This window comes from Trachemys scripta, chromosome 22, assembly GCF_013100865.1.
Source record: "Trachemys scripta elegans isolate TJP31775 chromosome 22, CAS_Tse_1.0, whole genome shotgun sequence".
Taxonomy (NCBI): Eukaryota; Metazoa; Chordata; order Testudines; family Emydidae; genus Trachemys; species Trachemys scripta.
Window position 1 is genome coordinate 11,323,796 of NC_048319.1, and position 69,073 is coordinate 11,392,868.

A 69,073-nucleotide genomic window follows, 5' to 3' on the forward strand; every position below is an offset into this window, starting at 1 on the left:
TCAGGCTCTTTGTGGCTGGGTGGAGGTATCAGATCCTAGGTCACGCCATATCTGGCGAGTGTGTAGGGAGGGGAAGGAATCAAATCCCAGCCCCCGTCCCAATATCTGCCTGGGAATGCAGGTATCAGATCCCTGCCTTCCTCCATCTCTGATGAGGGTGTGGGAGGGGGGAGGATATCAGATCCCAGTCCTCCACCTACAGCAGGGGAAGGGAGCTGGAAAGGTATCTGTTCCCAGTCCCACCCAGAAGGAGGGTATCAGATCTCAGCCCCCTTCCCTATAGCTGGGAGTAGCAGATCCCCCATGGCTTGTGGGATCTCACATCCCTTTCCCCTATGGTGGGGAGGGTCTCATATCTCCCTCCCCCCCCATGGGAGGGGTTGCATACCCCCCCATGGCAGGGGTCACATATCCCCCTACCCTATGGCTGGGGGATCTCACATCCCTCTCCCCTACGGCAGTGGGGGGGAGCAGATTCCCCACCCTCATGGCTGTGAGGGTCTCAGGTCTCCCTCCCCTATGGCTGGGGGGGGTCTCATATCTCCCTCCCCCCCATGGCAGGGGTCGCATATCCCCCCCATGGCAGGGGTTGCCTATCCCCCCCCCATGGCAGGGGTCGCAGATCCCCCTCTCCCCCATTGCTTGGGGGGGGTCTCATATCCCCCTCCCCCATGGTGGGGGTCACATATCCCCCTCCCCCATTGCTGGTACACCATCAGCTCTCTCTCCCCCATGGCTGGGGGGTGTATCAGCACTCTCTCCCCCATTGCTGGGGGGGGTCTCATATCCCCCTCCCCCATGGCAGGAGTCACAGATCCCCCTCCCCCATGGCTGGGGGGTGTATCAGCTCTCTCTCCCCCATGCTGGGGGGTGTATCAGCTCTCTCCCTCCCCCCTGGCTGGGGGGTCTCATATTCCCCTCCCCCATGACAGGAGTCACAGATCCCCCTCCCCCATGGCTGGGGGGTGTATCAGCTCTCTCTCCCCCATGCTGGGGGGTGTATCAGCTCTCTCCCTCCCCCCTGGCTGGGGGGTCTCATATCCCCCTCCACCATGGCAGGGGGGTGTATTAGCTCGCTCTCTCCCCCATGGCTGGGGGGTCTCATATCCCCCTCCCCCATGGCGGGGGTCACAGATCCCCCTCCCCCATGGCTGGGGGTGTATCAGCTCTCTCTCCCCCATGGCAGGGGGGGGTCTCATATCCCTAACCCCCATGGCTGGGGGTGTATATCCCCTTCCACCATGGCGGGGGGTGGGTGGGTGTATCAGCTCTCTCTCTCCCCCATGGCTGGGGGTCTCATATCCCCTACCTCATGGCAGGGGTCACAGATCCCCCCTCTCCCTTGTGGCTGGGGGGTGTATCAGCTCTCTCTCCCCATGGCTGGGGTGTGTGTGTCAGATTCCCCTCCACCATGGCGGGGGGTGGGTGTATCAGCTCGCTCTCTCCCCGATGGCTGGGGGGGGTCTCATACCCCCCCCCATGGCAGGGGTCACAGATCCCCCTCCCCCATGGCTGGGGGGATGTATCAGCTCTCTCTTCCCCATGGCTGGGGGGGTCTCATATCCCCCTCCCCCATGGTGGGGGTCACAGATTCCCCTACCCCATGACTGGGGGGTGTATCAGCTCTCTCTCCCCCATGGCGGGTGGGTGTCTCATATCCCCCTCCACCATGGTGGGGGAGGGTGTATCAGCTCTCTCTCTCCCCCATGGCTGGTGGGTCTCATATCCCGCTCCCCCCGTGGCAGGGGTAACAGATCCCCCTCTCCCCTGTGGCTGGGGGGTGTATCAGCCCTCTCTCCCCCATGGCAAGGGGGAGGTCTCATATCCCCTTCCACCATGGTGGGGGGGGGGCGGTGTATCAGCTCTTTCTCTCCCCCATGGCTGGGGGGGTCTCATATCCCCCCTCCCATGGCAGGGGTCACAGATCCCCCCTCTCCCTTGTGGCTGGGGAGTGTATCAGCTCTCTCTCCCCATGGCTGGGGGGTGTGTGTCACAGATCCCCCTCCACCATGGCGGGGGGGGGTATATCAGCTCGCTCTCTCCCCGATGGCTGGGGGGGGTCTCATACCCCCCCCATGGCAGGGGTCACAGATCCCCCTCCCCCATGGCTGGGGGGTGTATCAGCTCTCTCTCTCCCATGGCTGGGGGGGGGCTCATATCCCCCTCCCCCATGGCAGGGGTCACATATCCCCCTCCCCCATGGCTGGGGGGTGTATCAGCTCTCTCTCCCCCATGGTGGGGGGGTCTCATATCCCCCCCCCATGGCAGGGGTCACAGATCCCCCCTTTCCCTTGTGGCTGGGGGTGTATCAGCTCTCTCTCCCCCATGGCGGGGGTGTGTGTGTCTCATATCCCCCTCCCCCATGGCTGGGGGTGTATCAGCTCTCTCCTCCATGGCTTGGGGGGGGTCTCATATCCCCCTCCCCTATGGCGGGGGGGGGTGTATCTAGGGCAACCAGATGTCCCGATTTTATAGGGACAGTCCCGATATTTGGGTTTTTTTCTTATATAGGCTCCTATTACCTCACCCCCTGTCCCGATTTTGCACATTTGCTGTCTGGTCACCCTAGGTGTATCAGCTCTCTCTCCCCCATTCGAGGGGGGGTCTCATATCTCCCTCCCCCATGGCGGGGGGGTCTCATATCCCCCTCCCCCATGGCTGGGGGGTGTATCAACTCTCTCTCCCCCATTCGAGGGGGGGTCTCATATCTCCCTCCCCCATGGCGGGGGGGTCTCATATCCCCCTCCCCCATGGCGGGGGAGGGAGCCGGGGCGGTTCGGGGCTGCTTTCTGCCAATCGCCATGTTTCCCGGCCGCCCCCAGCCCGCCTTCCCCGGCGTGGGCCTGAGCTGGCCGGCAGCCGCCCCTGCGTGACCGCCTGTGCCGGGGTCAGGCCCCCTCCCCGCCCGCACGTGTCTGGACGGAGCAGCCGCCCCTGGGCCGGGCCGCTCCCGCGCGGCGTCTGGGTCCGGCTGCCGGCGGCGGGTGAGTGAGCGCGGCCGGGCCCGGGGGGATCGGGGGGCCGGGGACGCGCCTGGGGCCGGGGAGGGCACCCGGGGGCCGGTCGCGGGGCCTGGGGCAATGCGGGGCGGCGCCTGAAGCCCCTAGGCCCGGGGGGTCCCAGGGCGACGTGGGGCAGGAGGCGCCTGAAGCCCCTAGGCCCGGGGGTCATGGAGCCGAGGCGAGGGGTCGCGGGGCTGGGGGCGCCCCAGAGCGGCGGTGGGGCCGGGGGGCCCGAATACCCTAGGCCCGCGGCGGTCATGGAGCCCCTGAAGCCCCTAGGCCGGGGGCAATGGGGGGCAGGTGCCTGAAGCCCCTAGTCCCGGGAAGGCCCCAAGGCGGGGGCTGGAATTAGGGCCGGATGACCGCCCCCCACACACACTAAGCTGGGGGGTGCGTGCGTGGCCCTTCCCCAGCCCTGAGCCGGAGCGTGGCTACAAAACCCGTGCAGGCCGCAAAGCCTCGGGCTCTATTTGCAACAAGGCCGCCCTCGGGTGCGGGGCGAGCGGAGCGATTTCGTCCCGCCCACCGGCGGGCGGGCGATGACTGCCATGGGGCGGGGGGCGGCTGTGGGTTGAGGCTAGCGGCGCGATTGGTGGAGGGAGCTGTCAGTTAGGGGGCAGGGAGGTTGCCAGGTGCATTGTTTTGCAGACGGCCCGGGGTGAGGCTGTGGCCGAGGGGGGGCTGGGCAGGGACCTGAAGGGCAGAGTAATGACCCCCCACTGGTGCCCCCAGCCTGGATTGACCACACGCTCTCCCAGAGCCAGGACTAGGACCCTAGAGTCCTGGTACCCAGCCCCCTGCCTTAACCACTAGCTTCCACTCCCCCTCCACTAGTAATAAAAGGCCTGGCTCCCCCTCCCTGCTGCTTTAATTACAAGGCCATGCTTTACTCCCCCATCCATGACTAGAACTCTCTAGTGCTGACTCCCCGTTGCTTTGTCTTTACCACTGGGCCACACGTCTCTCCCCAAAAGTTTGAGGGGCAATAAACAAAGTGGGTATTCACCCATGAAAGCTTATGCTCCAATACATCTGTTAGTCTATAAGGTGCCACAGGACTCTCTCTTTTTTTTTGCTTTTTACAGATCCAGACTAACATGGCTACCGCTCTGATACTTGCAAATAAACTGGTTTCAGAGTAGCAGCCGTGTTAGTCTGTATCCGCAAAAAGAACTACAGCCCACTTCTTCGGATGCATCCGATGTAGTCCACGAAAGCTTATGCTCTAATAAATGTGTTAGTCTCTAAGGTGCCACAAGTACTCCTGTTCTTTTTGAAAATAAACTGACGTTAATCAGCTCCTTTAAATGGGGCCATTTTAACCTCCCCAGTGCTGGATTGGCTTTAAAAAGTACAACACCCCCCCTCCCCATCAGTTCCTCTTCTGTGTACTGAGCACTGTGTTGATGCCTCCACGCCCCCATCGCCACCAAGCGTTTCTATAGCCCCATAAACGTACACTGAGCGTTACACAACCCAGAACAAAATGCACTATGTGCCCCAGAGCTCTACAAAGGCATCATAGACTCAGAGCCATGTGAGTAGCCTGTGGGGAATAAACTCTGGATCCGCAGATTAAAGTACTGATCTCCGCTGTCCGCCTGCCCTACACGCATGCCCCCACACGCTGCTCTTTTTATCCGTGGAAGGGCTTCTACTAGTGAGCCCCTTTGGTGTATGTGTTTTGTAACATTAACTTTCATCTCTTATTTTTAGGTTGGATTTTTGTTGCCCTGTTCTCCCTGCCAGAAGGCAGCTCGTGGTTGGGGGTGACGTCTGCCCCAGACAGGAAGCAACAGCTGGAGCAGTTCTTGAACTAAGGTGACTTCCTCTAAAGGCTGGGCATTGGAAGCTGAGAAAGGGTCCAGTTCTTTGAGTGGGGGGAGGTTTAATCCAGGAAGCAGCATGGGAGAGAAGCACCAGCAAACTGGGCAGTGGGCCAGGTTCATTCTGATGACTGGACCCTGACCCCTGCTGGGGAGTGATGTTTTGGTGTACCAACCCCTTCCTCAGTGACAGCAGCACGAGAGCCTCCCCAGGGCTCCATGTGTCTCTTTGCACAAAGCTGCTGGCTCAGGACAAGATGGGGCATGATGGCAAAGAGGGGAGAGGATTAGACCTGCTCCCCTCTCCAAGTCCATGCCAGCACTCTCTGCTTGTGAACATACTTCTGTTGCGGTGCTGTTTCCTGCTTTGATCACATTTGGCTCCTCAGTAGGACCCTCCATTTGGATCCTGGTACTTTATTTTTTTGCATTTGATCGGCTTTCATAGCATGAGTATTGTACTGTTTTCATTGTCACTTCTGTGTAATTCCCCCAAGTACCGTTGGACAAAAGGATTTTAGATTCAAAAGGGGCGGCTCCTGTCAGGGCGCCCAAAATTAGAGGCCACTTTGAAAAATGAGGGTGAAAAGGATTGTTGTTACATCCAGGTCCTCTCACATTCCAGGGCTTTGCTACAGTATTCCCAGCGTGAGTTGAGTTAATCTCATCCACGGGGCAACATCTAGATAGTCAAGTGTGGAGGAGGTTTAACTGAACGTAGAGTTTAATGGGAAGCGTAGCCTGCAGGGCATGGGGAATGCCAATCAGTGCTGTGTTAAGGAAAGCTGCAGGGTAATATTAAAGAAACTCTAATCACCCATCTACGGACAAAGAGGAGTCAGCTAGTAAGAGCTGAATCATTCCCCTCCTACGGAAAACCTCACAGGAGGGGAAATGTTCCTTGTTCCCAACACATTGTTCCCTCCAGGGCAAGGTTTTGCAGGCACATGGCTGTTTCAGGGCCGCTGGGATCTTTCCATCAAGCTGAATGAAGCAGCAGTAACTCCTGTGGGGGCGTGTTGAAGAAATGCCACATGCTTGCTAAGGACAGTACTGGCTCTGCTCCCCTCCCACCAGCTGATCCACCTCTTCACCCCTAAACCTACAGAGGTCTAACATGCACTCTTCATACGGCGGGACATCTGTGGGCTTGGAGAGAGTTGCGGCCCATCTCTCTCTGAAAGCTTTGGCAAGGGCGGAGTGGAATTTCCTGTTGCAGTTTTTAAAAGTTTTGCTTCCACTGGATCAGAATTATTTTATTGTACCGTGAGTAGCTCGGGGCCAGATTCTGAGCTGCCCTTTAACCAGTGTAAACCTAGAATAACGACCCTGAGATCAGGGTCTACGGATTTACAACAGCATAACAGACGCAGCATCTCGCCCACGCAATGGGAAGAATTTATAATCTGTGCTATAGGCTGTGTCGTATGTTTCTCGTCTCTTTCCATCTCGGTGCTTTTTACTACCAGGAGTTGTTCCTTAAGGTTTTTGCTTAAAATAATTCAGTGCAGTTTGGGAATGCAGCACAATCGAAAGTGAGAATGCACAGGTGTGAAAATAGTTTGAGGCTGAGTTTTAAAAACAACACAAGACTGGCCTAAAATTGCGTGTGTTAAGGGTTTTACAAAACCTAGTAATAATAGGAATTCTTGCTTATTTACATTCATAGCCCACTCCCATCAGGGTTCAAAGCAGTTGATCAGAGAACACAGATACTTGTTTGGATTTAAACATTCTCTTTCAATCTTTTCTAGGTTAGATATCACAGCCTTGGGCTAGTGCCTGAGAACCAGAAAGGAAAACTTGCTATAAATGAAAATGAAAGCTGTAAAAGTGCAAAATGTAACTAACCCACCTGAGTATGGTCCATTTAAATGCTTTGATTTGGTGATCGAGGGAGCTGCTACTAACACACGTACGGAAATTTTTGATTGATATTTGGGACCTGATCATGCAGCCCTTACTCACACAAGTAGTTCTTACTCATGCAGGTATCCCGTGACTGTTGTAGGCCTACTTGTGTGAGGAGGGACTACTTATAATCCTGCTTCTTTTGACTTTAGTGATGCAGGACTAGGCCACTTGTGAATATGAGTTGCAGGGTTGGCAAGGGCTCCGATCTAGCAAACACTTGTGCATGAGCGTAACCACTTAGGAGAGTAAAATTGCACAAGATCACACCTCTCTTGGAGTCCTTTATGCATCTCCTTCCTGGTCAGCCATGGTATACAAGGAAATGTTCCGCAGATATGTAACTGCTCTGTCTCTCTTGTTCCTGCTTTGTAGTTGGAGGCGAGACAATGGCCCAGGAGACTAATCAAACACAGGTGCCTATGCTGTGTACCACAGGCTGTGGATTCTACGGCAGTCCCCGAACCAATGGGATGTGCTCAGTTTGCTATAAAGAGTATCTACAGAGGCAACAGAGCAGTGGCCGGATAAGCCCCCCAGGTAGAGGAAAGTCCATTGATTGGATGTCTGGGTGTGTAAATGATGAATGTAGCGCTGCCTCTCAGCCGATCTGAGAGGTCCCTGCCTCGGCATACAAGCCAGGATCCCGCAATCCCTGCACTACCTTAGTTGTATCCACCCTCATCCAAGTTGTTGGTTAGACATGGCTCCCACTCATCACACCAGTACGTCGCACGTCCTGACAGTGAGACTCCATGCTGTTCAGCTGCTGTCTGAGCTCCCCAGTTACCACCAGAGACATCCCGGTGCAAACCCATTGAAGTTTGGCTGGGATGATTTAGTTGGGGATTGGTCCTGCTTTGAGCAGGGGGTTGGACTAGATGACCTCTTGAGGTCCCTTCCAACCCTGATAGTCTATGATTCTAAGTCAGTGAAATGGCAGCAGGGATGAAATTGGCCACCCGGGTTGTCTAGTTTTCTCATCTCAATAGTGCTGACGAGCCAGAGCAGTGAAATTAAGGATCCGATCCTTGCTACTAAACACATTAGACATGTGACTGAACAGAGAGACAGCTGTGAAGACAAACTCTGCTCTTCCCATCATTAGCAGGATTCACCCCTGCTGTGGGTCTGTGCAGACACTGAGCGTACAGGTACTTAGATGGCAACGTGAGAGATGCCTGATGAATCCCTTGTATAATTTTTATCCCCGGCATAGCAGTGCTGTACTTGATTTCACTGCGGGGGATGGTACACTAAGGAGGTGGTTCCTCCTTGAGGAGGATTAGAGAATTCACTAAAGAGTTTGGTTTAGATCCTCAGCCGGTGTCAATCGGTGTGTTTCTGTTGTAGCCAGTGGAACGATGCTGGTTTACAGCAGCTGAGAATCTGGTCCTTCGGCTTTAAGCAGTGGCAAAATGACAGTTGGGTTCTAGATAACGTAGGCGCCTGCAGTGTCCCTTTAAGGGCCCTTTCAAAGGGCACGTCTGTCTTGAGGTGGAGAATGGGGTAGTTTGGTTTCTCAGTACCAAGAAACTGAGAGGGGGACTCTCAAAGAAGCCTGATCCTGTGGGGAGCTGAGCAGCCTTCCATTGAAGCCAATGGGAGTTGAGGGTGATTGGCGCTCTGAGCTTTTGTGGGTAGGTTCTCCTCATCGTCCATCAAAGCCCGAGGAGCAGCCAAAACCTCCGTGGATGATCCCTTTGGCTCTTGTGGCAAAAACCGCTTGAGTTAGTGAGAAGGGTTTTGTGATCCTGGGTCTGAAGGACACCAAGTGAATCAGGAATTCATTCCTGAGCCTTGCCTGCAGTCCCTGTGGCTATTGGTTAACGCCTGTGGCGCTTGCTGATATTTCTGAGAGTTCACTGACAATGTGGGGTTTTGTCTTAGCAGCAAATGCCAGCAACAGCCCTGCGGCTTCAGATTCCATCCCAGGGCAGGGCACAGAGGGAGACCCGACGCCTGAAGATGTGAAAACCAGGTAGGGGCAAGAAACTCTATGCGGCTCTACCAGCAATAGCTGTGGGGCCAGGAGAGAGGCTTTTATTCTCTGCCTTGCAGCTGATTAGCTTTTGTAAAACAGTCTTTACTGACTCAGTGTTCACCTCTCAGACGCTAGGGCCACCCTCTAAACTTCTAGTCCCCCAAAAGTGACTAGCTGACATATGGGGCCTGGTATGACAGGGCATACACCTGTGAGTGTCCTTCCACCGCCATGCAGCTCCTGCTTGGAGCGTTGCTGAGGTTAACCCTGTTTGAGCCTTTTCCTCTCCGCCTGCTTCATTTCAGAGGAGCATCCTGTCTGTGCAGACAAGCCACGGGGCCTAATTCCCCTCTCAGGCTGGCGTAAAGAGTAATTCCATTGAAGTCAGTGGAACTATATTGGTGTAAAAATGCTGTGAACGAGAAGAACAAAATACTTCGGGAAGTCCACAGTAGACCTCCCTACGTATAGCTAATTTACCGGTGCAGCACCTGGATACGAGGGTGATGGATGTTCTAGAAAACCCCCAGAGGGCTGGAATGAGACATAGGAGAATCAAACCTGTTTTCTCCAGTTCATTGCTGTAAAGTTCAGCAGAGCCCTGTCCTGAACTTGATTGAGGGAGCTGAGTGCCTGGGCGTGTTCACTTCAGCAGCTGACTGCAGGGGCGGCCAACCCAGCTTCTCATTTGGAAGGGGCTGTTGATGAAAGAGAGAAACTGGCCTTGCCTCTTTTCTAGCTGGAATAAAAAAGCCACCAGATCAAATCCATCCCCGCTCTAATTCCATAGATGGCCCAGTGCTCTTAACCCTGGGTTGAATTCTGCTCATAGCTTTCAAAGGCTCCAGATAGTATTAAATTCAAAACCAGTGGTACAGATGTGTTTGAAACAGACTTTAATAAATGGAAGGGAAAAAATCCAGGGCTTAGACTCTTTGAGGGAGAAGAATCAGGTGGATTTCTGACCTAGAATACTAAGTTGTAGTAAATAGAAATACCACGCAAGTTTCTACACACACAGCTCTGCCTGTGTACTCCTAGCCAGAATCCAAAACACCCGCTGTATTCAAATCCCAATCGGTCCTAGCTGCTTCATAACTCCCACGCCCCCTGCTCTTCTCACTCAGCTCTGCCAGAGCCATACAGTCCTCACCAGTATCTGTTATAATAATAATATATGGGGATGTACCTATCTCATAGAGCTGGAAGGGACCCTGAAAGGTCATTGAGTCCAGCCCCCTGCCTTCACTAGCAGGACCAAGTACTGATTTTGCCTCAGATCCCTAAGTGGCCCTCTCAAGGATTGAACTCACAACCCTGGGTTTAGCAGGCCAATGCTCAAACCACTGAGCTATCCCTCCCCACAGTGCTGGAGCTCTCTCTATGGACTGTGACTCATGTCCATTGCTTTGGGATGGAGGAGGGAGACTGAGATCATCACAAATTCATTCCATTTGAGTCCTAAGAGAAACATGAACCCAAGTCTCCAGAGAAGAGAGGTTAAATGATTGACCTACCGTGCCGCTGCGCTTTCTGTGAATGTAATGAAGTTAATTTTATGGGCTGAAGATGCCTCTCACATAACTGCTCATCCGAGGAAAATATTTCTGTTTGCTCTGTGGTTTGTTTGTTGTTGTGAATGCTCCCAGCACTCAGACTCCTGTGACCCATCAGATGACGGCCATGAGCATATCCAGAGAGGAAACCAGCAGCGAGACAGTCGGATACATTAGCACAGACGAAACCTCCTCAGCATCTTCCTCATCAGGTAGTCAGCTGATTAAGACTTGGCTCGAGTATAAACGACAATCCAGTTTTAAGCAGCAAATAGAATACTAGCCAGGAACACAGGGAAGCTATGATCTATAGCTAAGATCTAGGGGAAAGGGTTGGAAAGGCTGTTTCCTCATTGCCTGAGGATGAAGCCTAATAGATCACTCTGTGGGCTGAGAACTGACTAGCCACCAACCTTCAAATACCTGGCGGGCAGATAATCTTCCATGATTTCTGTCTTTTTAAATGTCAGAACACCTGGAAGCAACCCCCTGCCTGGTGTGCCCATCTAGGCGGCTGCATGCTGCTGTTCCATGCCATCTCTCTCGCGGGACAAGTGGCGATCGATCCAGTGAGGTTAATGGCAGAGGACGAGGAAATAGGACTCTGGGGTTCTATTTTTGGCTATACTGGTGACTTGCTCTGTGACCACAGGCGAGTCCCTGAGCTGTTGCGTTCCTCACTTTACCGAGCTGTGAAATGGCCACGTTAATACCTGCATGCCTCACAGAGATGTTTGTAGAGTGGAGAAGTGCAAGTGTCAGTGCTAAGTAGGGAGCGGCTTCTGGTTGATCCGTTACAGGTGGTTTGGAGCCATAACGGCGCCACACGCTGCCATGGAGGTGCCCTCCTCCAGTCCGAAGCCATGGAACAGAGTTCTTACTTTTAGGTTGGGTGCAGCGAGTTAGATACTTTATTTTCTCTAGCAATTGCATGGAGGGAGAGAGCAAAACAGGTCTCTTTCCAGGTAAACAATTACAGCAAGCATTTATACCTTTATTACATACAATAATGGGCAACAGCTGCATTTTGTTTATACATAGGTTATCCTGATATCTTATTTTTTTCACCTCTATTTACACTACAGTCTACATTTTATACTTATTTAACACAAGGTTGCAACAACTTCTTATACAGTTCTTCCCCACTTGCCTTACACAATTCTTGCTTCTACAAATTTCGCATTATTAGGGTTACAGCTAGCCTAACTCTCCCTTATATAAGGGAACTACGTGGATTTGAATTTCCTTCAAATCCCCGTCAGTTCTTTCTCTACTTCCACACACGCCACCCGTTTGGTCCTGTACAAACTCCTTTTTTTTTCAAAAGGAGTGTTGATGGTCATTAAAGGAAATGGATCCTGCTGCCGGATTCAACCATTGGCTCACGTATGGTGACAGGAGTCCTTTTCTTACCAGCACAGGGCGAGAAGTAGGGTGAGGGTGGTGGTGGTTTCTGGCAAGCGGCGCAAAGCCAGAGGTAGCCTAGGCTGGTGGAAAAGGCACTGGGCAGGGACTTGAGAGACCTGGCTTCTATTCCTGGCCACTGACTCATGGCATGATCATCAGCAAGGCACTGCTGAAGGTAGGTCTGCACTGCAGCGGGGGTGTGATTTGCCGTTCATGTAGACATACCTGCACTATCTGCACTTTAGCTAGCTTGCTAAAAACAGCCGGGAGGATGTGGCAGTGTGGTCCTCCTTACCCTATGGGGTGTGTACTTGCTTGTGCTGCCTGCACTGAAGTTCACGCCACTGCATCCTCCTGGCTGTTTTCAGTGAGCTAACGAGGTTAAAGCTAGCGGGGGTACGTCTGCACAAGCCACAGATCACACCTCTGGCTACGGTGTAGACATAGCCTTCGTCTTCTCGGGCTAGACTTTCTAAGGTGTTTAGGCACCTAAAGATAGGTGCCTAGTGGGAGTTTCCAAAGTGCCTAGGCTGGCTAGCACCAAATTCCCATGGATCTCAACGGGAGACAGGTGCCAGCCTGCTTAGGTGCTTTTGGAAATCCAACGAGGCACCTAAATACCTCTGAAAACCTGGCCCTTAGAGCCTCAGGGTTCCCACGAGTAGAGTAGGGATAGTGGGGCTTACTTATGTGTGTAAAGCATTGTGAGACCTACAGATGAAACATGCTATGGAAGTGTGAAGGTTCATTATTTATTTAGCTAAGCTAAAGCCCTGACCTGGGACTCGGGAGATCTGGATCTCAGACAAGTCATGTGATCTCTTTGCCTCGATACTCCGCCTGTAAAATGGAGATAATCTCTCTCCCCTTTCTGTGTTGTCTAGATGGTAAGCTCTTTGGTGCAGGTATTTTCTCTCGCTGTACATATGTACAGCTCCTAGCACAGTGGGGTCCCAATCTCCATTAGGGCTTCTAGGTGCTAGTGTAACAAAAACAATACATAGAAATGTTCCCTGGTGTGGAAGGGAGGTAAAGAAACTCTCCCCTCCTCTCTTTGTTCCAGAGACCCTCCTTGAAATATCCCAGAACTCTGCTGAGGGGGAGAAGACTTCAGAAAAACCCAAACAGAAAAAGAATCGCTGTTTTACTTGCCGGAAGAAGATCGGGCTAACTGGTAAGACATAATGGGGAAAGCGGCCTGTGGCCAAGAACGGCACCTGCCTGCTTTAGGGAAAGCAGATTTTTGAATCCCTGAGGTGGTATCTGTTTTCAGGCTTTATTGTAGGGTTTCATAAGCATACATCCATATCCCCTGGTTCTGTGATCCTCTCTGATTTCACAAGATAAGCAGAGTTGGGGTGTGTCAGTGTTTGGAGCTGAAATTTCCAAGGGATGTGTTGGTACCCTGAGAAATGTGGGCGAATTGGTCGGTGGGACGCTGTCGTTTGAACAAGACCAAACCCGTAGCCCTAGCTTTCCCAAGCCGTGGCAGAGTGCAAGTGACACAACTCTTGTCTGTTTCCTTGCTGCTCTGAGCATTCCAATAGCAAACTGAACAGCACCTCTCAGTTTCGCGCTGCTGCTGCTCGGCAAAGCTTCATGCAGAAGCAAAGGCAATGGAGCTGACTTTCTGCGGAATTCGGAAGACAGTTGGTGATTCTGGGGGCCTCGGTAGTTGGGTACCCAGTTTGAGATCTCTTAAAAGGGTCTGATCTTCAGAAAGGGCCTCATACCCACCCTCTGAAAATCAGGCCCTTTTAAGATCTCGCAAGTAGGCCCCTCAGAAATAGAGAGAGCTAAAAACTCTCGTCACTCCTGACAATCTTGGTCTGTTTATTCAGTGGAAAGCTAAAGTGATGCGCTAGATCCCTGGCTTGCCAGAGAAGGAGGCGAGGATGTGTGTGGACTTTTTTAAGCCCTTTGTACTTTCTCCCTAATGCTGAGAGGTCACTGAGGAAATCTTAGCCACATCCACAAGCCGCATGAGGCTCACGACAGATAAGGCCTGGGCACAGGGGAATGGTGGGGCAAAACCCAGGGTTGTGAGTTCAATCCTTGAGGGGGCCATTTAGGGAACTGGGGTAAAAATCTGTCTGGGGATTGGTCCTGCTTTGAGCAGGGGGTTGGACGAGATGACCTCCTGAGGTCCCTTCCAACCCTGAGATTCTATGATTCTAACTGGCTTCAAGACTGAGCTTGCTAAATTTCTGAAGGGGATGATATGATGAAACTGCCTACAATGGCGTGTAGCTGATCTGCGACTGCTAGCAGCAAATCTCTCCAGCGGCAGGTGATGGGACACTAGGTGGTGAGGGCTCTGAGTTACTGCAGAGAATCCTTGCTCGGGTGTCTCTGGCGGCTGGGGCTTGCCACATGCTCAGGGTCTAGCAGTAACTGATCGCCATATTTGGAGTCAGGAAGGAATTTTCCCCCAGGTCAGTTTGGCAGAAACCCTGGGGGGGTTTCGCCTTCTTCTGTAGCGTGGGGCACGGGTCACTTGGAGGTTTAAACAGTAGATTCTCTGTAACTTGAAGCCTTTAAACCATGATTTGAGGATGTCAGTAACTCAGCCAGGAGTGGGTGGGTGAGGTTCTGCAGCCTGCGATGTGCAGGAGGTCAGACTAGATGATCACGATGGTCCCTTCTGGCCATAAAGTCTAGGAGTCTGAGGTCCAGTGAGACACGTTGTCAGAGGGGCAGGGAAAGGGAGGGCTTGTTCTTCATTCTCCAGGGCTGTCAGTCCTGCACCGTTCCCTAGCACTCCCGTCACTTAAATATACAGCCGTTCCTTGGAAAGAGGGCTCTTGACTTGCCAGCTGGCTGGTCCCTCTACCCTTCAGCCGTGGTATAATCAGTCAGTCTTTTGTTAAGACTAGGGTCCCCTCTACCAGTGACTCCCAACGTACCCCAGGGACTGTCTGCTACTCTGGGTTTCTACAGTGCCCGGCCCAATGAGGCTCCCTTTTTGGTTGGTCCTTAGCCACTACTGTAATAACCATGATCAGCATAACATGGGACTGATGCTCTAGGCTGGGCTTTTCAAAAGCACTCGGTGCCGGCCTAGCTCTATTGAAGTCAGTGGCCAAATCCCCACTGAGAGTAACAGGGGCAAAGGTAGGCCAGGAACGAGCACTTGAAAATCCCCCCAGCCCCCTGCCTGCCTCTGAAAATCAATTGGACTCGGACTGTTCAATGAAAGCAAGATCAGGCTATTCGTTACGAGCCTGGGGGGCTGAATGGTGAAAAAGTAACGGGGTTGTTCTAGGTAAGCAGCATTAATCCGGCCCTATTCCGGATGTTCCAGGCAAGAAAATTCACTAAGCAATGAACTTGGCGGCATTTCCTTACCAAAAGCAGTACTCCCCTCACATTACTCCACCATTTAATCTTTCCCTGGAAAAAGTTAACCCCAGAGCTGCGGAGGTCACGCTGTTTGAGCAGAGCGCTCTCCTCTTTAACCTAGTTATAGATTGTGATTAGCAACATGAAATTTACACACGAGCCTTTGCTTTAACCGGCATTAAGGTCCCACGCGCGAGATAAGCCCGAGGTGTTTGTGCAGTGCCTGGCACAACGAAGCCCTGATCTCGATTTGCAGCCTTTGGGTGCTATCATAGAAATGTTATTAGCAAGTCCACTTCCGGGTGCACAGAGGAGGGAAAATATACTCTTTGTGCAGGCTCTCCAGATCTGTAGGCAGCAGGATGTCCTCCTGGAAGGGAAACTGCTTTCTTACCCAGTATGTTTAAAAAGTCGAACACCCCGCACCCCTTCTTATGGGAATAAATAATAATATTGGGTACTTCACAGGAATTCTGTGTATTGGGATAAGGCAAGTCAGTACAGTCAGTACCCGTGTCCTTGGATTCTCAGATGGGGATAAATTCATACATCACACCAACGTCTTGGAAATTGTTCCATAGCATGTCGCTTCAGGCTGCAGCATTGTCCGGTGGTTAAAGTGCTGAACTCAAGTTAGGAGACCGGGGTTTTGCTCGGCTGCTGAATCGGAGTAGATTATTTCCCTGCTCTGTGCCTGGATTCCCCAATCTGGGATAATGGTACTGGTTAAAACACCTTTGAAAAACATTGTCTAAGAGCGAAGCTAAATGATTAAACGACAGACTTCGGTAGCTGAGTAGTTCACGTGTGTAGTTGACTCCATCCAAAGGCACCAGAGATATTAGCCATAAAACCCAGTTCTCTGGAAAGTTTTCAAGGGGACCAATGATCAGATTGGGACTGGGTTGTAGCTCACACGGTTCTGTGGATAAAGCAAACCTAAAATGTCCAAGTAGCAACCAGGCTGTTACCGAGTATCCAGCGAGATCCATCAAAATACAGCACAACCTCAATGATCTGAGCTTCAGCAAGCTGGTGTCCAAAACAGGGTCATTTTCCCATAGGCCATTATCTTTGGTTATTCAAACGCTTCCAGTGCTGCCGCCGTGGGCTTGCCCTTTGATGAATGGGTTGTGCTGTAAATCCAACATGGCATGTTGTATTTTGAGCCACTCCTCCTGCCGTCAGGGCACAAAAGAGCTGACTCCTGGTCAGCAGAAATTTGAGAACAGGAAGCCTGATCTTTATTGGAAGCCTGTTGACATGCTGTGGCCTCCAACCTTGGCTTCTGATTGGTTCACTAGCCCTCCTCATCTCCAGTGAATGTGGGAGCGCAGGGGCAGTAGGCCCTGTTAAAAAAACCTCTTTTCCCACCGTTGGGGACAGCTGGCCCAGTCAAAGGAAATCAAATGAAGTGATGGCCGAGCCACTGGACTGCTCCGTGGCAGCAGCTGAGCCCCCCTGGATCACCAGGGGCACTCACAGGCAGTTAGTGCCTAATCGGACCTATTTTAGGCATAAATGGGGCGTCGGTGTGTGCTAAGAGCCAACCCTCTCGCCCTGTGTGTATCACCTCCCCATCCGGATAGTTCATGATTAACTCTGCTTTGTCTCTCTGGAATTCCCCTATCCAGGTTTCGACTGCCGCTGCGGGAACCTGTTCTGTGCCATCCACCGGTACTCTGACATGCACAGCTGCCCGTACGACTACAAGGCGGAGGCGGCCGAGAAGATCCGCAAGGAGAACCCCATTATTGTGGCAGAGAAGATCCAGAAGTTGTGAAGGAAGCTGAGCATTGAGTACTTGAGCCTTGTGGCGTGGCGCTCCTCCCACTCCCGTTCCCGTTCCCTCCCCCCCCCAGGTGTCTGGGATCCTGCCAAGAGGTGAGGAGACTCAGCAACCCTGTGGCTCCTTCCCCCCCACTTCTTTTCCTCTACCCGTCGCTCAGTTGACCTGTTTTTAACCCGTTTTCAACCAGAAAAAGGGATCCGCACCTACCCCGCCTGCCCTCCCCCTCCCCCGTTAAGAGTTTGGACTTGTCTTCCAGCAGGGCTGCGTATACAGCTTACTCGGCATGGAGGAGTTCAGCAGCCCTCCCGTTCTGTCGACAGGCCCCCCCGCCCCCCCTTGCAAACGGGAGCCTGTTGTGAGCGTCGGTGAGTCACTGCAGCACCTCGCTCTGGACGCTCAGCAGCAAACGTCATCTCCTCTCCCCCTGAGGCTCCCGTTTGGGCTTAGACGCAGAACAAGGATTCTGGCCCGTTACAGCTCTGAGTGTTCCCCCTTCCCCTTAAGCAGCGGTTGGTGTCGCGACAGAATCGTGAAGCGGCGGCGGCTGGTGCAGCATAAGGAGCTCGTGGCTCGCGGACGCTGCAGCCAGACGTGAGCGTTACGCCCGTGAGCCAGGAACGTTGAGGAAAGACCCGCAAATGCCTCTTGCCCTTCCCCAGGCTTTGTGGGATGCTGGGCTCCGCTGCGGGGGCTGCTTTCAACGCTCCGGCGGGACGTCCGGCGCTAGCCTCGTGCTTCAGACTCGCCCATGTGCAGTTGTTGGCTGCTTACCGAGCAAGGCCGATTGTAGCCCCACCGAAGCCCACGCGCCAATAACCCCCTTCCACCCCTCCCACTCTTTACCTTCTGCCTTATTGTGTGATTCTCTCTTATCAGGGTTGTGCGCAAAACTCAGACCAGCAATCCTCCTCCTCCTCCCTTTGCTGCACGCATGCAAATCTCAGAGAGCTCTGTCCTCCCTCCAGGCCTCGCTGATATTCAGTGAGCCTCTCTCTCGAGTGGGTGGATCTGGTGGGAAATCACACTGAGCCGTTGACCTCTCCCAGCTCACTGCTTGTTCCCCAGGGTGCAGCGGCAGGGGCGGATCCTCAGCTGTTGTGAATCAGGGCCGCTCCATTGCCTTATAGCAGCTGAATCTGCCCGCTAAGGAACTTCTACCATTCTGAGTCGTACAGGTCCCCCCAGTTCCTGGGTGTGGCTCAAAGGGGCTGAATTTGGGCACCTCTGGGACCCAGACTGAGGTGCTGATCCTGGATTCGTGGTGGGAGAGGAATGTTGGAAACTCACAGGGTCTGGCCCTCCATTAGATTTGAAAAGAGGATTCGGGGCGGGTGTGAAATCCACTCCTGTGCGGCGCGCCAGCCCCACACCCCTGCACCATTGAAATCCCACTTCCGTTCCTGTGCTGAGCAGGACTCAGTACATAGACGCTGGGCTGGCTCTCTGCAGAGGAGTGAATTTCACCCGGGCCACGCAGCAGCTAGCCGCCCAGGAATCAGGCTGCCACTGCTGCTTTGAGGTGGCTCGTTTCTGGGCTGTTTACAGGACCCAACAAACTGAACAAGCCACGAATCCTAGAAGCAAAGGAAGTGAAATGAGCCCCGGGAGAACGAAGCAACTAAAATGCCTCTGCCGCCGCTTTTAAACTAGCCCACGTGATAAACTGTTTCCTTAAACATCGACTTCATAGTAAAAGTGCAAAGAGCAGTTCAATTCACCGGGCCAGACCTGAGCTGCTGTAAAGCAATCCTGAAATCCACGCGGCCTGGCCCATTCATACCAGCTGAGGATAAAGATGTTTAATTTTTCTACCTGGATCCAGCCAAATCAGTCTCTCCCCTCGTTGTCCTAGCAGCATTCCCTGCAGAAGGTACCAAGGGGAAAGAATTCAAGGGCTAAATTCTGGGCTCAGTAAATCCAGAGTAACTACAGTGGAGACAGAGCCTGATTCACTAGTCCCGGCCTCTCCAGTCTTACACTGGAGTAACTCCATTGATCTGCATGGAGCTAGTGCATAAAACTGGAGTAACGCATTGGTGAATCTGATCCGCTCTGCAAATCCGGAGTAGCTCCATTGACTTCAGCGCAGACACGCAGGGCTAGCTCCTCGGCTGGTGTGAACTGGCTGGTTCACACCAGCCGAGGATCCGGCCTGGAGCACCGATCCCAAGTAGCATGGCTGACTTCGTGTTAAATTCCAAGTCTTGTTTGGTTTCGGCAGAGGTGCTCTAGGTACGTACCAAGGTAACACGGCAATGAATCAGAGCCAGGCTGTAAATGTTCTCGTCCGTGCAGAAAGCTGGATTATCTCCGCTGGAGTCATTCTGGATATACACGGGGGCTTCTGAGACCAGCATTTGGTCTCCAGCAGTTTGGGGTCATATAACCAGTCTTGGGGGTTGGTTTCCTTCTGCGCCATCCTTTTGTTAGCCTAAGTGGGCTCGTTTGGTCTTGTGTTTAATTCAAGCCAGGAGGGTGAACGCTAGCGGTTTCTTCCTCCCATCGTACGCATCCTGGTGCCCATGCTCAGCTTGAGTCTAGCAGAAACCCCACTTTCTTCTGGAGAGACATTTTTATTGGTGAAAAGGGCCTGCTGCACCCTGGCTGCCTTGGTCCCAGCATGGGAGCCCTGGAACCGTTCTCCGATCACACACTGTCAGTAGCATTCACATTAAACCTGGGAATTCTTTACCAGGGGGAGGGGCAGTTCATTGTGGATGGAAGCCCAAGCAGTGATAAACCAGCCCTCTGTTTCTCCCCCACTTCCTCTATTCTCTGTCTTCTTCCTAGAAAGTCTGATACCAGATATGTAAATATTAATATATTCTAGTTTGCTTGGATGGTGTCAACTGCTCTTTGTGTTGCTGTGGCTTGGGAGCTCTCTGGCCACCCGCCATTTGAGCTGATGTTTTGTGGGTGAACTGCTGACTACCCCAGGAATAGCTGCGTGACAAAGGGCACCGCCGTATTGTTCATCTCCAGTCGTCGTTGGCAGCGCGCTTTGAGATCTCCAGATGACAAGCACCGTAGAAGAGCCGGGTATTATGCTGAGCGGCTGGGTGGGCTTTTCCCCAAAACGCATTGCACCCGTTTCTTATCTCCCTCGCCCCAACATAAATCAGGAGTCGCTCCATTGGAATCAGCGGGCCTGATTCTTTGCCTTGTTCCTTGGGTCATTTAGAGCTGTGTAAAGTGACGGTTAAAACGGTGGCGTTCTGAATTGTCTGTGAATTTCTGTTCATTCCCCCTGGGGCACCTGGCATTGGCCACTGTCGGAAGACAGGATACTGGGCTAGATGAACCATTGGTCTGACCCTGTATGGCCGTTCTTACGTGTTTTACACACCCACTTTGCACTGATGTAAATGGAGGGACAAGGTGCAAGGGGTGGGGGGGGCAGTGGCGTTAGACTGACGTAAGTGAGCTCAGAATCAGGCCCTATCACAGTCCTGCTTTAAGAATCTCTTTCAGCTGATCTCCAGGTCTGACTCGTCACAAGCAGTGGCTGGGGATGGCTGCAGTAAAGCAGCACCTCAAGTCAAAGGGGCTTTGCTGCCACTGAGTGGGGCATGATGAGTCGTGCCTCGGTAGCCGTCTTTTAAAGTGCCTGAGTTGCTGTCCCGTCCCCTCCTGGGGAACCCGAGCGCGCTGGACTAAAGTGAGCTCGGGTGTGTCTGCCCATGCTGCAGTCACACCCCGTGATTGTGGTGCAGACGCACCCCGAGAGGGGTTAGTGAAACTCTCATTCCCATCCTCCCTGAATTGTCCTGCCCAACCCTAACCAAGGCCTTGCCAGACGAGTGCCATCGCTGTAGTGCTGCAGCCTGCATGCCGCTTTGCGGGGATGGTGCTTGGAGGTGCTCATCCTTGGTGCCTGGCGGAAGCCATTGGAAGTATGGTGCATGACGACCCAAGGCGCAGCTTGTGTTCCTCTGCCCCCCATGGCACTGGGCAGGCTGGAGCTCCACCATATACAGCTGCCAGAGCCTGAGATCCATCCGCTGCTCCTCAGCTGCCAGCGTGGCCATCACAGAGAGGCTGCCATAACCGGTCCCCCACAGCTCCATGGGGGATGTGCGAGCAATGGCTGGGTCCCAGGGGAGGAAGGGGTCGGTAGCAATCACTTCGCATGGATGAAAAGGGCTGAGGGCCAAATCCTGCCCTTGGACGCAAGTGTGTATGGTTCCTGTGGGAGTTTGGCCCAGATCCTCAAAGGCATTTAGGCACCCGACTTCCATGGAAATCTGGGAGTTAGGAGCCCCAGTACCTTTGAGGATCTGGGCCTTTGTGTGTCTGGTCAACAACCTGGAAGCTTCTGGAGCTGGGTCTATGTCCAGGGCCTCACTCACACCTGTAGCTGGGGAGATGTTTGCTGCCAGGGAGCGTGCTCGGGGAAAGCAAAGGAAGGGGGGTGTCAGAGTGCTGCTGTTCCTAGAGCTACTACCTGGAGCTGTCCAGACCAACATTTCCCTGACATGAGATCCCTGACCGGGCTGCTCAGTGGCTCCTGTGTCCTGTCACTAAAGCTGATAACCCGGCTCCAAATGCCGGGCATTAGTGAATCGTGCAGTCAAGGCAAATTACAATTCAGCCTCTGTGATCCCGCAGCTAAAAGGCATCCCAGGGAGGTGGCCTCGGTGGCCTTAGCTCCAGCGATCTCAGGATACTGGCCACGTTTTATTTTTGTGCCTTAGCCTGCGAATGTGAATCTCTGCTTCTGGACATGCCGAAAACTAAGCAAGCTCCGGCTGGAGCGTCGGCAGGGGCTGTGGGGCCACGTCCATGGCTGGTGGAAGTCAGTGGAGTGACACCAATTCATGCCAGCTAAAGATCAGGCCCACGCGTTCCTGAACACGCACTGTCGCTGATGGCTTTCACAGGCAAGACAAGAAGAGGAATTTCCCAGTGGTGGAGGAGCTGGTAAGGTGAAAAGAGGCTCTCCCAAGGGGTGTGCCCCCATGCGGTACGGGCCAGCTTTTCAGAGGAACCCAGCCCCCAGGGTTTCAGTTCATGCGGTTGTGGGGGCAATTCTCCATTGTTCTCAGTGGGTGCTGAGAAGTTGAGTAAATCTGGCTGTTGCATTTCAGGTGTGTCTACCCTGCATTCAAAGTGTGAACATACCCACTCTAGCTGGGCTAGCACAGGCTTTAGGACAGGCTCTATGAGCCCTCCCAGGACCCTAGGCATGTACTCTGACAGCCAGCCCATGCTGCCGTGGCTTCACTACTACTGGTCCCTGAGCAAGCTAGATCAAAGCTCGCTCGGGTATGTCTACACGTGCTGCAATTACACCTCCGACTCCCGTGTAGACATCCCCTTAGGTGCCTACGGGTTTGTCTTGACCAGGAAAATCCTGTTTAGGTTAGGGCTGGCCAGCAGGTGTGTTAGCTAAATGGGACATAACCTTGATGCCTTAGCATCATAGGGTTAGAAGGGACCACAAGGGTCATCTAGACTAACCCCATGCCAAGATGCAGGATTCCCCTCTTCTAGGTAAACCAGAAATAGAACCCAAGCGCTCTTGAAAATCCGGCCTATGAAGCTCGTCCACTGAAAGGGGAAAGGCAGCAGTTCCTCTGACTTGATTTTAGCTAGATGCAAATTCCAGGGGGCTAGTCTATGAGCAGCCACCTCCCCTAACCGGCACGTGCTACAGCATCCCACCAATGCAGAGCTTCCGCGGTTGCTGAGATTTCTCTTCTAATGGTTGGCCCTTTATTTCTAAATCTTGTTTAGTCTATCTGCTGCCTGGACCCAGATCAGTTCATGTACCTTTACAGTGAGATGTGAGAGTTACTTCATCTTGTGGGTTTCTCCTCCTTTAAAAAAGTTGAAAACTATGATCAGAAGATCCTAACAAGACTTCATGAAATATTGATCCATCACCTCAATGTTTTAATTTAACTCCTGAGAGACCATTTATTTCTTCGTAAGGCTCTCAGTGGTTTGAGCATTGGCTCGCTAAACCCAGAGTTGTGAGCTCAATCCTTGAGGGGGCCATTTAGGGAACTGGGGTAAAAATCTATCTGGGGATTAGCCCTGCTTTGAGCAGGGGGTGGGATTAGATACCTCCTGAAGTCCCTTCCAACCCTGACATTCTATTCTATTCTAAAGCAAGAGAGGTGTCTTTATGCTCGAGCTCTGCTCCTGGTTGTGGGTTTGATGAGTCTCGGGGTGAGGTTCTCTGGCCTGGCTGTGCAGGGTATCGGACTAGGGGGTCGTAATGGTCCCTTCTGGCCCGAATGTCTACAAATTAAGCAAATCTTAAGAGAGTCACCTCATCTTATCCTCTAGGGAAAGTGGATGCCAGAGGTAACAGGATAGGGGCTCGATCCTGGGAAGTGATGAACTCTTGGGTGCTTAGCACCTTGTGGGATCAGGCCCGGTGTTTGTACTTTCTGGGTCTGAAAACGACCCCATTATATACTGTGGGGGTGAGAGCCTTGGGGTCTGGGTTGCTTGCATCCCACATCTGCCACTGACTCCCTATGTGATCTGTGGGCAAATCAGTGAACCTGTCTTGCTTCAGCCTCTCCAACTGTAAAAGGGGTTAGCTATGGGGTGGGGCAAGGATAATTGACTGTGAAGGGCCAGGAGCCAGGCACAGGGATGAAATGAGCCAGCATGCCCCTACCTTAGCCAAAGCAAGGGGGATCCTCCCATATTTAGGGGCCGTGATAAGAGGTCTGGATCACGTGTTGTTCTGACCTCTGCCCTGCTCCAGCCCATTGACTTCAGCCTGACCTTCGGCCTGGTGTCCGTGCATGGCCCTCACTCAGTGGAGCTGGCTGGGAGAGGGATGGGGAAGGTCCCTGGGGTGGGCCGGATAGCATGTGATTTGGGAAGGCCAAACAGGAACAATGCCAAGAAACAATGGAAAGGCCGCATCACTAGCTAGCCCCAGAGTGCGGCTGGGGAAGAGCTAAACCAGAGCAGAAACAGGAGGAGAGGAGCAGCTTTGGCATCTTCTCTGATCATCAGTTGCCTGCCATTTTCCAGTCTGAACATTGGAGGAGTCCTTGCTTTGTAGTAGTGGCCCTTGTCCTAAGACTGCCTAATATCTACCATTCTACACATTTTTCCAGCCACTGTTGGAAGAGCTTTAGCACCGTGGTGATTGGCAGCAGGACTCTGAAATTCGCTAGGAGGTGATGTGTGGTGTCAGGGAGGCGCTGCTGTTGGCTCTGTAATGATCCGTTTGGATTCGGCTGAGTTACAAGCTGTCCAAACCCACCAGTCGCTGTACGCATTATGCTCAGCACCGCTTGCTGCTAAAATTGCCCGACAGGCCGTCTGCACTGAGCATGCTCAGTGCTACCCTCCCTGCGGCATTCGGAAATGGCTGCGCAGGAAAATCCCTGGACGGGACACAGCCCAAAAGGGTGAAATTCTCTGGCCCGTGTTAGATGATCAAAATGGTGCCTTCTGGACCTGACATCTATTGATCCTCCTGGTCCTGCACCCTCCTCAAAACACCTTTTGGCCTATGGGAGGGAGCCTGAAGACGATGACGTCAGGTCTCCCCTGTTTAATCTCTCCTCACCTCTCCCTTCACTCCAATTTTCTGAGTCTCTGCCAGTGTCACAAACCCTTTTTGCATCCTAGTTCTTCCAGGGCTGAAGATACGCTGATGCCTCAGCTACCGATGGTGGAAAGTGACAAGGATGGCTGGGGGTGGGGGTGCATTTGGGGCCTATGACTGAGAGCCATGCACAGTGAGTATATATTAATCCCCGGCAGCTGTCTAGTTTATTTCAGCGGAGGCTCTGCAAAGGCAGCTCACTTGTCATCCCCCTGTCTTTAAAGTTGGGGAAACTGATGCACAGGAAGGAGACGTGAGGAGCCCCGTGCTCACAGCAAGTCCCAGGTTCCCTGCTCGAGCCACTACCTCCCAGTGCTGGGAATGGAACCCAGGAGTCCTGTCTGCTAGTTTCCCTGTCTCCCTCGCTCTCCTCTCTTTGTCCCCCGCTCCCTTGTTTATTTTTACTCCTTCCCGGACTCTAATCCCCTGTCAGGGTTAATTCTCATTCTGCCCTCGCAGCGAGAGAAGCTCATTCTAAGAGCGAAGGACTCAAGGGGGGTGGAGATTGCGAATCCTTCAAGAGGCTTACCCGGCACAGGTGCAGGAGTCTCAGCTGGAGACGCATGGTTAGAAGGGGTTGGTTTTCTGCTCCTGAGAAATGGAAATGAATTTACGTGGAGGCAAGGGAAGAGGTGTGAGTCATAGATTGTAAGGCCAAAGGAGAGGCAGTGTGGCCTAAGGGCTAGTGCACTGGCTTGAGGTTTTGAGCCTATACCTGGCTCTGCCAATGGCATGTGGGGTCACCTTGGGCAAGTCACTTATCCGCTCTGTGCCTCGGTTTCCCCATCTGTAAAATGGGAATAATGACACTCCTCTGTGAAGAGCTTTGAGATCTATGGGTGAAAAGTGCTGGGTATTTCTAGTCTGACCGTCTACATGTCACCCCGTTAGCCCTGCCTTGAGCCCAATAACTTGTGTTTGGCCAAAGCGTCTCTCCCGGTTGGGGACTTGAAGAGAGCAAGACATGGAGAATCTTGGGAGTTTGTTCCTCACGGTGACAAACATGGGCCTGATTTCTAATCTGAATGCGTCTGACTTCAGGATCCAGCCATCAGTCCTTGCTCTGCCTCTCTGCTAGATTCACCAGCCGTTTGGGGCCCGGGATTTTCTCCTAGACCCTAACACTGTTGCTCCAAAGCAGCAGTGGGAGTGATTGGTTAGAAGGTCTCGGAGCCTGTTTTTCTTTTCCTGGCTGCAGAAATCCAGGTAATGAGCTGCCCCTCCTTGGATAGCCCTGGGGTGTAACCCTAACCCATTTTTCGGAGCCTGGCTAGATACCATCTACAAAGGACAAAAGCGTGTTTCAATCAGTGTGGTTGAAGGGGGATGGCTAACCAGGCGCTGATGGATGTGAGGGAGGAATGATTTTAGGGTGTGCGGAGGGCGTATAATTAGAGATGATGGGATGAAAGGAAAAGCTAGGTGAGATAGCAGGAAAAACTTCCTCCTGGTGCAGACTGGGAGGGGGTGGAGTCAGCCCAGAGGACGTAGGGGGAGCCTCAGGACTTGAGTCTTTTGAATCGAACTAGACTAAAAAATGCCCAGGGTGATACACTGCAGGGAATGATCCTGCACTGGCCTTGGGAGCTGGACTGCAAAATAGTGTCACCTAGTGGATAAAGCCCTGACCTGGGACTGAGGAAAGTGGGTTTTATTCCTGGCTCTGCCACTGGCCTCCTGGGTAACTGTGGGCAAATAATTTCCCCGCTCTGCCTCCGTTTCTCCATCCAATACTGACTTCCTTGGTAAAATGCTTTGAGATCTATGGCTTAAAAGCGCTATATATGTTAGGCATTATTATTATTGTGCTCATTCTTAGCCCAGAAAGTGCCTTGAGATAGATTGGGCTCAACGTGATCTCCAGGCCAATTCCTCACTCCTTTGCGGCAGGTCCAGCCAGCCCCTGTGGGGATGGGATCAGAGCTGGGGGGCGGGGGAAGTCACCTTTCCCTTGAGCTCCAGCTGGAAGGGATCTCCTGCCATCTGTGATGCCGGGAGCTTGGCAGAGGGATTAGGACTGGGTCATCTGACACAGGCTGGGTGTCTCGTCTTTGTGGCAGAGCCCAGGGCCAGCTTTCCAAGGGGTCAGCACCCACCTTTGGGGCTAGGTTTTTGAGTGAGCTGGTGGCTCCCACGGGCATCACTTAGGGCCTCCTCTTGGAAAAGCCTGGCCCAGATAAATAGCTTAGGCCAGAGAAGCCCAATAACCACAACTAATGGCACTTAGACGTGTCAGCTCTTCCTTCGGAGCCCAACGGCTGAGGGGGCCCTGCAGCCTCGGCTGGGTGTGTTAGGGTGCTTTGGTTACCGCAGGGCGGGCAGTTGTGTGGCTCATGTACAGGATGGGGGCATTGGCAGGGTTTCAAGGGCACCAGCTCACGAGGACCATGGGAAATAACGTTTCTACAACTGGAGCTGGGTCACTGAGGGGTGCACGTGTCAGCTGGGCCTGCGGGAAAACCCCCTCTGATTGGCTGCCTTCCCAATGCCCCACCCCCTGGGGTAGAGCAGCCAATCAGAGGCAGGCGGTATAATCGCAAGCCCCCACCGTTCTCACAGGAGAGGAGGGAGCTAAAGAGCCCATCAGCGCAGGGTGAGTCAGCTCCCCGCTCCCTTCCTGGGAGCAATGGGGACTGGGTGGCTCCTCTCCCTGCAGCACCCACCTGGGAAGGGCTGGGGGGGGCGAGGAATCCCAGCAGGTGCAGGGGGCGCAGAACTGATGGGGGGCAGGCAGATGCAATGTCACTTCCCTTGCCGTAGACAAAGATTCCTCTTCCCCCCCCCCCCCCCTTTTTTGGACCCCTTTAAGCCCCGGGCATCAGGACTCCTGGGTTCTGTTCCTGGCTCTGCTATTGACTCATGGGGTTACCTCACGTAAGTCACATCCCCCGGGCTTGGGTGGCCCCGTGTCGAATGGGGCTATCGGTATGACCCAGCCCTGGGGCTGATTCGTTCCTGTTGGTGCAACGCTCTGAGAGCCGTGGAAGGACGGTGCTGGAGAAGGGCCAAGGGCCGTCGTCATTCCCCGAACCCCGTCAGCACAGGTGGCGTTTTACAGCTTCGGGCTCCTTCCCTCTTGTGGGACGGGGCTGTGTCCTTGTTCCGGGGCAGGCGAGGGATCCCAGCCTGCAGAGAGACTAGACTCAGAAGCCCCCCTCCGGCCTGCTGTGTCGTACTCACCACCTGCTCACACCCTTTGCCGGTGCAAGGTTCTCCTCCGCTGAGGGCTCTGCCTTCTGCTCTCCTGGCAGCCAACCACTGGGCCTGACCAGGAACGTGTCTGGGGGATGCCAGCTGGGGTGTCAGCAAGGGCTGTGCCACGGGGGAACAATACGTGAGGGGAAGATGGGACCTACCTATCCCCTCTCTCCACCGACCCTGCTTGGTACAGTTTGCAGCAGTAAGGGGGTGCAAGCCCTTGTAGCACCGTGGCTGGAGAAGGGGCAGAACCTGCTCTGACTAGCATGGCCCTACCCTCCACTCTAAGTCTCGGCTCTGCCAGGAGGGGGCGTACTCTGCCAGCCAAGTAAGGGGGAACCAGAGGCCGGTTCTCAGCCTGTCTTCACCCCCCAGCCTCTGATAGGAATTCCCAGCCTCCCATCTGGCTTGGGTGGGGGTGGGGGAGAGCTCGCTGAGGTGCCTCTGCCGTGCTCCAAAGTTGGCCTCTCTGCCCTGGGGGGAAGTGAAGGAATGTGACGGAACCGGCTCGCTCCACGGGCACGATCCTGTACGGTGCTGCTCACAGCAGGGAGCAAAAGGTGCTCAGGCCCTTAAGACTGTGGCCACGCTGAGTAACACCACCCGTCCCCCACCACTGCCATGCACCCCCTCTAGGGTGGAGCGTGCCTGCCAGGAGGCAGCCGGTGGACAACACACTGCAAAATCTGAGCCTTGGACCAACTGCTACCCTGGTGCAAAGCATCATGGGATCTTTAATAACCACACAGATCAGGGAGCGTCTGTTTCGTAAAGTCCCAGCCAGCCCAATGCAACTCACCTTCCCAAGGGGACGTTGTGAGACTCCATTAACAAATGTTTACCAAGCACTTTGGCTGAGAGACTCCATGGAAAGGTGACACCTTGTTTGTATTGATCCAAGGCTCCTCTGCTGTTTGCGGAGGGTGTTTCCCCAGGCCAGGAGATCCCAACCTATTGTCAAAGTCTGGCTGGCTCCATGCTCCATCTAGGCGAGCCGGTTTCCAGACTGGGTTGCCAGGCCAGTTAATCCCCCCTGGGTCAGCTGGGGCTATGGGTCCCGTCTGATGTGACACATCTGCCTCGCTTAGACTGGCTGTCTAGTGCCAGGCGTCGCCCTTATTGTCACAACCTTAATGGGGAAGAGGAGCTCTTCGGCCCAGTCTGCGCGGTCATTTGACCCCAACTGGTCATGGGGCTGGCTCCAGGCGTGATTTGTGGCCCCCCACAGCTAGTAACGGGGGCAGCTGGCAGGGGGGCAGCCGGGGGAGGGAGGGGTCCTGTGAGCAGACTGACGTGCATTTTATACCCAGACTGAATTAGTCACCCGAGGTAAATCAGACTCAGGCTTATAAACGAGGTTGAGGCTCTGAGTGAATAGAGAGGGGGTATAGACACGTCACTGAGCTGGGTCCAGCAGGTGTGTGGGGTTTGCAAGCCTGGGCCAGCCCTAGAGAAGAAGGACAGTAACCAGTTCTGCAGGCCTGTAGCTCTCCTTTCATCTGGGAGCATCAAAGCCCTTTGCAAGCACTCAGCAGCATCTGGGAGGCTGGTTAATTTCCAGGTGGATGCCACCCCGGAGGGAGGTTGTTCCCTGGGGCTTCCACAAGGGAGGGCTATGCTGGGAAAAGGGGGTTGGGGCACTGCCCCACCTCCTGACATGACACCCTACCTGACAGCTCTCTCAGCAGGCCAGCAGTGGGAGGTGGGTTGAATCAGGTCAGGATTAAGGCTGAGGAGCAGTCAGATTGGGGCCAGTGGGAGTAGTGGGTGAAGAGCCAGGAGGACAGAAGATGGCCTGGTGGGCTGGCCCAGCAGGATGGGTGTGGACTAGAGGTGGGTGAAATTTCTTTGATGAAAAACAGGGTTTCGGGAACAAAAAACATTAAAAAAAAAATAGAGCAGCCACCATCCCATTCAATGGGAGATTATAAGAAATACACCTTCATGCTTCAGAGCCTTAGTTGGTCGCAGTGGTCAGGAAGTAATGTCCCCCATGGGCAGATTATTCCATATATGTCCACTGAGGAGTTTCTTGCACCTCACGCTGAAGCAGCTGGTACTGGCCACTTGCCTGTGTGTGCTGCTAGAACTTGTGTGGCTATATCCCCTGGCAATAGCCTGAGCTGCTCTATGACTCTTTCCTAGTGAACTGAGGGAGAACTTGGTCTTTTGGGCACACGGGGAATTGTGGGAAGGTGCTTGGAGGACTATCACACTCAGGTGGTTTACCCTGCATCCTCACTGCACAATGGGGTGGGGTTACCAGCTCTAGTGAAAGCAGCACCCTCACGTTAGCCTATCCCCTCCACTGGGCCAGCCAGGGCCGGCTCCATGCACCAGCTTAACAAGCAGGTGCTTGGGGCGGCCAAGGGAGAGGGGCGGCACCTGCGGCAATTCGGGGGCGGCAGGTCCCTCACTCCCTCTAGGAGCGAAGGACCTGCCGCTGAACTGCCGCCGCCGATCGCGGGTTTTGTTTTTTTTTCCAATTGCCGCCACCGATCGCGATCGCGGCTTTTTTGTTGTTGTTGTTGCTTGGGCCGGCAGAAATGCTGGAGCCGGCCCTGGGGCCAGCTAGCCTGGGTTGAAAGCACCACTCCACTTGGGTCAGAGGGATTCGTGTATGGACAGGAGCCATACTGCTCTGTTACTTTTACAAATGAGGCTTCCTCTTTGGGAGCTTTATGTTATTCCCGGCTCTGAAAACAGCCGTCCAGGTGCAGAGCTGAGAGTACCCAACATCCGTGGTAAAATAATGGGACCTTTGCCATCCGCTGCTGCTGTGCCATCCATGTGGCGCCCGCGTGGATCATGCTAAGACCACTGGAGCTGTGCCACAGCAGAGCCTCTTTGGAGCATGCCAATTAAAACGCCAAAATAGGTTGACACGTTTAGTACAAGTGGATCACTCCTGCGTGAGAGGCGAAGGCTGGGCAGGGAGATCAGGCCTAGGAGGTGGGAGATCAGGGGTCAAACTGCTGCTCGGTCGCGGATTCTTTGCACAGCCCTTGGACACGTCACGTTGTGTCCCTGCGTCTCAGCTCCCCCCATCGGTTCAACAGGGATTGTTGCCCTGCCTGGCGTATGTTAAAGACTGTGAGGTGCTCCAATATTAGGGTAACGCGGGGGCCAGTTAAGCACCAGAGGTAGAACCTGTTATTGATCAGGCATGTTATGAGATGGGATACTGGACCGGGAGAGCTGTTATTGGTGTTAAGGTAGCGCTTAGAGGCCCGATTGTGCAGGGTGCTGTACATCCAGGTAATAAGAGACAGTACCTGTCCCGAAGAGCTCACCCCCGAAATAGACACGACATACAGGGGGGAGGCAGAGAAGTGACTGGTCCAAGATGGCACAGCAGAACCAGGAAGAGAACCCAGACTCCTGTCTACACTGCCACCTGGATTCTAGCTCTGGCTCCGACACTCACCCAGGTGCCTCAGTTTCCCATTCTGTAAAGCGCTTTGAGATCCACCGATGAAAAACTCAGGGAAGTTGCTCAGGGTTGTCGTTTTATCCCTGGTTCAGCAGGGACCCGTGGCTGGATCATGCCAGCCATGGCACAGGGGATACAGCTGGAGTGCTCGGAATGGGCCAGGTCACCTCACCTGAACCCTCCCGGCTCACCTCGTGGGTGGAGTGGCCTCTTCTTGCTAATCCGAGGAGTTTTTAATGCCGCTTGACGGAAACTCCAGCCTCTGTCACCCATGTTCCTGTGCAAGAAACCCCAAGCTCGTGCGCACCCTGCAAATAAGGAAGTGGGGAGCGTGCCACTACAGATAGCACATGAAGTGTGACGACCTCGGCGCCCCATTTTGCACAGCTTCCCGAGTCACTGGGCGGGGGGATCCAAGCACGAAGCAGGCACAGGGAGTTCGCTGCCGCAAATGAAGCAAGCTCGGGCTTGCAAAGGGTGGGGTGAATAGTTCATCCAATTAAGCATGGACATAGCCATGCAACCCCCCCGGGGGGGGATTGCTGCAGTTTATGAATTATGCATCCGACATGCACGGAGCGATGAAGCCTGCACCCCCGGTGCACACATTGCAGCCGGCGGAGCATGCAGCCCCCTTCCCTTTGCACCAGGCTCCCGCTCCTCCTTCCCCGGGGGTTTGCAGGGAACAGGACTCAGGAGGAGGCGTCACTTCCAGTGCGGGCTGCGCTGCTGTCACATCCGCCCCTGGCCGCTCCGAGCGAGGGGAGGAGACACGGGCTGCACCGGCCGAGGAGCCTGGAGCGACCGGGAGCAGCGCGGCGCGCCGGGCCCAGCCTGGAGGGGCCCCCGGGGGGGATGCGGGAGGCCGCGCCCGGCTCCAGCGGCTCAGCGCGGTACCGGTTCGGAGCGGGCAGCAGCGGCCCGGGTCGCAGTGGGGCCCGGTACCGGCTCGGATCCCGGCTGCTCCCCGCTCCGGAGATTGCAGCGGATAAAGGACCGAGGTGCCCTGCCTAGGAGCCCCCAGCCCGTCCCGCTGCCGATCCCCTGCAGCCCCCAGCCCGATCCCCTGCAGCCCCCAGCCCGATCCGCTGCCGATCCCCTGCAGCCCCCAGCCCGTCCGGCTGCCGATCCCCTGCAGCCCCCAGCCTGTCCCGCTGCCGATCCCCCTGCAGCCCCCAGCCTGTCCCGCTGCAGCCCCCAGCCCATCTGGGAGCTGATTCAAGCTCCCCCGTACCGCCTCCCCCAGCTGCGATCACCTCTCCCCCCCTCCCCCCCAGTCCCATTAGCAACTGATTTTCCCCCTTCTTTCCCTCTGCCCCCCCGGGCTGCTGGTGTCTTCCTCCCTCGGCTCCTTCAATATCTCCAGCTCCGGACTCGCCCGGCTCAGCAGAGCCCGAGGCGCCTGCAGAATGTGGGGGTGAATATCCCAGGTTTCTCGCGTGCTGTGTGTGGGGTGCATTGGTCAGTGGGGGTGGGGGGAGGTCCCTTTCCCGGCATTGGCTTCTGCAAGGGCCAACTTGTGTACATCCAAATGCTGCCCCCTCAAGTTTGGAGTTAGACCCTTGCAGACGGGGGCTGGTTTTGTTTTCTTTTAAGCAGTCGTTTCCCCCGGTGGCTGGTCCCTTCTTCTGCCCCCAAAATACTGTTATCATGCCGGGTGCATGTGCGTCTGGGAACAGAGATAAGTGTGTGTCCATAGCATAGATACGTTTTGTAGCTCTGTAATGGTGCTGTGTCAGGCTGCAGTATAGAGAAGTGTGTGTGTCTGGTGCAGATAAGTGTGTGTCTTATGCTGCACGAGTCTAGTACAGACAGGTGTGTGACCTTCTATAGAATCATAGACTTATCAGGGTTGGAAGGGACCTCAGGAGGTATCTAGTCCCACCCCCTGCTCAAAGCAGGATCAACCCCAACTAAATCATCCCAGCCAGGGTGTCGTCAAGCCGTAGTATAGAAAAATGTGTGTCTGTAGTGTAGACGGGTGTGTGTAGTTTTTCTATTCTGCATGTCTGTAGTGTAGCCGGTGTGGGCGTGAGCCTGTACTGTAAACGTGTGTGTTTCTATCCTGCGTGTGTCTATAGTACGCATGTGTGTGTGCCTGTAATACAGGTGATCGGGGGGGTGATCATGTATTCTGGTTTTGTCTCGTGCATGTGTCCGTGAAAAACAAGCATACGTTAGTGTTTGTGTGTGCATCTCTACAGTGTGTGCCTGTCATACGTGGTGCGTTTGTATACACGTGTCTGATAAAGCAATGCGTGTGTATCGTGCGGACGGGTCATGCGGCAGCACGTGTGTCTAATGGCACATGTATATGGTGCGTCTGTCATGTCTGTGTGGCAGACACGTATGTCTAGTGTGGACAGGTGTATTTCTCTATGTGGTATGTCTCTAATGTACCATTTATATAATGGGAGGGGAGGATCTGTTCTGCGAAGTAGCTGCACAAAGCAAAAATATCCCAGCAGGAGGGAAGAGTGAAATGGAAGGAAGTGAACCGCTGATCCTGGGACCTATTTGGGGGGGCCATGGGAGGAGGGGCTGAATAGATGATTTTCCGTCTCCCTCCTGCCCCCCATCAGCTTGTGTTGGGAGGCAGGGGGAAGTCACATCAGAGGCCCAATCCATATAAGCCTTATATTTCACGGGCCTCTTTCCCTCCACCCTTTCCTCTTCTTTCCCCGCCTGCGGAAGCAGCTGGAGTAGAATTCCTCAGGGTCTGGGCTAGTTTAACATTCCTCAGTCTGGAGGCTCTGCCCAAACTTGCAGAAACCACTTTGGCGTGTGTGTTAAGTTCTGTCTCCTGGCTGTGAGCGTGTGGCGTTGTGTAATTTCTGGAATGGATGTGGTGCCACACTACTATGGGGATGATGGTAGCACCCGCAACATGCTAGCCCCATGTCCCGTCCTCTGAGCTTTGCGGGTGGGGACAGGGAATCTGTCAACCAGATTGCAGGATCAGGGCCATGGTGGGCATTGTGTATTGTGTTGTGTGTGGGGTTTGAGGCGCAGGAGGTGTGCCGTGTGTGTTGGTGATCAGCGTGCGTTGGTCAGAGTGTGGCTTCGGTAGGTGAGTGGTATGGGCTGCACGTGGTTGTTGTCAGTATGAGTGTATGTGTGGTTTTCGGTGTGTTGTGTGGCTGTGCAGTGTGTGGGTTTTGGTGGCGGGTGTATGTTGGGTGGGTGAATTATGTAGGAGCAGAGGACTGCGTGGGGGTGTTTTTTTGTGGTTTTCGGTGAGGGTATGTGGGTTTTGGTGACCAATATGTGTTGTGTGGGCGTACTGTGTGTATTTTATGGGGAGGGCTGTGTAATATGTGATTTTTGGGAGGAGGGTGTTGTGTGAGTGTGTATTATGTGTTGTGTTTTGTGGGATTTGGAGTGAGGGTGGTATATTTTTTGTGTGTCTATTGTGTATTTTCCAGCAAGCGGGTTGTATTGGGTAGGTGTAAAACGTGTTTTTGGTGAGGTGATGGGTGTTATGTGTTTTCAGTGAAGAGGGTGTGTTGTGTGTGATTTCTGGGGAGTGGTGTGTATTGTTTGGTTGTGTTTTGTGTGTTTTCTGGGGAGGGGTGTGTATTGTGCGGTTGTGTTTTGTGTGTTTTCTGGGGAGGGGTGTGTATTGTGCGGTTGTGTTTTGTGTGTTTTCTGGGGAGGGTGTGTATTGTGCGGTTGTGTGCTGTGTAGCTTTCAGAGCGTGGGCTGGGATGCTGGTTTTGCCATGTTGCACTGCAGGTCGTTTCTCATGAACCCCTTATCCACCCCATTCAGTCCTAGGGCGTTGCCGACACGTGTGGACGGAAAGAGGGTGGCCGACCCTTCCTCGACCGGCGCCGCGGTGCGCAGGAGATGCCTGACCCGTTGGTTCTGACGGCCGCCGTGGCGAGGGGAGGCTGAGGAGACGGGTTGTTACCAGGCCAGATCTGCTGATTTAAAAAAAAAAAAACCTTTTGATTTTGTTCGTTAAATTGAAAAATAAACTGAACTCCGCGCTCGGTGCTGCCGTCGCCGCCATGAACGGACTGTCGGTGAGTGAGTTGTGCTGCCTCTTCTGCTGCCCGCCCTGCCCCAGCCGGATAGCGGCCAAGCTGGCCTTCCTCCCCCCGGAGCCAACTTACGCCGTCGTCCCCGAGCCGGAGCCTGTGGGCAGCACCAGCTCCCTGAGAGGAGGCACCGCGGGGCGATGGAAGCTGCATTTGACGGACCGGGCGGATTTCCAGTACGCCCAGCGGGAGCTGGACACCATCGAGGTGTTTCCAACCAAGAGTGGCCGGGGGAACCGGGTCGGCTGCATGTATATCCGGTGTGTGCCTGGCGCCAGGTGAGTGGCAAGCTACCGACGGGGTTGGGAGCTGAGCCCTCTTTGCAGAGCAGGGCACGACCGCAGGTGTTGGTTGCTGCTGGGGGTAGGGTTCCCGACTCAGTTGGACCAAGCGTCTGATCCCGTCCCGCAGATCCTCTGTCCGCGACACCTTGTAGGCAGTGTGCCATTCTGTGCCAGGGCAGCTCCGCCATGGCGCCACTTCCTGACCTGCAGCGGCCCGGTGCCAAATCTGGCACCTTCCCAAGCGACATGCCCAGTCACAGAGATCTGGAGACGCCCCGGCCAATGCTCACTGGGGATTGGCTGTCAAAACCTGTTTTGCTCATAGCTTGAATTGGGGATGGAATTAAACAAAAAGATCGAAGGAGAGGGAGGTGGGAAAAGGCACAGAGCTTGGGGCACGGATCCTGTTTTCCGTTTCCAGCCCTGCGACCCGGACTCCTGGGTTCCTTTCCCAGCCCTGCCGCTGACCCGGACTCCTGGCTTCCGTCCCCAGCCCTGCTGCTGACCGTGAGCAAGTTGCTTCCCCTGCTCCGTGACTCAGTTTCCCCCATCTGTAGAATGAGGAAAATGGCGCTATACCTGGGGTGGGGGTTGTGCCACTTAATTAGCTGGCAGTTGTGAAGTGCTGTGAGATCCGCCAATGGATGCTGCTGGCGCAGGGCAGAGGGTTATCGAATAATAATGGCGAGGCTGCATCAGGCGTATGGGTGAGTTGTGCTGCTCTGCGTGTGTCCAGGCTGCCTGTGGGGGCCCTGCCCCTTCTCCGGAGACATTCACAGCTCGTATGGGGACCCTGGGGGCCGATTCCAGGCTCCCAAGGATGGGTTGCCAGGCGAGGCCTTGTTGTCCACCTCTGATTGGCCGGTATTCCCTCACCTGAGTGTAGGGGCCTGGGCTCCGGCTTGTTGGCACCTTGGTTCAGGTGGCAGACCTAGGGGCAGGGAGGGACGGAGCGAGCGGTAGCTTTATTTATGGACTGTGGACCCGCGCTGGGTCTTTTCTCCGTCCCCGCCCCCAACCAATCTTCAGCCCCACTCCCCTGCCCCACTTAGCGGGCTGGGCTCATTAGTCTTGTTAGCTGAGTCCGGGGTTTCTAGGCCCTGACTCTCACTTGGAACCCCAGCCGCTCTCCTGAGCTAGGAGTCCCAGTGGAATCGCATCCCCTCCCCCCGGACCTCTGTGCCCCTCATGCCATGATTTGCGAGACCCCACACGCTCAGGCATCTGCCCCGGTGTGTCTTCCTCCCCGTTCTCACCCTGCTGCCACAGACGGCATCAGCCCATGGGCTGCTCAGGTTTCAAGGTTCCTCCCAAAAGTACGTGTCCCCAATCCAGCAGTCATGTCTCCCTCCCTTCCATGGTGCCCCACTCCTTCCCACTGCCTTCGGTGTGGCCAGATCGGGCCTTGAGAAACCAAAGCAGCGTCCCTCGGAGGTGCTGGGATCAGAGCTGTGGTGCGATGGGCATTGAGAAGATCCTCTCTGCTGGCAGCGGGGAGCAAATAAGGAGACCAATGAGCCCCATAGAATGTCAGTGTCAATTAACCTTCCCTTCCCTCCCCAGGCCCACCCACACCCCATGGACAGCGCACAGCCTTTCCCCAGCCCTGGCAAAGGGCTGGGGCTGCCTTCTCCTCAGGGCAGGCGTCTGTTCAGTACCTCTCCATCCGCTGGATATGCGGGGGTGGGTCTCAGCCCAGTGGTAGGTTGGTGTCCACAATGGAAGAGCCACCATTGGATCCCCTTGCCGACCATGCAGCAGTGAGGCCAAGGACTGACCAGGCTGTGATCCCAGTGCTGTCCCTTCCCAAGTCAGTCCAGGCCCATGGCTGGGGCGGGCTATGGCTGTACTGCGCAGAGGGGCCGTTGCTCTCCAGCGCCGCTGACCGCACACTCTATGTTTGTTTCAGCCAGTGCTTCCCAACCTGTTCTGTCTCGGGGTCCCGCCCCCACGAAGCCAGGATTCCCCTCCCACCTAGCAATATGGGGCAAGCAGCGGTAATGTGACCCTCAGGATGAGAACTCATGACTCAGGCCAGCTGGTGGTTTCCATCCTGAGACGGCTGGGGAGTGCTGGGCACCCAGGACCCCAGCTGGTGTCATTGGGCTCCGCGGCTGCTCACCATCTCTGAAAACGACACCCATGGGCTGATGTCCTGGCCCTGCAGAAGCCAGTGGGAGTTTTGCCATTGACTTAAATCGAGCCAGGATTTAGATTCATAGAGTTTAAAGCTAGAAGGGACCATTAGAACATCTTGTCTGACCTCATGTGTATCCCAGGCCAGAGAATTGCACCCAGTTATCCCTGTATTGAGCCAAATAACTTGTGTTTGTCTAAAGCAGTGGTTTTCAACCTGGGGTCCGCAGGCCCCTGGAGATCCGCAGACGATGGGGGTCTGCACTTCCATTTGAAATACTTTAGGGGCCTGCAACTGAAAAAAACTTGAAAACCCCTGCGTTAAAGCATCTTGCAGAAGGGCATTGGGTCTAGATTTGAAGACATCCAGAAGTGATTTCCACCTGGTAGCTTGCTCCAGTGGTTGATCACTAGGCTTCCCTAGGTGTCTGAAGTTGTGATAATAGAAGCCAACAGAATCAGGGGCTGCTTTGGCAAATTTGGGTCTAAAATGTTAGAGATTTTATTTCTAAATAGGAAAAAAAACAAAGACAGAAGAGATTTAAAGTCACAAATATGATTTTATATATTTCCTACTTCGCCCCTTCTATTCGATTTGGGATCATAGATTCAAGGCCAGTTGGGACCACTGTGGATCATCTAGTCTGACCTCGTGCAGAACGAACTGCCCCAAAATAATTCCTAGAGCAGATCTTGTAAAAAAACCTCCAATCTTGGTTTGAAAACAGTCAGTGATGGAGAATCCACCATGACTCTTGGTAAATTGTTCCAATTGTTAATTACGCCCACCATTAAAAATGTGCGCCTTATTTCCAGTCTGAATTTGTCTAGCTTCAACTTCCAGCCAGTGGATCGTAGATTGAAGAGCCCATTATTATATCTTTGTTCCCTGTGAATAACATCTTAACACGTAGAGACCTAGATCTTTGCTGTCAACTCGCCTTGCAGGGCAGAATAATCCCGAGATGGAGGGCGTCTCAGCTACTTAACTTACCTTCTACGTGCCCAGGCTAGCAACTGTTTGTCATGGGCAAGTGAAATATCATCACTCGTTCCCCATCTGCCCCCCATGATTCTGTGCTATTTAGGTTCTGATTCCTTACCCATCACCGTGGTATCTGAGCGCCTTTCTCTGGAGCGTGTTTATTATGTGTGGAGCATCTAGAGGCGCCTATGTGCCGGGTGCAGTTGATTCTGTGTCTGGGCTGGTACATTTTGCTAGGCTGCTTGGGGCTAAAATTGTGCCAATCTTATCCAAGGCTCCATGCTGCCCCCTGTTGGCTGGAGTGGGACTTGTCTGGCCCACTCCTAAACCTCTAAACATTTGAGACGGCACCCGGCAGTGACAGCTGGGGAAGGGAGCAGCACTGAGACCGCCTCATGTTGTATGTGCCCAGCCCTAGAGACCGCTGTTCATCCTGCCTGCGGTTAGGGCTTGCAGGGGCATGGCTGAGTTTGGGAACCAGCAGCTGCTGCGTAAGCTCTCTGCACAGCCGGGAGCTTCGCAGCTGCCTTTGGGATTCCTGTGTCACTGCCTTTGTTCCTGATGGCTGACATGTGGTGTGATGCCTGTTGCCTGGGCCACCTTGGGCATTGGGTCTCTCAAACTGGGTCGCTCTTTGGATCGGAGACCTCCAGAGGTCAGTGACTCAGCAGGGGGCACTCCTAGGGTGACCAGACAGCAAGCGTGAAAAATCAGGACAGGGGTGGGGGGTAACAGGAGCCTATATAAGAAAAAGACCCCAAAATCAGGACTGTCCCTATAAAATTGGGACATCTGGTCACCCTAGGCACTCTGCCTTCGGAGGCAGTGGTGCCTCACGCGGTATGGGTGGAAGTGGGTCTTTCTGTCCATGTTAGACCTGGCTCCTGGTCCTGGTTGAATCCTTGCTTAGGTGGTTACCTTCTTCTGAGGCAAATCCTCCCTGCAGGGGATTCCACGCTTCCTGTCCTAAACGATTACATAGCGTGCCAGTGCAGGGTTAAACAGCTGCCGTGTTCCCACTCCAGAGGTGGGTGCCTCTTAGTGGAGGGTGAAAAGGTCCCAATCGGTGTACAGTTCCTGCTTGTAATGAAACTTAATGAAAGGGCGTTTGGGAAGGGCTTTGACAGCGTTATCAGCATGAGACTAAGGCCATGTCTATGCCACCGCGCCACTGTAGCATTGTAGTGTAGATGTTTCCTATAGCAATGGAAATTAACCCAACTCTCCAAGCGGCAAGAGCTAGGTTGATAGAAAAATTCTTCTTCAAGTAGAGTCCCTGTGACTGTTCTGCTTCAGGTGCCTCCTTGGTCGGAGACTTTTCCACTAGCAGTGTCCGTTTGGGCCACGCATGCACCCTGTGCCTCCTCCTGCCGAACACCGAGGCCTTATAGGGACAAGCGGGTGAACCGCCCTCAGTTCCTTCTCTAGCACCTTGGCCTGAGACAGAGTCCTAGCGTCCTCCTGGGTCTCTCCTCGGCTCCAAGGGTGTTCTCCGAGTCCTGGTGGTAGTGGCTGCTGATCCCCGACAGGAGGCAATCCTGGATTATCTGCGGGATTTGAAGAAATTGAGGTTATCAGTTAACTCCGTTAAGGTCCATTTGGCTGCAATATCAGCCTTTCATCCAAATAGAGAGGGATTTTCCATATTGGCTCATCCTGTATCTAGATTTTTTATGGGTTTGGGGAATCTCTATCCCCAGACTAGAGACCCGACCCCAACCCGGGACTTCAGTCTGGTACTCAGTTACTTTATGAAACATTTGAACTTATGGCAACCTGTTCTCTACTCCATTTATCTATGAAGACAGCCTTTTTAGGAGCCATCACAACGCCCGTAGAGTTGAGGAGATTGGCACCTTGATGGCGGATCTCCCCTTTACAAGAATAAGGTTTCTTTACGCCCACACCCTAAATTCTTACCTAAGGTTCTCTCAGAGTTCCACCTCAACCAATCTATTCATATGTCATTGGTTTTCCTAGAGCCATAGAGCTCTGTAGGAGTTCTGTTTTCATACCCTGGATGTTTGAAGAGCACTGGCCTTCTACTTGGATGGGACCAAGTGATTTCAAAGGTCACCCCGGCTGTTCATCTCCACGGACGTATCCAAGGGATCTGCGATTGCTGCTCGGAGACTGTCGAAGTGGATAGCTGGATGTATTGTCACTTGTTATGAGATCGCAAGCATTTATCATCCTCAAAGGGTGATAGGACATTCTACCAAATCACAAGAACCATCCACAGCATTGCTTAAGAACATCCGATATCTGAGTTATGTAGGGCTACCACGTGGGCTTTGGTACATACATTTTTGAAGCACTACACCTTGATACAGGCCATCAGATCTGATGCGGCTCACTTTTCAGTTCTGAAGCTTCCTCCTGCCTGTGGGGAAATTGCTTAGAAGTCCCCTGAAGAGGAGCACCCATAGGGACACTACTTGAAGAAGAGATTACTCACCTTGTGCAATGACTACAGTTCTTCCAGATGTGTGTCCCTATGGGTGCTCCCCTACTTGTTCTCCTTCCCCTCTGCTTCGGACGGTTCTCTGCGGAGACATTTGAGTGGAGAAGGCACGGAGGGCGCTTTGCCGGCGTACCCCTATATAGCCTTGGTGTCCAGCAGGAGGCGTTTAAGGGTGCATGCGTGGGCCGAACGGGCATCGCTATCGGAAAATCTCCGATCAAGGGCCCGAGAAGCGCATGCACATCTGAAGTGGAGCACCCCTACGGACGCACATCCTGAAGAACTACAGTTACAGTTCAACGGGAGTAACTTCTTCAGTTGCCCTAGCCTCATCTATGCTGGGGGTTAGGTTGGCTTAACTACGGCACTCGGGTCTGAACTTTTCACCCCCCCCAAGTGACGTGACTAAGTCGATCTAAATTGTAAGTGTATAGCAGGGCCAGCAGAGAATGCCGGATGATACTAGAAAGGTTTTCTCAGCCTGAGTTTGGAAAGCTCGTTACACAAGTAAGGTATATAGAGTATCCAGATGAGTGCTAATAAAGCCTACACCCTGTTCCCAACTATCATGCAACCTGTGTATACCACGTGTCACAGGAGAAACTACAGTAGAACCTCAGAGCTCCAAACACCTCAAGAAGGGAGGTTGTTCGGAACTCTGAAATGTTTGTAATTGAGCAAAACGTTCCAGTTGTTCTTTCAAAAGTTTACAACTGAACATTGACTTAATACAGCTTTGCAACTTTACTACGCAGAAGAAAAATGCTGCGTTCCCTTTATTTTTTTAGTAGTTTGCGTTTAACACAGTACTGTACTGCATTTGCTTTTTTTTTTTTGTCTCTGCGGCTGCCTGATCGCGTACTTCCAGTTCCAAATGAGGTGTGTGGTTGACTGGTCTGTTCGTAACTCTGAGGTTCTACTGTATGCTAGAAATAGATTTAGACATTTGAATGGGACTTATTTTTTGGTATCCCTCCACCTGTAAATTCCGGCGCCCAAGGCCCGCTCTGCACACAGAAACTATAGTGATTTTAGCTAAACTAGATTCGGAATTTGGTAACAAACCAAATGAAGCTTTTCCCAAGAGGAGGCCCTCTTGAACATGATTTAAGAGTGTCCACACCATAGGGCTGTTTGATCTAAATTGATTTAGAAACGGATTGACTTAAATCCACCCAGTTACTGTGTGTCTAAATTAAAAGCCCTTTGCTACCATGACCAAGATTTCTAAAAACAGCTCAGCTTTCCCATTTAGGCTTTAGGACCTGACTTTAAATGCTGTGTCCCGTCCTCCCCCGTTCCCCCCTGAATCTTGGTCCTTGTGTCTTACTGCAGCACGGCTCAGAAGGGGCCAGTCACACCCTCCCCCCCCCCCCCCCCACACACACACACATTCCCTCACGCCCCAAAATAACCTCACATAGTTTGTCTGTGCATAAGCATCTTGTGGCTTTCACGTGCATGATCTTAGGCCCTGCTGAAGCGAGAAGTGAGAACTGTGTTTTCAAGTAGTATAAAACACCCGCTGAAGCAACATTGCCTAGTGGGTAGAGCGCTATATTGGGCCTCAGGGGACCCGGGTGTTCCTGGCTCTGCCACTGATCAGTGGATGACCTTGGGCAAGTCCCTGCCCCTCCCACGGTTTGTCTGCCTCTCTGTTTAGATTGCAAGTTTTTTGGTACAGGGGCTGTCTCTTACTATGTGTCTGCGCAGTGCCTAGTACGACAGAGCCCTGATAGAGCTCCTGTAGTACAACTCATGAATAGTAACAGCAGTCAGACCTTAAACTTAAACTGGTGTAGGCCCAAGTTTACCCATCATGGGCCTCTGGCCAGGGTAAATTGGGTATAGCAGTGGAATAATTTTTGGGATGGCTGCTCCAGAGGAATGAATAAACTTTGGGGCAGGTTGGTTAATAATCTCTAGTTTGTACATAGCACTTTCCATCAGGAGATCGCAAAGCGCTTTACAAAGGAGGTCAGTGTCATTCTTCCCATTTTACAGATGGGGAAACTGAGGCACAGAGAGGGGAAAGTGACTTGCCCAAGGACTCCTGTCAGGCCTAGTGGCAAAGCTGGGAGTTGAACTCAGGGCTCAGTCCAGAGTGCAGGTGAGGAGGGCAGAGGGCAGCGATAAGTGCAGTGTATGTGGGGTGATGTGTATCGGCGTTGGCCTGATTGGCCAGGGTCTGCAGGGCTGGGGCGGCGAGCTGGAGCTCCTGACTTTGGCTGTGGGAAAGTCAAGGGCTCTCCCGGCTGCCCAGCGGAGGACGCTGCCCACAGCTGTCGTTGAGAGGAGCAGGAGGCATCATGGCCGAGGCACCTGGAGCACCATTGAATTCGGGTGGGCCGTCCTAAGCTGCCGGCGTGGGGTCGGGGGGGAACCAACCCAGGTGATAGGGAATGAGGCCTGGACCAGGGCAGGGGGCATGGGTGAGAGAGCCTGGAATCCAAGGGTCACCCAGACCAGATCACACCAAGGGTCACCCAGCCAGACCGTACCAAGGGTCACCCAGCCAGACCGTACCAAGGGTCAGCTGGACCGTACCAAGAGTCAACCAGACCAGATCACACCAAGGGTCACCCAGCCAGACCGTACCAAGGGTCAGCTGGACTGTACCAAGGGTCAACCATCCCAGATCACACCAAGTGTCCCCCATCCAGACCGTAACAAGGGTTAGCTGTACCATATCAAGGGTCAGCCAGACATTACCGAGATTCAGCTGGACCAGCCAGATTGTACAGGGGTCAGCCAGATTGTACCAATGGTCAGACAGACCAGACAGATCATACCAAGGGTCAGCCAGAGCAGCTGGACCATACCAAGACAGCAGCGGGGGGAGCGGGAGGGGAACAAGAATTGAAGAAGTGAGCAAAGCAGAAGTGGGAGGTTTTCGCGTCGTCCATTTCTGACGGTTTGAAGCCGTGGGAGAGGTCTGGGGTTGGATGCTGCCCTGGGGGCCGCACTCCCAGCCAGGCCACCTGCTGCCCGGCCCCCTTCCCATCCCATCCCCGGCACGGTTGGCGCCGATGGGCGGCTCAGACTCTCCGTGGCTGGCATGAGGTCACACTGCCGTCTGTCGGAGACACCCGCTCTGCTCAGGGTTCGTTCCACCTCGCATCCAGGCCCACAAGCCCCGGACTTTGGGACGTGTCCGCTGGGACCCCGGTGCCGCCTGTCTGCCCTGTGGGGCTGTGCTCCTGCAGGCAGCGCTGGGACCTGGCGGTGGAGCAGGCAGGGTGAGGGGAGACCGGGGTTAGCAAAGAGGAACTGGCTGCCCGGGAGCAGGATTTCTGCCTCCAAACGTGCCAGCCGAACCAGGAGTGCCATAAAGAGCTGATCTAAGCACAGACCTGCCCCCACCTTTCTTTGCAGGCTCCTGGGTTTAGCGCACCCAGGACAGGCCAGGATTGCAGGGGATTTCTTTGCCTCTAAGCCGACGAAGTGTGTTAGCACCTGGTCCGGCTGCAGATGCCGCCGGCCAAGCCTCTCTGCCTTGTCAATTTTGGTGGCGTCATAGACGCCAGCCCCATCTGGCTGCCAGGTGCTCGGTGTCTGATCTTCTCTCTGGCTGCTGGGATCCAGGGAGCTTGTGGCTCCCTGCCCCTCCCTTCCCCTGGGCTGTGGACTACTTCGGAGCTGATTTTCCCTGGTGCATTTTGAAGATCTGCTCTCCCCTCAAAGTAAGGCCGAGTCACGTCCCCCGTCCTTGCTCTGAGCAGCATTCGCACTTTGATGCTCACAACATGCCGAAGGGGGAGGAGTGCCCCCCATCTTACGAAGGCACTGAAAGGCCCCCACACCCCGCAGCACAACGCTCCTAAGCATGGAACTGAGGTTAGCTCTGCCCCAGTGGAAAGAGAGACAAGGTGGGCAAGGTAATGCTTCTTATTGGACCAACTTCATTGGTGAGAGAGACAAGCTTTCCCCTCTTCTTCAGGTCTGGGAAAGGTCCTCCGAGCAAAATGCAAGGTGGAACAGTTTGATTAGCATATATTGTAAGTAAGGGGCCATTCAAGGCAGAGTTGGCCGTTAACACCTCCGCAGTCATAAGACAAAAAGAGGCGGTTAGTGGGTTACAGATTGTTGTAATAGCCATAAATCCAGTGTCTCTGCACTTTGTGATTTTTAGTGTCTAGCAAAGTTATGAATTTAAGCTCCCAGGCTCGTCTTTTGAAAGCATTGTGCAGGTTTCCTTTGAGGACGAGGACTGACAGGTCAGGTATAGAGTGATCGCTTTGTGAAAAGTGTCCACCCACGGAGTGATCGGGCGTGTTTGGCTTTTATCATTTCCCTGTGTGAGTTCATTCGAGAGCTTAGTGATTGTCTGGTTTCACCCACACAGCTGTTATTGTGGCATTTCGAGCGCTGGATGAGGTACACCACATGCTGTGACAGGCATGTGTAGGACCCGTGGATCTGGAAAAGTGCGTTGGGGTGGGGGTGTTGATCGTTGTAGTGGTGGAGATCTCTCTGCAGATTTTGCATCTGTTGTTCTGGCAGGGTCTGGGGCCGCTTTGCGCTGGTGTGTCCTGGTCTGTGGGGAGCTTGCTTCTGATGATTAGCTTGGAGAGGTTAAGGGTTGAAGGCCAGAAATGAGGGTTCAGGAATTATTTCTTTCAGGATGGGGTCCCCATTGAGTATGGGTTATAGTTTGATGACACTCCGTATGGATTCCAGTGTGGGATGGTAGGTGAAAACTAGAGGTGTGCAGTTGGAGGGGGTTTTATTTCTGGCCTGAAGCAGGTTCTCTTGGGGTTTTTGGGTGGTCCATTCCATGATACGATCTACTTCTCTGGTGGCGTGTCCTAGTTTGGTGAAGGCGGGTTTAAATGTGTTAAGGTGTGTATCCCGGACTTTCCCCTTCAAGCATATTCTGTGGTGTCTGAGTGCCTGGCTGTAGAGAACAGATTTCTTGGCGTGTTTGGGGTGGTTACTGGATCTGTGAAGGTAGGTGGGGAGATCCTGGGGTGTCTTGTATATGGCTGTCTGTAGGGTTCCATTCTGGAAGCTGATCCTGGTGTCCAGGAAGTTGACGCTGATGTGGGAGTGTTCCAGTAAAAGCTGTTTCCTCCTCCCCCACCTTGTCTCTCTGGTATCCCGGGACCCCCCGGCTACAACCACACTGCAAACAACCAGTGGGAAGAGTCACCCACTCCCCTCCCTCTAATGTGGTGCTTCTTAGCCCACCCCATGGCTTCAGCCCAGTGTGAACTCAAAGGGGAGAGGGTCACCTAGTCACTCAGCACCACTGCCTGCAGGTCTTCCTTCAGAGCCCACACCAGGTGTGTCTTGCCCGTGGGGCAGTAACGATGGAGCGGGGAAGGGGGCAGCGCAGCGTCCACTTGTGAGACGTCGCTCTTCATTTCAATGGAAGGTCATTGCTCTCTCTGGGCCCAGCCCCCTGCCCTCACTGGGTCTGCGCCGTCTGACGTCCTCTGGCCTCTTGCCCCTCCCACTAGGAGCATGCGGGGGGGGGGGGCTAAGAGAATGTCAGTTAGACTGAGCGGGGGGGGCAGTGTTGAGCTGGGGGTTGGGGAGGGGGCTGGTGATGCGGAGCTGGGCGTTGGGTTCGGTTCTGCTGGAGTTACCTTTCCATCTCCCGCCTCCTCCCATCCTGTTCTCCTCTGGAATGACATTGGCACCGGGCCTTCCCTGCACCCTGGGCTCCTTTGCCCCACCCCACCCCCGGCTCCTCCATGCCCTCTGATCTCCCCTGCATCCTCTTCCCCCCCAAAACTCCCCTCCCCCATCCCTCCTCCTGTGGCTCCCCCTGCCCTTGGCTAGCAAGGCACTCCAAAGCGGCTCCCCAGCCCTGTGCTGGGTCCCTGTGGGGGGCAGGACAGTTGGCGGGAGGCTGCGGTGCCCAGCAATGTCCCAGGGCCTCTGGCCGCCCCTCCCTGTGTATTAACCCACAGCTCTGCCCCGGCAGGTTCACGGTGCTCTTCTCCCATGGCAACGCTGTGGACCTGGGCCAGATGAGCAGCTTCTACATCGGCCTGGGCACCCGCATCAATTGCAACATCTTCTCCTACGACTACTCGGGCTACGGCGTGAGCACGGGGAAGCCCTCGGAGAAGAATCTCTACGCCGACATCGACGCGGCCTGGCAGGCCCTGAGAACGAGGTGAGCACCTCCTGGGGCCGGCTAGCCTCCCCAGTGGCCCACAGGCCCAAGGCTGCTGGGGAGGGGGAGTAAAGGGAAATGGATCCAGGAAGATCTGGCCTTCCCAGAGTCCTGCTCAGGCAGTCAGTGCCTGGGGACCCCAGGCCTGGCATAACAGGGACTATGGGTTGGGATTGAGGGCATCAGCAGAGCTGTGGACAGGAAGGACCCCCACAGCCAAGATAGCAGGGGGCTGCAGGTCAGGACTGGGGGGCATTGGCAGAGCTGGGAGGGATCCCAGGGCTGGCATAGCATGGGAGCTGTGGGTCCGGTTTGAGGGGCATGGGCGGAGCTCAGGGCCAGAAGCACGTGGGAGGGGGAGGGCTGCAGGTTAGGGTTGAGAGCGGCACCATGGCCCAGTGGATAGGCCTTTGGAGAGCAGAGTCCCACTCTGTGACTTTGGGCATGTCTCCCCTCCATGCCTCAGTTTCCCTCTATGTAAAACAGGGAGAATGATACCGACCTGCCTCGTAGGAGATGTGATGAGGGGTTTTGCTTATTGCACGTCAGATGGAAGGTCACGTGCTAGAGCAGGGCCAGGGGTTATTTATGATCTGGACGACTGTCACCTGGTGGGACAGATCGCTCCTTTGGGGCAGCTGTCGGGTGAGATTTCTGGGGCTTCCAGCCGTGTGCACTGTATCGGAGGGCAGTTTTCCCTGCGGTCGTGGAGCCCCTCTGCAGGGAGCCAGGGAGCACAGACGTGTCACCCAAATAATGGGGGTGATAGGAGGGAACCCACCACACCTTTGTGAGCCTGGAAAAAGGTTCAGGTTTCAAAGCCTGAGAGTTGGGCTAAAAACGGGGGAGTATTTTGAGGGGGATGGGCAGATTTCTCAGCTATCTACAGAGGAGAGACAGCCTTGTGGCTTAAACCTCAGAGAGCTAAGACTCTTGGGTTCTCTTTCTGTCTCTGCCACCAACTCAATGGATCATGTCACTTCCACCTTGCGGTGCCTCAGTTTCCCCATCTGTTCAACGGGGAGGACCCAGGCTTGGTTGGATGAATGTGCATGGGGAGCCATGTTCCAGGTGAAGGGAGGCGCCCACGGACTCCTGACTCCCAGCTCTGGAGCGCTCTGCTGGGATGAACTGTCCAGTGTCGCTGGGAGATCTCATGTTTCTATGGAGTCCCACCAAGCTCCATCCTCCCACCCTGCAACATGAAACTGTCGGGGGATCTGGCAAAGCAACGCTGGCTGTAGCATGCGGCCGCCGCCTGGCTCTGCCCCTCCACCAGCAAGGAGCCCCGTCCTTCAGGTCTCTAGGTTAGCCAGCGTGAAAAGCCAGTGTCTGAGGCGGTGGCCAGAGAATGCAGGGTGAGGAGAGCTCTCCTCATCCCAGCAACCCCCGACCCAGGCTACGGGGGGGTTGGATGCTCAAGCAGTGACACCTGGGAGTGTGTGTGTGACGTGCCCTCTCCATGCCCAAGCCACAGATGGAACAAGGAGAGCTGGGGAAATGTTTCCACTGAAACTGTTTTCAGCAAAAGAGGCATTTTCGGGTTGACCAAAACATTTTGCGAATTCACCTTGAGTTCGGCAAATTGTTTTGGTCAGAAAAAAAAAGTCTAAATCCCCCTCCAAAATCCAAACATGCAGCAATGTTTTATGATGCCGTTTTTGAAACCAGATCTTTTCATTTTACGACTGAGAAAGAGTTTTAATTGTACTTAAAAAACAAAAAACGGGGGTGGGGGAGGGGATGGAGGATGACGAAGCTCAAAATCAAAAAGTCTTGACTGATTTTTTCGCCTTTGCGAGTTGCTGAAAACATCTGAACGGTTTGGGTTTGGGGCGACCCGCAACGATTTTTTCCCAGTGTTTTACAGCTAGCCAGCAACCCCCAAACTCCATTTCTCTCCCAGCTCTAGATCTGAGTCAGTTACAGCCCCAGCTGGGAGCTTCGGTCAAGCGGTAGCAGCCCTGGCACGCTTTTAGCTCTGGAAGTCCCCGGTTTGGCCCCCGGTGTGTTGGCCGAGATGGCAGCTGTGGCCATGGGGACATCCAGGACATCAACCAGCCACGGCTGCTGCTCGCCGGGGCAGCCGCCCGCCCTGAGGAGGCCCAGCTGGCATAGAAGGCAGCAATTTGGTGGCTCAGCATTTCAGGTGGCTGGGAACCCGTCACTCCTGATGAGATACGGACAGCCCAGCTCGAGGTCACTGCAGAGAGTGCCATGGGGGCGGGGAGGGCCAGGAAAGCCCCGTGGCCTGCGCTGTGGAAAACAGGAAACCTCGCTGGGCGAGACAGCCGCTCGGAAGGGGCTCGCAGGGGAGACCGCTGGTGGGGTGGGGGCAGGGCTGAGCTAATGCATGGGGCAGTGGGGGCGGGCAGGCTCCGGGGGAACCGTAGGGACGGAGCCTTCCCCTTGGGGTGGCCAGCGTGACCGTGGTCCAGGGCTGGTGGGTCCCAGCTCAGCTCCCAGGGGGCAGGGCCAGTGGAGATGGTGGCTTTAACTGGCCTCAGCGAGGAGGACAAGGGCTGCCCGGGCCCCAGAGGCTGACCTCCTCCTTCCTGGGCAGGGTGTGGTCAGGGACAGGGGTAGCATCAGGCATGGGGAAAGCTCACCCCCTAAGCAGCCAGGGCTGCGGTTGGGCCGTGGCTGGAAGGACAGTGTGAGTGGCGCTCAGCTGGTGGAGGGCAAGGCACCTCCTGTGTCTCCCCAGCGCCTCCTGCAGGCGGTTTAATGAGCAGGCTCTGGAGGGTGTTCCCGCCCCACTCCCAGTGCAGGCTGGCAGCTCGCCATGGGAGCGCGTGGGGAGCAGGGGCAGGTGGGCGGGATGCTGGGGGACAGGTGGCAGAAGGAAGCATCCTGGAGAACCAACCTTGATACATGAGCCCTGCTGACTCGGCGCGAAGGGACGGGCCCGGATGCTTTCTCCTGCCGCGCACCGATTGGCACCAAGGGGGGGGCTGTGTGGATTAGATGCGGGGGGCTGGCGGGTGCGAGGCTGGGAGTCTCAGAGGGTGCTCTGGAAGGTGCCCGGCATGGGGCAGTGGGGAGGTTTGTGCCCTTTTTGATACGGTAGGAAGAGGGCCTGGAAGGTTTGGTTTGTGTCTGGCGGGGGTGGCAGGTCTGGTTTAGCTGGAGGACTCCTGGGGTGACTCTGAGATGTGCAGCGGGAGCTTTGAACTGGATGGGCAGGATCGCTGAATCTTCTTTCCAGGAAGCGTTTCTCCTACAGGAAATAAGGCGATAAGGGAAGTGGTATAAACAGCCTGTGTGTGGAAGTCCCTTGACCAGAACTCCCCTGGGCACGGTCTGCCCGTGTCTAACCCTGTCGACTCTGCTGTTGCTCAGCGTCTAACTGGGGCCAGGACGCCTGAGTTCCCAATGCGACAAACCACACAAGGAAACAAATAAAGCTTCAGACCTTTTCTGCACGTCATTAGAGGATGCCACGCTCCCCTCCCCCCACACAGGTTCCCTTTATTACTAGTTGTATTAAAGCCCAGCTAAACCTGGGCCCGTTGTCCCAGGTGCTGCACAGACACAGAGTGAGATAGTCCCAGCCCCAAAGCGCTCACAGCCTAGCTAGGCAACGGGCAGGCAGGGAAACTGAGGCACAGGGTAGGGACTTGCCTATGGCCATTCAGTGGCAGCACTAGGAACAGAACGCAGCACTTCTGAATCCCAATCTGCTGCGCTACCACTCGGCCACACTCCTGCTACTGAGCAGGGAGGCGGGTTCCTCCTGTGGTCTTTGGAGGAGGCCGCCTGTCCCTCCTCTGGCTGCCTAGTGCCTGTTCGGAGAACAGCCTGCACTGCACCTGGGGTGTCACAGCCGCCGGCCCCGTCGTCCAGGCACTCACAGGCAGGGGCCGGCGTCTCTGCAGAGGGGGAAGCAGGAGGGAGAGGCCGGAGGCTGCGATTTATATGGTGGCGCTAGACAGTCCCAGCCCGCCCAGCAGCTCTGCTCTGGGGTGACTCATCGCCCGGCGCCGTGGGGAGCCTTCCGGTTTGGATGAAGGCAGGACGTGGGCTGGGCTCTTTTAAAAGAGAGAAGCCACAGAGTGGGGCTGGGCACGAGAAGCCAGCTTCCCTCTCCGGGTTCGAGCTCAGCCCCAGGGCAGAAATGACCGGAAACCTGGCACATGACACTTCAGCAGGTTGGTCTGTGGCCCAGTCAAGGCTTCCAGCCCTGAGTGGGGGCTCGCTGGCCAGTCCCTCGGTACCAGTATCCCTCTCCAGGGCAGGGAGCACTGACACCGAGAAAACCAACTGGCAATTCCGTTGTATTTCACCCAGAGGGAAGGCTCCAAACTGGGGGGAAAGACCAAGCCCCCCGTGCTGACTGGGCCTCCGCGATCCAACCGGAGAGGTGTGTCCTTCTGGAGCAGGGGACGTGGGGGGAGGTAGTTTGGCCGGTTGTTGCCCAGGCTGTGGGTAAACAAAAGCCTCTATCCCCACGGCTGCCAACGTGGCATCTTTCCCCAGCACCGAACACCCCGGGGTAATGTACACTGGAGCCGCTGACGTTGCTAAGTGCTCAGCGTCTGCCTGGGTCCCGCGCGCGGCCCTGCCTCCGCCCTCGGCACTGTGCGGAAGTAGGTCACAGCCAGGCAGGTAACTGCTCCTCGCCCTACAGGGCTCGTAATCCAGAGAATCCCTACGGCTTGGAGCAGGCCAGGGGGCTGGCGGGTTGCTGCAGCCGTCTGCTGGGGGCGAGGGCTGGGCAGCCTGGTGTTGGCTAGCGGGGAGGTTGTGCTGGACAGTTCCACCTGCAGGGCTGGCCCCCCGCCCAGGCCTGCTCGATGCCTTGCTTAAATTGATCCTGGGTGGGAGACAGTGAGACACGGAGATCCCAGACCTGATGGCTCGTCCCAGCCATCAATGGCCCCTGCCTCTCCCGCACCCTGCAGTCCCTCTGCTGGCTCCTGGCTGGGCCGCCCTCCTGCCCAGGGCCCTCCCTGCCTTGCTGATGCCTCTGCTCCAGCCCCCAACACTTCCCCCCACCCTCCCTGCCCTCAGCAGCCCCCTGGGCCCATGCCCCCAGCTGGAGCAGCCATCCCCTCCGTCTCCCCCAGCTTTCCCTGCCCTACATCAGCCCCACAGGCCTGCTCGGGCAAAGGGTGTGTACGGGACTCAGTCATGTCCACTGTTGGGAATGAGCCAGGGCCCAGGGCAGCCCAGCCCCGAGGATCTTAGCGTGCCCAGGACCGAAGGAGGGGCACCTCAGGCTGGTCCGATTGAATCTGGGGGGGGAGCCAGCCACCTGTGGAAGGGGCGGGGCCCGAAACCCAGAGGGGATAAACCAGTCACCATGGCAACCTGTGCGGTGTGTGTGTAGGTTGGCCCGCCGATGGGTGTTTGTTTCCGTTGATAGCGTTGGGGGGAGAGGCTAGAAGAGGGGGGCCCTGCCCGTCGTGCCCTGAGCTCCGTGGCAGCGGCCAGGAGGAGTGGGATCAGGCCCTGTGTGTTGGGAGCTGGCCCCTTTTCCCCCCCGCCAGGAGGCAAATCAGTGCCACGAGCCTGAGTCGGCGTTTTCGCTGCTGTGCAGGGTTCAGCTCCCTGCTGCGGCTCTCGGGGGGAGCCCCGAGCCCCCCAGCAACACCTCCTTGGGAAGGATGGAAACAGGCTGGGACTCAGGAGTCCGGGGTACAAGGCGATGTGAGCGTGGGGGGTCACTCGGTCACTATGGTTGGGGGTGGTTAACCTGCCTTCTGCCCAGGTGGCCTGCAGGGAGACGGCCAGCTCAGGCTCTGCTCTGTACTGGGGTCCCCGATGGGCTGGGGGGAATCCCACCACCTAGTGTCCTCTGCCCAGGGACCCTCAATTTCAGGGAGTCACAGGAGCTGGACCTATCGGACCTTCTCCTGGCCCGGGCGGGACAGTTCCTTGTTCACCATCAGCCTGTTGTGTTGGGATCTCCCTTCGGGGCTGCAGGGAGAACGTCTCCCCCAGCTGGACAGCACCTGGGAATTAACCCCCCGGATTCCTTTCCTGCCCAGGTACGGGATCAGCCCGGAGAACATCATCCTGTACGGGCAGAGCATCGGCACGGTGCCCACCGTGGACCTGGCCTCCCGCTACGAGTGCGCCGCCGTGGTGCTTCACTCGCCCCTCACCTCGGGCATGAGGGTCGCCTTCCCCGACACTAAGAAGACGTACTGCTTCGACGCCTTCCCCAAGTGAGTGTCCCCCCGCCCCCAGCTGGGGAGAGAGCTCAGCTCAGGCTGCCAGGGGACAATGGCCCGGGGTCCACATGGGCTCCAACTGCACCCGGCCCGTGGAGGGGTGGGGGGCAGCACAAGGGATTGTGGGTAAAAGGTGAGCCTTGGGGCTGCTTTCTGTGTGGCTGCCTTGGAAGGACACCTGATTATCCCCCGTCTCCGCGGGGGTGCATGGATGTCTGTCGGTGCCAGATGGCAGGATGCAGACAAACTGGTAAAGTGCCTGGGTCTGAAAATTGGTGCCCCTCTGACTGCCAGCCGCCGCTCTGGAAATCCAGCCACCCCTGGAAGGGGGCAGGGAGGCACCGGTTTAATCCTACCCTCCCCCATTCTCGTGCTGCTGCCATGCCTGTGGGGCCCCAGAGCCAGCTTGGGGACCGAAGGTACATTCTCCTCTAGAAGTGGCCACGTGTCCCCCAAAACAGTGAGATCCCGGGGTGCCTGCACAGCGCCGCTTTGTACCCACAGCACCCCGCTTGCATTGGCACCTCAGCCTGGGGCCCTCGACCCGCCTTGCAGACATTAGTTGCCCAAGTGGGCGCGGGAGGTTTTTCCTGCTTTGCGCAGCATCAGCAGAATGGGTTGTTACGTTCCGGTCGGTGCCCCATGTAATCACAGTGACAGCCTGGCTCTGGTTTGCCCTGCTGACCTCTAGGGTACGTCTACAGTGCAGGAAAACACTGGCCCTGGTCCGCCGATTCAGGCTGTGGGTCTGTAAAATTGCAGAGTAGATGTTCGGGCTGGAGTCTGAGCTCTGAGACCCCGCAAAGGGGAGAGGGGCCCAGAGCTCCAGCTGGGAGCCGGAATATCTACAGCAAATTGCTGGCCCTGCGAGCCCGAGTCTGCTGACCCGGGCCAGCCACGGGTGTTCCGTAGCCGTGTACACATACGGTCAGTTACAGGCAACGTCGATCACAGAATCATGGAAGTGTCGGGCTGGAAGGGACCCGGGGAGGTTGTCTAGTCCAGCCCCCAGCGCTGAGCCAGGACTAAGTAAACCTAGACAGGTTTTTGTCCAACCTGTTCTTAAAACCCTCCAGGAACAGGGATGTACCGACAGGAAAATCCCTAGGGCACTACGCCAAGAGACATGGTGGATCCTCCACCACTTGGAATCTCTAACTGGCGATCAGTCGGCTCTTTCTAAAGGATGCGCTCAGGCTCCCCGAGTTCTGAGCTCGTTGCAAGAAGCACTGGGGGAAATTCTCTGGCCCGTGCGTGCAGGAGGTCGGAGCAGATGACCACACCAGTCTCTTCTGGCCATGGACGGGGCTGGCTTGGAGAAGTCCCCTGTTTTTACGTGTAGTCGGAGCACGGCGGAGCCAGAGTCCCTGGGGTTCGTCTTCGCTGCAGAAGAGGTGCGTTCTGAACTCAGGTTAGCGAACCGGGTGGAAACAGGAGTGAGGGCGTGGCAGCTTGGCTTTGGACTGGCCTGAGCAGATGCAGATGGAGCCTGCGCTGGATATTGGGCTGCCATGTGCTGTTTCAACCCGAGTTCAGAACACGCCTCTTTGGCAGTGAAGACGTACCCTGATGGCCAGTCCATGTGGAGCCCCTGCCCCCGGTCTCCTGGCACTCCTAGCAAGCCCATTGTTGTGGGTAACACTGGTCTGTGGGGTGTTAGAGGATACCCAGCCCCTGTTGTGAGGGGTTGCAGTCTAGCTGAGAATTGCGGGGGCAGGAGGGAGGTTTGCTGCAAGTCCTTATTGTAATTCCTCAGGTCCTCCACCCCCAACAGATTGTGCACCGGGCTGTGAGCTAGTTGGTTGCTTCCCCTCCTCCACCCCAGAGGTGGCTGCATTTCAGTGGTGGGGTCTGGGCTGCAGCCTGTTCTGGGGCGCCCCTTGTGGCAGGAGGTGCTTGATGCAGGGTAGTGTTTGCTCAGGGGGTTGTTTGCTTCTCTCCTCCCTGCAGCATCGAGAAGGTGTCCAAGATCACTTCGCCCGTCCTCATCATCCACGGCACCGAAGACGAGGTCATCGACTTCTCGCACGGCCTGGCGCTGTACGAGCGCTGCCCCAAGGCCGTGGAGCCCCTGTGGGTGGAGGGGGCGGGCCACAATGACATTGAACTGTATAGCCAGTACCTCGAGCGCCTGCGGAAGTTCATCTCCCAGGAGCTGGCCAGCCAACGCAACTGAGCCCCTGCCGCCGCCCCTGACTCTGACCCGGAGGAGGGATCAGGCCATGATGCCCCCATGGAGGTGTAACAAACTTGGGTGGCCTCAGCTCCAGCCCACACTGAGATTGGCGAGCTGGTGGGATGTGGCCAGTCCTCAAATGTACATTGTGTTTCCAGGCACGGTGCTCCCGGCTCGGCCCACCCTCCGCCTCCCAGCCAGACACTACAGACGGGACATGCTGGGTGGATCCCAGCTAATGGAGTCCCCGTGCAGTGGGGAAAAGACCGGCTCCACCTTCCCGACTCCTGCTCCGAGTGCTGAGGTCACTTTCGATCCGTCTCCGGAGCTTGCTGTGGGTTCTGTCCCCCCATCCCACTGCAAACAGCTCGGGAGTTCTCTTAGTTCTTTTCCCATCATGCAGCAGTTCTGACGCTAGCAATGAGATGTCTTGGAGGCCTGGCCTGGCCGCAGATTTGGGGAGGTTAATTATCCCTGCAGAGCCCCAGGCCTTTTCCGATCTGGGATCTGATCACTGCATGATACACCCCCCACATCCTCCTTCTGCCTTACCCAGTTCAGTAGCATCAGAATGGAGAAGCAGGGCTCTCTTCTCTTAGATCTAACACCAGTGAGGACCGGGAGGGCAGGGATGGAGGGGACCGAGTGGCGTTTGATCTCTCTGCTGGGAAGGAATGGCCCCGACATGCAGCCCCTGCTCTCTGAAAGGGGTCGGGCAAGCGTGGCTAGGAGACATGCGCTGTCCCCGATCGCCGGCGTCCGTCCTGTTTTCTCTTTCCGCAAGACTCCCCCTGTATTTGGGGCACCCCCTTTCTTTACTCCCGATATCTACAGACAGATCCCTCGCGTCACGCTGGAAGGAGGGAAAAGAAGAATAAAGATTTAAGATGTAAAATTTTACAAGACTTCTCACCAGGTGCCCATCTGGGGCTTTTTTACACCTCGGGGGGTCCCAGAGCGGGTGGTTTTAGAGCCCAGCACAAGGGGTGATTTATGATGCTTCGCATAGTGATGTGTCGTGCCAGAGGCCTGATTTCCCCCTTCCTCTCGAGCTCACAACTGCAGGCCTGTGAGCACAGTACGAGTTCACCGGCAGGGCAGCCACCCTTGCCCCTCCCCCCACACACTATCATGCCCCCCTCTCAGGTGGATGGAAGCCACTGGGGCACCCCTTCTTTGCCAGTTCCATTATGGGCTGTGCTGCCAGGGCAAGGAGGCACAGGAGCTTTATGCCACTTCTGTTGCCCTCTGGATACTGGGGACTGAACCTGCCCCCCGGCTAAGTCAGAGCCACCCCGGGCTGCTCGAAATCTCTGGCGATCTGTGCTCCTATTTCTGGCTCCCCTCCCCGCAGTATCTGAGCCCCTCACGATCGCTAACGTATTTATCCTAACCCCCCTGGGAGGCAGGGCAGGGCTCTTATCCCCATGTTACGGAGGGGAAACTGAGGCACCAAGAGACTGTCTCAGGCTGATTTTAGTGGGAGTTAGGCAAAGGTCCCCCAGCGAGTGTGTAGCCAAGCAGGGACATGAACCAGCTAGCACCCCAGCCTGTCCTCTCCCCAGAAGGGTGGGCAGTGCAGAATCTCTGACGCCGTGTGCGCTGGGGCTAGTGAAGCAGGCAGCATGTGGCTGCTTAGGGCAGCTCTGTGCTGGGCTCGTGCTAGGGAATTCACCTCCAGAGCCTTGCACCATAACGGCCCCTCTGTGCCCCCAGAGCAGCGTACGGGGACCAGCGGAGGCTGGGTGGGGAGGGGGCAGACTGGCCCGAGGGGTGCAAATTACCCCAGTTTAGAACGTGTCCCCGTGACCTAGACTCCCCCCTTCACCCCATTTCTTAGAGTCCCCAACAGAATCTCTGCCCCAGGCGAGTTCCTGCCGTGCCGTGCGGGAGGTTTGGAGCCTGTCCAGAGCTCTGGCTGTGCGGGCGTTTTCTCCCCAGTGCTGGGCACGGGGCTGGCGCGAAGCAGCCACCGGCCTTTCGGGCAGCTGGGGCCCCAGCCGCATTCCTACAGGTGAGAAACAGCGCAAGAGGAGCAAAGATGGGCCAGGCCTCAACCCCCCAATTCTGACCTGCATGTGCATCCCCCTATCCCCAGGGCTGAGTTTTAACCCCAAAGGCAGCCAGGACTGCACAGAAAAATAGCGGGATGAATGTGGCACTCGGGAGAACGAGGGATTAGTCAGGCTGGTGTTCTGCAAGCGTTCGCCACACAGCTCTGCTGGTGCCCCTGGCCTGATCTGCTCTCCCTGCTCTCCTAGGCCTGGGGTCTCCCCCGCCCCAGCTCTGCCAGTGCCCCGCAGCGCCAGGCTCCCCCTACCAGCTCTGATGACCAGCAAGCTTGGCCTGGCTAGGGCGGCGGGTCAGTGCGACAGGACTGACATCTGGGCAGACATGCTGGGGTCTGGTGCATCCAGCCCTACAGGATGGGGAGCTTGTAAAGGGGCCCCGGGGCAGAGGAGTGGGGCTGGGAGAGTCGGGGGAAGGGAGGGAGACAAGCCGCACTAGCAGCCAGTGAAAGCCTTGTGCCCCAGGTGCCCTGACGCCTGGCTCTGTCTGGTGGCTCTGAGTCCCGGCAGGGCTGGGGGTGGCAGGAGGAGTGGGGCCTTCCTCTGTCTGGGGTGGCATGTGGGGGAGGGACGTGTGCAGGGGACGCGGCTACTGGAGTGACGTCCACCGCACACACCTGCATTCCCCCCCCCCACAGGGTCACACCTGCCCCCCGCCATGTGCCTACTCCCCACGTGCACTCACTCATACGTATACCTCGCTGTGTTCACACTCACCCGTGTGCACGCTTACATTTGCACACACGGGAGTACACACCCACCTGCACTCCCAGCCATAAAAATAAGAGCCCACGTCCCCCACACACATGCCCCCCCCCCATAGCCGTGTACTCACACCCACAGCCATGTCCGCACACACCCAGGAGCACCCATTCACGCTCCTCCTGAGGGGTGGGCTGGAAGCCCCAAGCCCTGAGACTGGTCAAAGCAACTGCAACTAGAGAGTGACCCAGGCCCTAAGGTCTGGCCCAGCCTTTTCCAGCTGCAGCAGCCAAGGGCTGCTGAGTTAACCCCGCGCCCGGGGGAGGAGAAGGAACCTGATGTGTGTGTGTGGGGGGGGGTTCTGCAATGGACCCACCCGGCTCTCTGGGATCACCCGTCCCCCCCCTTCCTGGCTGGCCTGCGAGGTGCCCCCGCCTGTCTGCAGCCCCCGCTCCCAGGAGCAGTTAGCTGCCGCGCCAGGGAAGCTGTGACCGAACTGTCTCTTCACATCAGGCTGTGGGCGAAACAGGGACAATCGGTGACTCCGCCCGGCCTGGCCCCTCTGCGCATCCCTGGCCCCTTTGCTTATGGCGGCGGTGGTAGCCAATGGGGGCTCACTGTGCCCACCCTCCACCCCTCAGGATGGCCTGATGTGGGCTGTGGGGGGGAGCACCAGAGACCTGGCGCTGGGGTGTTGGGCACCAGCCTCTCACCCACTGGTAGGGCTGAGCTCAGGGAAGAGGGGGGAGCATTGGGTTTGGGGCCTGGCATGAGAAATGATCTGACTCCCTGCCCCGCCGGGCAAGGCTGCCCGTGTGTCCCTAGCAGGGCAGGGGCACAGTCCATGTGGGGTGCACTGGGGGTCCCTTTTTACTCAAGCCTGCCCGTATCACAGTCATCCATCCCCCTCCCCCCCCCTGCACTGGGTGGGTCAGCCCCTGCCGGTGCGCTCAGTGGCCCCGTCACCCAGGATGCGCTGGAGGGGCCCGGGGCCAGACTGGGGCGGGTCAGCCCCTGCTGGTGCGCTCAGTGGCCCTGTTGCCCGGGATGCGCTGGAGGGGCCCTGGGCCGGCCCGGGGGGGGTCAGCCCCTGCGGGTGCGCTCAGTGGCCCCGTCGCCCGGGATGCGCTGGAGGGGCCCGGGGCCGGCCCGGGGCGGATCAGCCCCTGCCGGTGTGCTCAGTGGCCCCGTCGCCTGGGATGTGCTGGAGGGGCCGGGGGCCGGACTGGGGCGGGTCAGCCCCTGCCGGTGCGCTCAGTGGCCCTGTCGCCCGGGACGCGCTGGAGGGGCTCAGGACCGGACTGGGGCGGGTCAGCCCCTGCCGGTGCGCTCAGTGGCCCCGTCGCCCGGGATGCGCTGGAGGGGCTCAGGACCGGACTGGGGCGGGTCGCACGCAGGGCCGGGGGCTGAGCTCCAGGAGAGCTAATCAGACCCGCTCAGAGGTGCTGCTCTAACCCCCCCACACACACACCAAGCCCCATGGTCTGGCTTCTGCCTTCTCCAAGCAGCCCTGTCCCAGCACTGCCTGCTCCCCTCCCCGAGGCTGGTCTCAGAGTCCTGGTCCCCCCCACCCCCCAGTCTGTGATTCCCTGTTGCCCCGCACGTCCCCTCCAAGGCCCGTGGCCTCCTGCAGGGTCAGGTGACGCGCGCTAATCTCCTTAGGGGCCTGGCGGGGCTCCGGGGCAGTCATGTGCATGGGCCACGCCATGGCTCGGCTGCCCCAGTCTCGGCTGGGAGGACTCAAAGGAGCTCATTGTTTGGGCCGGGAGGAGAAACTGAGGGGGCAACAGCAGCAGGAGGCCGAAAACGCCAGCCCAGGGCCTCCATCCCAGCCCCGGGGTCGCCCCTCGCTCACCCCATGGACAAGGCAGCCCCCCTGGCTGGCCATGCGGCTCTGGGCTGCTGCCATGGAGGGGCAGGCAGGGGCACTGCCATTCAGCACGGGCTGCCCCATTCTCTTGCCTGGCCCTGCCACCCGGCTGCCCTGGCCTGGCCCCCTTCAATGCTCTCCTCGCTCTCCTGCGCCTCTCTCAGCCTTCCGGGCTCCTACGATGCCCCGGGACGCTCGCCCTGCCTTGCTCCCCACGGTATCCACCCTCGGCGTCTCTCCCCAGCTTCCTGGGTGCGCCGGCGGGTGGAGTCGGAGCCTGCCATCGGGAGCTCCTTGCATGTGGATGGGCTGGTACAACACACCCTCTGTCAGAGCCAGGGACTGGGGCGTTCAGACTCCTGGGTTCTCTTCCCAGCTCTTGGAGGGGAGTAGGGTCTAGTTGATAGGGTAGGGGGGTGGGTGCTAGGAGCCAGGACTCCTGGGTTGTGTTACCAGCTCTTGGAGGGGAGTGGGGGGGTCTAGTGGTTAGAGCAGGGGTGTCTGTGTACAGGAGATGGGGCTTGGAATTAGGACTCCTAGGGTCTAGCCTTGTAAATGTAACACGGTGCTACCTCCACCCCTTGGAGTTTTCCTCCGGTCCCTCTCCCCAGAGTCACACGGCTCCTGCCTGCACAGCGCCCACTGGGCCTCCTGCACAGACACCTGTGTCATTTAGGGTCCTCCTTGGACTTGAACTCAAACATCCCTGATCCTACAGAAGCTCAGCCTCTGGCCCTGATTCCCCGCTCGCTGCCCTCTGTCCACAGCCACCACCCTCCCTGGCTCCGACGAGCCAGACCTAATCCTGACACAGAAACATTCTGTTTGCGCCAAATGTATTTTTATCCTCTTACTGCTGCCTGTTTCCTGTTTATAAAGACCCCGGAGGCGCTGACGCGAGCCCGGTGGCCTGGAGGCTGGGTTCCAGGGCTGTGTGCAGGGCCTAGGCTTGGGGGTTTTACTTACTATGTCTCAGGAGAGGGAAGGTCCCGCTCACCAAACCGATCCCCAAAATAGAAAGAAAGGAGGGGGTCTAACCCTACAGCCAAGGAGCTCCTGTCTAGTCATTGAGTGCTTGGCACTTCATACATGTTATTGGGGACCCCCGGGGTCCACGGTGAGAGACGAGCCCTGCTCCGAAGGGTTAATGACCTATGTAGACCCACAGAGAAACAGAGAGGTGAAGCCACTTGCCTAAAGTCCCACTACGGATTAATGGTAAAACTGGTATAAGCATTTCCGGAGACCCATCCTAGTCCGCTAGCCCATGAGCCTTTCTGGGCACACCCCTGGAACGGGGGCCATTAGGTGACTGATGAATTAGGTATCTGAGCTGAACTGATTGCTGGATTATGACAAATGGTCTATATGAGATGATTGATCTCTCGATTCTACAGCTCGATTAGAATACAGTGGCTGTGAATATAGGGATTAGATGAGATGAGAGATTAGGTGACAGCTAGCTAGATGAGAGTTGAGACTGAACGACAGACAGAAGAGGGACAGATTAGATTAGCTAGAACGGCTGATGGATGACAGAGCAGACTAGATCAGAGAGCAGTAGATTAGATGGGTGATAGATGAGTCTGAATGATAGATGAAAGGCAGACTGATCGATCAGATAGAAGAGAGATTATATTAGTGTAGATGGCAGAGAGATAGATTAGAAGGATAAGGGCTATAGTGGGGTGGCCAAACGGGCTCGTAAACCACATGCGGCTCTTTTACAGTTAAAGTGCCCCCCCATAACCCCCTTTCTCCACCTATCAGACGGGGGGAGCTCAGGACCTCTGCCTTCCGGGGGGTGGTGGGGCTAGGGGCTTCTGCCCAGAAGGGAGGGGAGTCTTGGGGCTTCAGCCCCACGAGGTGGGCCTGCTGGGGTACAGAGCTTCAGCAGGAGCAGGGCTGGAGCCCCAGCAGGCACCTCCCCAGGTGCTGAAGCCCCGATCCCAGCAGGCGCGCCCCGGCTCGCAAACTTCTGGAGATTGTCGTATGCGGCTCGGCGGGTCAGGACGTTTGGCCACCCCGGGCTATAGTACGGTGCTGTAATTGGTAGAGTCAACTAAATTATTGATAGAGGAAAGTCATAGTTAATATTTTAGATGATACATAACCAGATTCGATACAATGCTAGATTAGCTGATTGAGAGACAATGATATTAGGTGATAGATTCCATTCGATTATTATCTTGTCATGGTAGCTGTGAGCCGTGACCGCAACAGCTGTGTGGGCAGGAGCCCCTAGGCACAGGTCCTACTAGCAAAACAGGTGGAGGAGGGAATAAATGACCCCAGTAAAAGCACAGCTTTGACAGTATAAGATGCAGCCACACTGGGAACAGTTCACTGGCCCATTGTACTGGGTAGCTGGATCGGTGAAGTGCTCCTAGCGTAAACATAGCCGTGGGCTTTGAGTTTTCAGACGGGACGGAAGTAAGACTAGACTGGGAACATACAAGCAAAAGATCACCAGAGAAAGAGAAGAGGAAAGAGAAAGAGAAAGAGGTTCAGTAAGCCGAGAGCAGGAGCTCCTGCTTCTGTGTCCTCTCTGCCTGGCCCCGAGTTTCTAGGGTTTATGCCCCCTGTTGTCTGCTGCGTCATGACGAGGTGACGTTGTGTCATGACCTTGCAGTGCCGCCCCTGAAGGAGGCCTAGGCCCCGGCCCAAGCAGTGAGCCGAATTTCCAGAGTTTGCAACCACAAAGGAGCAGGCTGGTCCCTAGCACACAACCCCACCCCAAGGTTTTGTTCCATGCCAAGCCCGGTGCATGCTGGGAGCAGGCTTGGCTGGGTTCTGCACGCAGCTCACCTGGGATTGGTGGAGCTCAGTGGGCCTGATTCTCCAGCCTGTGCAGCCCCTAACACCAGTGCAAAGTGGGGGTCAAAAGTGATGGGGCGGCAGGCACACTCTGCCCTGCGGTACATGGCGACACAAGCGGGCAGCGGTGAATGGGGCCCATGGTCCAGGCCCCTCAGTCTGGTATCCCTGAAACCTGGGAGATAACAGACACCCACACTTCCCTCTGCAGCTGAACAGCCCAGGGGGACTTTTAATCAGAGTCCGGGACCTTTGGGGCCAGGTTCTGAACAGTAATGAGGCGCCTAACTCCCATTGCAGTGGGATTTCGAGGGGAGTCGATCCCGGTGAGGAACTGGACCGTACCAGCCTGCCTCCAACTCCACACCGTGTTTATCGGTAAAGAGATGGAGTCTTCTGGTGAGGTCTGGACACGGGTGCAGGCACTGCCTCCCCCATCTCAGTCCCCTGCGGTCCCCTCCGGCCTCTGCTCTGCCTTGGTTCAGCGAGCACGAGGAGGGTGTAACTTGCACGGCCTGGCTCCTGGTGAGCAGTGACAGCCCCAGTGCCTGCGTCAGAGGGGAGCGCAGAGGCAGGATTTGGGATCGGCGTAGCCGGGCCCTTCCACCAACCACCCGATATTGCAGGCCCAAGGAAGCCAGAGCCATCGGGAATCTCGCACCCAGCTCTCCCAGCCTCCTGGTGCTCCACTCACCCCCCATATGGCTGGGAGAAGCTGTCCCAATGGAAAGCACCCAGGCCTAAGCCATCAAGGGCCTGGTTTCAGACAGGTTGAACAGACCCAGCTCCCACTGGAGGGCGCTCAGCACCTCTGAAACGCCAGCCCATAAAGGCTTAGAGGTTGGTGGCACATGGGAGAAGATGGGAAGCCAGCGCAGTGCGTAGAGCTTGGCCTGGAAGTTCCCCCTCCGGCCCGTTCCATTGAGCAGGGGGAGCGGCCGCACTCCACCCCGGCTGAAGTGGTCTCCGGGAACGGCCCGCAGCTCAGCAGGGTGCAGGGGCCCAGCCTGGCGGCGGGAGCGCATCGGGTCCAAGAACAAGGGGACGCTCAATGACATGGCAAGGTGGCAAACTGAAACAGATCAAAGGAAAGGCTTTTACACACCGTGCCCACATAATCTGTGGGACTCACTGCCCTTCGCCGGCTTCAAAAAGGGAGGAGACATTTCTGTGGAAAACGAGACCATCGAAGAGTAAATATTCAAAAATAACCAGGAGCTTTGGCAGGGAGATAAATCAAGATGCTTCAGGGCGTGGGCGGACCTGTAACTATTGGGTCAGGAGGAAACATTCCCTGGGGGCTTCTTAACCCATCCACTCCAGGGTTTCTTCCAGCTGCCTTGGAAGCAACTGGGGTGGGCCAGTGTTGGAGATGGGATACTGGGATAGATGGGCCCTTGGTCCAGTCCGGATTCCTCTGGATGACTGTGCTGAGATCTGCAGCAATTAGGAAAAGCCGCAAGCTCTCGGTGAGCCCCACGCGAGATGAGAGGGGACCAGCCAGCTGCCCCGGGTCCCATCATAGCTGCCGAGACCAGCAGGACCAGGCATGCTGATCACGCCAGCGTGGAGCCCTGAGCTGGGGGAGATGGGCCTTTTCCATCAAGGGCCCGTACTCTGGTATTTTCTCCTTGTGGTTAGGGGTCTGGGGCGCCAGGCGGTGATCCCAAGTGGCTGCAAGTGGAGGCTGAATATATCTCCTCCTCCCTGCCACTGCCACCCCCTGGACTCCTCGCTCCCCCCGGGCTGACTCAGTTTCCCCATCCAGACCAGGGTCCCATTTACCCTGCCTCTGTCCACTGCTGGCGCGGATGGTTTATGCACGGGCCATTCCCAGCTCAGAGGGTGGATGTGCATGGCGTAGGCCTGGCCGGATGACAGGCATCAATCATCTCCTATCCACGGGGAATGCTCCCCAGGGGGCAATTGGGCCGGCGCCGGCCAGGGGTGGTGGTGCTGGAAGAGTCCAGCCTGCTTCGCTCCGGCCAGTAAATGATCCAGCAATGGGGGTTTAATTCCCGGTTAGGTTAGCACAGGACATAAATGAGCCCTTTGATGGCTTGGGTCTGCATGTCACAGTCATGAGACCCCGTTCACAGGCCGAGCCTGGTCATGGGACCCGGGAAACTGAATTACGGCCTCTTAAGGAGCTTTCTTTCTTTCTGCTGTGGTTTTCACGTGCTTGTCATATGAACAAAGAAGGTATAAAAGGGCCAGGGCGGGGAGGGATTCCAGCAGGGACTCAGGCTGGTGAGAGGAGACCCAGCCAAAGGGAGGAGGGGGGACACCAGGGTGATGGGCCCTGCAAAGCGCCAAGGGAAGATGGAGAGAAAAGAGAAAATCTGCCTGGCCGCCCCTCTGCATGCTGACGGACGAAGCTGGCGTGAGTCTGGCCTCCCCAGGGCTGTGGGTGAGGCCGCGGAGGGCAGGTTTCTGCATGGCTCAGTAAGTCCCGGGAACGCTAGCTGCAGTGATGGACAGTGATCAGGGCAGCGGCGCTGGTTGGGTTTCCCAAGCTCGGGGGCAGGGGGTCGGCGTGGGAAGGCCAGGGCTGGGTGGAATATAATTCAGGGTGAGTGCAGCCCCCGCATTTCTCCCCAGCCCCTGGTGCGACTCGCTCTCTGGATGTGTCAGACAGATGAGTCAAGAGAAGAAGTGTTGGCGTTGGAGGGGAGGAAGGGGCTGCTCGTCTGTTCGCTCTCCCGGGCGTGCAGCTGGGCACTCAAGGCACACGGCATTGCTCTTATCCTTCCATTGGCTGGCTGGCACTTCCCCACACGGGAACCCAAAGGGCACAAGGCGGTGGAGCCGCCCAGCTGATCGGAATTCCCCCGGCTCTAACGCCACTGATAGGCCACAGCTGCCATCCCTTGCCCTCCCAGCTCCTGTCCTAGGAGAGAAGCCACTGGCTGAGGCCGGGGCTGTCTGGGATTGAACCAAGCAATGGCTAGTAGCCCAGAGCCGATTCCTAGCTCTGCAGCCACACGGCCAGGGAGAGCAGCGGGTGGAAGAGGGCAGCAGCTGACTGATCCGGGGCGGAGAGTGGAGCAGGCCCGGTCTATTCTGCAGAGATGCTCCAGCCAGGTCAGTACCGTCGCCTGGCCCATGGGGTGGGAATTATCTCCCAACGGGCTGTGGGGTGGTAGAGAGGGGGCAGAAGCAGCACCCGTGCCCTTATCACGCCGGTCTCTGTGCTCGCCGGCTCAGCCGGGAGGAGATCGGCTGCCCCATGAGCTCTGCCCGTCCCCGTGCGGGGGACGGGATGGTCCTGCAAAGGCAGGCGGATGTTCCCCCGGGGCTCACCAGCCACGCAGCAGCAGCCGGCTGCCCGTGAAGCCTGTGAGATGGGGCAGAGACTGGAAATAACTCGACATCTGCCCCTTCCTCAGCAGGTACCCCGTCCTCTGCCTCCCCGCCAAGGCCTGGAGACTAGGGCACAGGGAGCGGCCGGCATCTCCCCAGCCCGGCTCATGGAGAGTCTCAGGGACGCGGCTCCACCCAGCCCCGCCGCCTGCGGGAGGCTCCAGGCAGATGTGCTCTGCACGGAAGGGGTGACTGAGGGAAGAGGCTGGGCCGTGCCCTTTCCCCGCTGCTGAAGGGGCCAATGGCAGCAAGAGCCCCAGCTCCCGCCCTGCTGGCATTGGCCCCTTGGCACTGTATGCCAGGATCCTGGCGTAGTGCCGAGGTGGACCTGCTGTTCAGGCCCAGGCAGACGGCCTCACCAGGAGAGCAGGGAGCCATTCCCAGCTCTGCTGCTTATTCGCTGGGAAGCAGCCCCCTGCTCCGTGCCTCAGTTTCCCCCATCTGGAACAAAGTTAGTGATCTTTAATGGTACCTCACTGGCGCTGCGGGGTCCACGAGACCCTCTGGAAGAGCCAGCTAGTCACATAGGCTAGAAGGGAACGGAGGGGTTACATTCCCCAGCTCAGTAATAAGGCTGATGAGAGACTCTGTAGCACCTTCCACTTGTAGGTCACGGGTTCAAATCCAGCTCAGGTGAGACACTGTTGTTGCCAGCTGTTGGCTATCGCTGTGTGAAAGGCACCGGGAAGCGTTCCAGTCCCTTGCTTAGGGAGCTGCTGTTCACATCTCAACCTTTCCCTTCCTGGCAGCGTTAGCCAAGGAATAAATGAGTCAGAGAGGCCAGATTCCTTTGTCTCACCCGTGGAGAGGGGCCCCCCTGGCAGGACTAGCCCGATGCAGTCCCTCTGCCCCTGAGGTTATGGGGCTGCCTGCTGGGGAGGGGGGTTTCATTCTTCAGCTCAAGATGGAGATCAGGGCTGGCCAAAACCAGGTACATAATTTCCATGGACAACGTTGAAAGCGGCGAACCATCGTTTTCATTTGAAACTTTTTGCAGAATTTCCGACAAACCAAAATGACACGAAACGAAATGAACATTTTCGCAGGTTGGTTTTTGCGGGGAGGGGGAGGTTTGGGGAGAGAAAAGGGGGAACCCCCCAAAATACAAAAAGAGAAAACTAGTAAAAGGAAACATTGTTTTTTCCTTTCGAAAAACCGAAAGGAACTGAACATTTCCAGTTTGCACTGAGACTAAACAATCTGACGTGTTTAAACCAAACAATGGAAAATTGACAAGGAACCCCAGAAAATTGCAGTCATTTTTGTTTCCTTCTAAAAACTTTTTTTTTACATCAAAATAACTCTTCTGTGACAAAATTTTGCCTGGCTCTGGATGCAATAACAGCCCTTATGTCTCTTGCTGCTTCTCTCTGCCAACCGGACTCAGGATCCTCAATCCCAGCCTGGCACATTTTGCCAGCACTAAATTCACTCCGTATGTTAAAAAAGTGAATAGCTGCTCCGTGGTTCCTTCTAGGTACCACTAGGGAGACCCGGCTTCTAGTCCTGATTCTGCCACAACTTTGCTGGGTGAGCTGGGGCGAGTCGCTTCGCCTGCCTGTGCCTCGGTTTTCCCAGTTGTACAATGAGACTGGCCTTGGTAAAGTGCTTTGAGATCTAGGATGAAATGTTTTAAGAGCTAGAGATTGGGGTTAGTTACGTTTGAAGCTCACCACAAGGTTGCAGGGGAGCAGGGTGGGGAGCCAGACAAGAGACGAGTGGGGAGCAGAGCAGGGTTGCAGTGGGAGGGGAGGGGAGACAAGGCCGCACAGGAAACGCCAGGATTTGGACGGGGTGGGGAGATGATTACTGAAACCCAGCTCTGCCTCTGGGCCTTCTCCCCTTGCTCACCATACAAGGTGGTGGATTGGCCCAATCTGGAGTGGGTGTAAACTGGTTGGTCACCATAGAAACCAGATAAACTCCTGCTCTGTGATGGGAGCGCGGTGACCCGGGGGGGATTCCAATGAGTCTGGACAATTTCCATCCCCTCCTTCGCTCCCCCTGCCAGGACAGGCTCTGGGTTGGCAGCCTTGGGAATCTCACACCCGAGCCCAAGCTTTGCAGAGACAGGACCCCCCACACACACATGCTGCTGGGCCCCCCAGGAAGCTCAGACAGTTTGGATCTGTGCCCAGCTGGTGGCCGGAGACTCCCTGCTAGTCACTATGCACCGACGGAGCAGTAAGGACTAATGGGCATCACAGACAGGGTGACCGGATGTCTCGATATTAGGGACTTTGTTTTATTACACAACTATACCCCCCACCCCAAAAAAGTGTCCTGATTTTTCTCACACACTCTCTGGCCACCCTAGATGTGCGGGGCCTGGAGAACCCTCTAGCGGTGGCTCTAATTACAGCTGGGCAGCGCTCCGCAGGCCGCGGGGTGTCTCAGGGCTTGGCGAGGGGCTGGGGATTTGGTAGCCGACCTCGAGGCCTCCAAGCCACTGTGCTACACCCCAGTCACAGGAACAAAAGCCAAAGGCCTGGAGTCGGGGGTCACTCGATCATGGCGCCCGGGTCGGCAGGGCCGGGCTCCTGCCCGCGCTGCACCGAACTGCGCGATGCCCAGCGGCCGGTGGAAATTCACCTGCATTTCAGCCCTCCGGTTTGCAGCCCTGCCCAGCCTGGGGGTAGCTCCCCACCCAACCCACGAGGCTCAGGGGCCCCTTGAGAGCACTAGCCACATAATCTTTGCACGCCCACGCCTCTTTGCACACACACGTATAGTCACACACACAACCTGTCACTCTAACCTCCTCGCACTGGTGTTTTTTTAACCTGGCTCATTTCTAGGCAATAAGAGATTTATGGTCCTTTGTT

General features: G+C 55.9%; 2 protein-coding genes across 3 annotated transcripts; both read left to right on the forward strand.

Annotated features, from left to right (window-relative positions):
* Window positions 1-2,830: 2,830 nt before the first annotated feature.
* Window positions 2,831-19,660, forward strand: LOC117868898 (AN1-type zinc finger protein 5-like). 2 transcript variants are annotated; one of them, XM_034755275.1, is made up of 7 exons: window positions 2,831-2,984; window positions 4,719-4,823; window positions 7,115-7,279; window positions 8,630-8,720; window positions 10,373-10,491; window positions 12,750-12,860; window positions 16,663-19,660. In XM_034755275.1, exons 3-7 carry the CDS (start codon window positions 7,129-7,131, stop codon window positions 16,809-16,811), a joined length of 621 nt encoding a protein of 206 aa, XP_034611166.1. In that variant the 5' UTR covers window positions 2,831-2,984; window positions 4,719-4,823; window positions 7,115-7,128; the 3' UTR covers window positions 16,812-19,660. The 2 variants fall into 2 exon arrangements, with proteins under 2 accessions (XP_034611166.1, XP_034611167.1); XM_034755276.1 differs by having other exon boundaries at window positions 2,832-2,984; window positions 8,633-8,720.
* A 12,089-nt stretch (window positions 19,661-31,749) lies between these two features.
* Window positions 31,750-56,327, forward strand: ABHD17A (abhydrolase domain containing 17A, depalmitoylase). Its single transcript, XM_034755343.1, has 6 exons — window positions 31,750-32,034; window positions 32,400-32,450; window positions 34,805-35,354; window positions 46,878-47,072; window positions 53,066-53,245; window positions 55,202-56,327. Exons 3-6 carry the CDS (start codon window positions 35,047-35,049, stop codon window positions 55,425-55,427), a joined length of 909 nt encoding a protein of 302 aa, XP_034611234.1. The 5' UTR covers window positions 31,750-32,034; window positions 32,400-32,450; window positions 34,805-35,046; the 3' UTR covers window positions 55,428-56,327.
* The last annotated feature ends 12,746 nt before the right edge of the window (window positions 56,328-69,073 follow it).

Coding starts and splice junctions, on each gene's coding strand:
- ABHD17A (XM_034755343.1), top strand. CDS start 35,047: ATGAACGGACTGTCGGTGAGTGAGTTGTGCTGCCTCTTCTGCTGCCCG. Junction 35,355..46,877: donor CGGTGTGTGCCTGGCGCCAG/GTGAGTGGCAAG, acceptor CTGCCCCGGCAG/GTTCACGGTGCTCTTCTCCC. Junction 47,073..53,065: donor TGGCAGGCCCTGAGAACGAG/GTGAGCACCTCC, acceptor TTTCCTGCCCAG/GTACGGGATCAGCCCGGAGA.
- LOC117868898 (XM_034755275.1), top strand. CDS start 7,129: ATGGCCCAGGAGACTAATCAAACACAGGTGCCTATGCTGTGTACCACA. Junction 8,721..10,372: donor CCTGAAGATGTGAAAACCAG/GTAGGGGCAAGA, acceptor GAATGCTCCCAG/CACTCAGACTCCTGTGACCC. Junction 12,861..16,662: donor GAAGAAGATCGGGCTAACTG/GTAAGACATAAT, acceptor TCCCCTATCCAG/GTTTCGACTGCCGCTGCGGG.